This window comes from Amblyomma mixtum, chromosome 2 (genome assembly GCF_055824585.1).
Source record: "Amblyomma mixtum isolate Tamu chromosome 2, ASM5582458v1, whole genome shotgun sequence".
NCBI lineage: Eukaryota > Metazoa > Arthropoda > Arachnida > Ixodida > Ixodidae > Amblyomma > Amblyomma mixtum.
In genome coordinates this window covers 247,939,904-248,008,389 of record NC_143013.1, presented here as the reverse complement: position 1 = coordinate 248,008,389, position 68,486 = coordinate 247,939,904, and the positions used below count along the sequence as shown (strand labels likewise).

The following is a 68,486-nucleotide window of genomic DNA, read 5'->3' as shown; positions in this document are numbered from 1 at the left end:
GGGGCAGCAGCGTAGGTGGCGACTGGAGCAGCGGCGTAGGTGGCGACTGGAGCGGCGTGAGCGACGGTGGCAACAGCTGGGGCAGCAGCGTAGGTAGCGACAGCTGGGGCAGCGTGGTAGGCGGCAACGCGGGTCACAGCTGGGGCAGCAGCGTAGGTGGCCACGGCTGGGGCAGCGTAGGTGGTGGCAACCTTGGTCACGGCTGGAGCAGCAGCGTAGGTAGCCACGGCTGGGGCAGCGTGGTAGGCGGCAACGCGAGTCACAGCTGGAGCGACGGCGTAGCTAGCGACGGCTGGGGCAGCGTGGGCGACGGTGGCGACAGCTGGGGCAGCATGGGCCACAGTGGCGACAGCTGGGGCGTGGGCGACGGTGGCCACAGATGGAGCGAAGCCACTGTAGCCAAGGCCGTAGCCATAACCACCGTAGCCAAGGCCATAGCCGAGACCGGCGTAGCCGAGGCCACCGTAGCCGAGGCCACCGTAGCCGAGGCCACCGTAGCCGAGGCCACCGTAGCCGAGGCCACCGTAGCCAAGGCCGTAGCCAGTGTAGCCAGCGAAGGCGCTGGTGGCAAGAGCCAAGAGAACGCAAGCACGGATCTGCAAAAAAATATTGTTCAGGTTTTACTCATTGCTAAGAGCCTCCTTAAGTCGACACATTTGTGGCTGTATGGGCAGTTACGTTTTAACAATGTAGGGTTTAACTATGTTGCGTATTTAAGCTATGTTGTATTATCTATAGGAAAACTGCGCTCCACAGAAGGCAGTGAAACTGTCCCATTCGGCGACTGACAATTGCTGCCGTCAGAAGCTTGCGCCACCTCAAACGCGAAGGCACATTGAACGATTCGAGCGCCGCATTTTGCTTATACCATTCATTGCCGTCCTCTTCGCGGCGTAGCCACAGGGGTAGCTAACGGCCGGCACGAGTGGCTCCGAAAGAGCGTGGAAGCTCATACGAATACGCGTGTGAAGATTGCGCGAAAAAGCACCACGAATTCACCAAAACCTCCTTTCACTTGAGAGAGACTCGGTTATACGCCGTTGCAATCTACGTGGTAGACTTCACCGCTGGTTACCTACTGCACCTCCAGAACTACGTAGCCTTTTACCTACGCACATTAGAGGCGTCTGCTTTCAGACGTCTTTTTAGTACCATCATTGAAAGGTATTTAGGTATCATTTTTAGGGAGACAGAGTTCTGAATAATCAGAAGATATTACGGGCCTCTGCAGTGACTTCTGCGGGGGTAGCTTTGTATATGAGTGGAGGGCTATTATAGCTAAGTGCTAGAGTTACCAGCTTAGCCGACTATCAGAATCCAGACCTATTTTTGTTAGCAAACAAAACAAGGCTTCAGTTGCTTACCATTGTGACTTTGAGCTGCTGTTGAGCCGACTGCTGACTGAGCTCAGCTCTGGGGCCCTTTTATACAGAAAGGTGCGTTGTCGTTCCATGCGCACGTGAGCGGCTGCAGGAAACTACAGCTGAAAAAAAAAAACTTGAAATTCTGGGATTTTGTTATTCCGCACACCTCGCCACACGGTCGTCGCGCCCTGATGAGAGGCCATACCCACTGTGTTGTGTAACGGAGTACCTCGAACTAACCTTGAAGACTAAGCAATTTAGAGGAAGAAGGATATGTCAATTCCTAACTCCTAGTCGAAGCGCTCCATCGGTATTGATGGCGCTGACTGCATTCAGTCTCACTGACTTACTTTACGATTTTGAAGACTAACCGTTGATATATTTGCTTCTTGCCGCTAGTACGCTCGCATTGATTTTGATTTCAGTGCGTTAGCGCTTAGAGTGGTCCATGCCAGCGTGTAGCAGTTGTGTGTTTTTGTTTGCCTCAAGCTTGTTTTGCGCCAGGCTGCTCACCAGCCCAGGTTTGTGTGCGTATGTATGTATATGGCAGGTTCTGATGACGCCACAAGTTCCCGTTACCTAGGTTGCAGGTTGAAGAAAAAATGGAAAACTGCCCACACAACACTAACGCACCTAATTCGGATTTCGCCTAACCATGCAAATCGACTGCGAAATTCTTTACGCTCTTACGGTCATTACTTTATGATTGAATGCTGTCATAATTGGTCATTTAAATTGCCCACCAGGTGTATTTCTTGTTTTATGAATTTATTTTTGTAATTTTTCTGCTAGTTTTCTGTACTCGGTGTTTTAGCTCGATGAACAGCGGAGGTCAGAATTTTCCGCAGACACTCGTGGATGACTTAAATAAGGATAAGCTACAATTGCAGAGAAAATCAATTGGGTTCATTAATCATTTCTCGAAGTATGCGTTTCCGATTTCGCAGTGTTTTTCATGGAATAATTTGAATACTGACGCGACTGTGCAGTAAGTTTTCTTTTTTCATGGCGGCAATAAACTCGTTTTCGTGCGGCCGCTTGAGCAATATTGGCAATTTTGTTTTCGTGCGGCCTCTTTAGTAACATTGTAGTAATATTTGACGGTTTAGCTATTTGACTGCGGATGTTCGGAGGAAGGCCGGGGAACATTTTTGTTGTTGAATTGGCAAGCACGGTGTTAGCATGCAAAACTGCATTCGTTCATTGAGCGATTGGTATTTTTCATATTTTCAGATGCGGGCTCGGATAAGACTCCCCATAGACGCTGATATTACTTTCGTCGTGACTAAACGACAAAGCAGGCAAAATCTTCTCTTGGTTAAAGCAACGTGACAATTATTATCATCACTAACGACTCGAAACTGGTGCCTTGGTCCAAAGTCGGTCTACTTTCTTCCTCTGGATAATCATTTGTGGCTTGTATACTGGCCCATCTTCTGACACCACGATTTATCGCCAGTAACAGTTCGATTGAAACTTGGCGGCTTTCCATGGCCCCCAAATCTAAAATAGAATCCCCGAAATCTGTGGAAAAACTTCACTCGGCCTGCTGTTACTTTTGATCTGAAGTACCGAGAAAAGGAGAGCGGAGCATTCTTTATTTGTTTTCGCTTTGCATGTTCCAGATTGGTTGATTTATATGGGTTTAACGTCTCAAAATGACTCAGGCTATTGCGCCGCGGTGGCTCAGTGGTTATGGTGCTCGGCTGCTGACCCGAAAGAGGCGGGTTAAATCCCGGCCGCGGTGGTTGAATTTCTTTAGAGAAGAAATTCTAGAGGCCCGTGTACTGTGCGATGTCAGTGCACGTTAAAGAACCCCAGGTGGTCGAAATTTCCGGAGCCCTGCACTACGGCGTCTCTCATAGCCTTAGTCGCTTTGGGACGTTAAACCCCATAAACTAAACCAAACCTCACTCAGGCTATGAAGGACGCAGTTCCAGATTTCACATTTTAAAGCATTAAAAAATTGAATGTACCCATAAGACTTTGCAAGTTTTCTGTTGCACGTCTCTCAAGAACTTCTTAGTGGGAGCAAAGTTTAAATCATATGTTGACAACGGAGGTCGTCCGCTGTGTTCATCGTCTCTGATACGACAGCTTCCATTATAGAATCGCTAGAACCGTTCGAATAGCGTGTCCTAAATAGGCTTTAATTCCAAGGTGTCTCCATAGTTATATATGTAACTTGTTGGAAATGAGTCTGCAGGAGAATGTACAGCATGATTTTTCGTTTTCGGTATTTTGAGAATATGATAGTAGTCTAAACACTAACTCCTCATTTGGTTAATTCTCCAGTCTGCATGTTCATCTGGAAATGAATCTCGAAGCATTAATACACTAAAAGACCTGTGTACCCATGGCTCGGACACGAAACGAAACGAACATCAGAGAAGTACCGAGGCGGGAACGAAACTGACATGCGGTGTCATCAAATTCGCACGTTAGCTTGATATCCACCTCGATCATCCGCCCACGTTTTCAGGCACAGCACATGCAGAGTGGTACAGGGTCCCGCGCCTAGAAGGGATTCCGCAGACGCGGCGGACGATCTGCCATCTAAGTCACGCTGTGCAGCAAGACACGGAATTGGGGCATTCTCTGTAAGTGATCATCATAGTGACCACAGAGATCACCAATGTAATTGATCATCATAGAGACGTTAGCGAAACTCGGCAATACTTTGACCTCCTGAATTCATGCTTAACGCGCGGTCGAATGTCCAGAATCTCATGCGCGAGAAGTGGCAGAGAAAAACATGCGACCTCATTTATTTCTGTGCACCACTTCTGTACCATTCTGCGGCTCGCGGTATTGGTGCTCGTTATATTTAAGACAAAAACTTTTCATCTGCGGCGCAGAAAGAAGTATTAACCTGCAATATAACTGCACAGAAAAAGAAAAGAAAAAGACTTTGAGTATGATGTTTAGCCCCACCGCGGAGCTCGCATGCAGCAGGCGAACCAGGGCTTTTGCGTGCCACCGCAGCAAATAAGGGCGTCGAACTCGCCGCAAGCCGCACGCGCCAAAAGATGGCTCGATCCAAAAAGAAGCCGAGTCACATATACAACGGCTGTTAACCCTGACCTCTATGCGCAGCGATGAGAAGGCCCTTAGTTTATTAGAGTTCGCTAATAGGGAGCAGTGAGGCGCTACACTGCGTGTACTAGGGAACGAAGCTCTCTCGTTAGGGAGGCCGCTCACGCCCAGACCATGCACGTATTTTACGCAGGCGCGATCCGCAGGAGAGCAGCCCTCTTATCCTGCGCTTCGAATTATTCTGTTCGCGCCTATAAGTTCCACCGGATCCACGCGAATAGGATGTCACCTCTCCCTTATGTTAGATACGCGTACACCATGATACTCTCCGTTCCTCACTTTAAACATTTTCTGCTCCCGCGGGCCGCAATCACCTCTGTACACGCTGCCTTCTCATCTGGCTGCTGCGTTTTCCAAATGCACACACGGCGCAAATGACCGTGCCGATCCTGCCTGCCCCCGAGAAAGCTCCCGGCTACTAGCTTCGCAGGTCTCCCAGCAAGAATCCTACAACCACCGTCACCACAATGTCTCTCCCCTGCCTCCCTCGTCTTGCTTTGGTTACCATCCAGCCACGGGGGCTCTCCAAAATTCTTCTGTCCCGAGATGTTCGCCCTTACCATGCGCTTGGTACAGGTCACCGCAGTCACCTACGAGATCGCGCCGGCCACCCCGTAGACCACCTGGCTTCAAGCTCAGCGTGATGGAGTACACCTCTCCCGCATCCAGCGCTACCTCTTTCTCTGCCCTCAACGCCATAATTTAGAGCGAGTCGGCTTTTGTGCGACCTGTCGGACGCGCAAGAGTTAATACGCTTGACGACGATGGGAAATAAGTGCCTCGGGTGCACGCGTGCCGTGTGCCCCCGATTATTTCTGCCCTTTGAGTCAGTTTTTCTTCAAATGTTTACTCACCGCATTGAGCATGAACCCCGTGGCTGGAGTCCATAATTCAGAATTCCATTGGCCGAAACTACTATTGCGCTCCTGTTCACGAGCCATTTCTGGCCCTCAGAGCCTGCCTGAGCATTGCGCAGCCTTCTACTGGTTAGGGCTTGTGAAACAGATGAGGGATATGACTGAATGCTAGTAGCATGTGGTAGACGTCCTAAATTTCTCCACAGTTCCGACATACCGGCATGTGTATATTTGGATGCCGTATGTGTAGCGAGTAGGAGTAGTGAAGGTGTTTGTGTGCATCGTTCTTAAGTTTGGTAATGTAAAAGCTTTTAGCGCAAAACCACTAAGAAAGGACGGGGTCAGAGCACAGACACAAAGGAGCGCTACTCTCAACTAAATTTATTGCCAGAAGAAACAGTCATTTTATACACTGGTTCCAGTACAGAATCTGCTCACATTTCGAAGACTGCGTACATGCGCACACGCCAGGCGACGCTGTCGGTCACACATCTTGTAAGACAATCCTATCTAAAAACCTGCACTCGTTAGAGTACAACTTCACCGAGTACAGGTTTTTAGATAGGATTGTATTACAAGATGTGTGATCGACAGCGTCGCCTGGCATGTGCGCATGTACGCAGTCTTCGAAATGTGAGCAGATTCTGTACTGGAACCAGTGTATAAAATGACTGTTTCTTCTGGCAATAAATTTAGTTGAGAGAAGCGCTCATTTGTGTCTGTGCTCTGTCCTCGTCCTTTCTTAGTCGTTTTGCGCTAAACGAGGCGCAGGTCATGACGCCTAAGGCTTGCTTATACGCCCTTCTGATGCATGTTTCCATTTTGTTCTTTTCCCCTTTGTTAGGTTGTAGGTACGGAAGCGCGTACGTCATCCTCGGTATGATGAGCGCAGAAGTGATCCGTAACGCATCTCGCTCCTTCACCCCTTTTCTCTTGTTCGTAATCCGGCTTAACATCCTGCATATCTGTTTCGTAGAGTGTTCCAAGAGCTGGATGGTATGGTCCCGTTTGCCTTTCTCCTGCAGCCACATTCCCAAGATGCGAAGCTTATTTGTCCTTCTTACGGGTTGTCCATATATCTCTAATTCTATCGTTCCCCTGTCCTCTTTATTTTTGTGAAGTCTAATAAATTCTGATTTTTCTGGGGAGCACTGCATCCCGCTAAATAAAGCAAATTGACCGATCTCATCCGCCGCTCTTTGCAGTATTTCTTGCTTGTTTCCCGTCGATCCTTTTGTCGTCCACACTGTGATGTCGTCCGCATAAACTGAATGTTCTACATCTTTGATGTTTTTCAGTCTCCTAGTTAATCCAATCATTGCTATGTTAAAGAGCAAAGGTGAGATGATGGATCCTTGTGGCGTCCCTCTGTTTGGCGTCGTCTTCTTTTGTGACCTAATGTTGTTGATGCCGATCGTTGCTGTTCTGTTAGACAGGAAGGCCTTTACGTATGCGAAGATCCTTTCCCCACAGTTTGTTGCCGAGAGTTCTGTGAGAATGGCATTGTGGCCGATGTTGTCGAAGGCCCCCTTGAGGTCTACGGCCAAGATTACGCCTTCTCGAGTGCCCGATATTTGTTTTAGTACCGTGTCTCTTAACTGGAGCATCACGTCTTGCGTGGAGAGCCCCGTTCTGAACCCGAACATGGTATCCGGAAACAGACCGTTGTCCTCCATGTAAATGCTCAGTCTAGTCTTGACCACTTTCTCGTATAGTTTACCGAGGCATGAAGTTAGTGAAATGGGCCTAAGGTTCTCCAAACTGGGTGTTTTCCCTGGTTTAGGTATCACGATAATCTCAGCGTGTTTCCACTCCGCCGGGACCGTGCCCCTTTCCCAGTGCTCGTTGATTAGTCCAGTCAGGCTTTCGAATTGGTCATCACTGAGGTTTCTGATCATTGCATTTGTTACTTGATCTTTTCCCGGTGTTGTGTTCCTTGTGAATGACCTGGCAGCCGCGTATACTTCGTAGTCTTTTATCGGTTCATCCAGCTTCGAGTTCCTTGTCCCTGAATATACCATGGTGCAGGGTGGCACTTGCGTGCTTCCGACGTACCTGGACCAAAGAAAATCTGTAATCTGGGCGTCCGTTCCCTGAAAATTGTGCGTGATACGTTCTATCGTTTTGCTGTTTTCTCTTTTCGATTTTGTCGGGTCTATGAGGTGCCTGAGCAGCGCCCATGTCTTAGCGCTACCCAAGTTGCCGTTTAGTTCATTGCAAATTTGGTGCCAATTATCTCTAAGTAAGTTTGCAGTGTGGTCTTCTATCTCCTTATTGATCTGAGCTATTCTGAGTCTCAATTTCCTGTTATGTTTTTGTTTCTTCCATCTTTTCGTCAGTCCCCTACGAGCCTCCCAAAGATGTAGCAATCGTTTATCCGCACGTGGAAATTCATCGGTGACCTCTAGCTCTGTAGTATTGTCTCTGTGGACCTCCCGTAGTCGTTTGGTCCACTTTTCGATGTCCGTTATCGCAGTTCGTCCGGCTTCATTCTCCTACTGTTCACGGAATTTTTTCCAATCTGTGATTTTTGTCTTTCTCTGGATTGTGCTGAACCTTGTAAGTTTAATTTGCGTTTGAATTACGTAGTGGTCACTTCCGAACTGCTCCCCGGTGTTAGACCATTCGTAGTCTAGGATATTTCCTATGATGGTCAAATCAGGGCTAGTGTCTCTTGAAACGCTGTTTCCGACCCTAGTAGGGTATCTGCTATCGGTAACGATTTCCAGCCCGTGCGTGTCCACTCCATCTAGGATGGTTTTTCCTTTCTTTGTATTCATCTTGTAGCCCCACTCTTTGTGCGGAGCATTGAAATCTCCTACAATCACAAGGTGGTTTTGTTTTACCAGGCCGATCACCGCTCTAATGATTTCTCTGAAGTCATGTCTCTTCTTGCGAGGTGGTGAATATATGTTAAGTACGAATAGGCTCTTCTCCCCGCGCTTCTTAGGTATTACCTCTATTAAAAGGTGTTCTATATCTTCTTCTGGTGTCGTGTGCTTGTGCGTAGTGACCCCCTTCTGACATAAAATGGCCACTTTTTTAAATCTTTCATCTACTATGGTGTCGTATCCGACTATCTTCGGCGAAGTGTTAGTTTCTTGCAGCGCTATTACAGTGGGAGGGTGTTTATGCTGCATTACATGTATGTTGAAATCGGTTTTTTTTCGAAATCCTCTACAGTTCCATTGCCATATTGTAAATTTTTCTTCTGCGTTAGCCATGATGTGACACTACTGCTGCGCCGCGAAGATCTTCGCGCTTTCGTTTAGGTCGACCTGTTCCGGTGCTCTCTTGTTTTGTCTCCTGAACAGTTCTGCCAATCTCTGATCGGTTGCGTTCAGTCTGCTCATGATTTGTTCCAGCGTCGCCAAGACTGTTTTCTGTTGCTCCTGTATTTGGTGCAGTGGTATAGTAGCATCTATTTCTTCCCTTACTTGCGGTTGTACGGCTGCTGGCCCTTGCGTGCTTGTTTTCGTCGTGGGCGATTGTACTCCGTGTACTTTTCCTCGGTTTGTATCATTTTCTTCTCTTTGTTGTCGCTGTTCTATAAACGAGAGCCTCCTTTTTAGTCGTTCATTTTCCTCTCTAAGTTCCCTGTTTGTTTTTTCTAGAGCTTCGAATCTAGCCTGTATCGAATAGTCTAGAGCAGTGGGATAGACTGGAGACTCGCTCCTAGACTGACTCACCTTCTTGGACTGCTTGGTCTTCTGTTTAGATGTGGAAGCGCCGTGAGCGTTCCCTCGAACCCAGGCGTTGTCGCCATCGTGGTCGGTGGTTCTCGCGTCTGCTAGCCCCGGAAAGTCTCCCTCTTTGAAGAACGGCGTTCGGCTTCTGCTGCCGCGCGCAGCGCGCAGCACAGCGAAACCATGCTCAGATTTCAAATGAAAAGACTTAAAAGAACAGCCGCTGGCCGCGCACTACTGATCAAGCTAGGATACCCGGCAGAAGACGAGGGCGAAGACAAGACAGACATTGACAGCCAAATTAGGAGCACTTTCTTGGTTAAACCAGTGCCCAGAAACATGGACCCGAAGAACCACGAAGGAAGACGGGCGGCGAGATCATTGGAGTTGGACAGGTTCCTAAAGAAGAAACAGATGGTTCTGTATGTTGACGCGTCCAAGTACAGAACGAAGGAAAACGCTAGGGCGGTAGCAGTAGTGAACGCCAATGGGAATATAGTTACTGGTGCATCAGTGCGCACAAGGACAACACAAGCAGCGGAAGAGATCGCCATAGCTCTAGCCCTGACTGAAGCCAATCGGCAGGGACTGAGTTACTGGATAGCCACAGATTCTCAGGCTGCAGCAAGGGCGTACAGAGATGGAAGTATCGGCCGAAAAGCCGCGAGTATCCTCTTCGAACAAAAACAACACAGACATGGATCAAACAACACAAACATTCAACACACCATCATTTGGGTCCCTGACACTGGGGTTGAGGGAAATCTCATGGCAGACACCGTTGTCCGAGGGTTCACGAACCGGAGGGCGGGTTTGCCGGTGGAACCCTTCAGCACGCCAGAATCTTACGGGGAGGCAACGAAGGCGTTGTTGGGAGCGCGCAAGAAGTACTCGGCTCCGGCGGATATCCTCGACAGGGAGCAGGCCACCACGCTCAGACGACTACAAACAGACACCCACCCAAGCAGAGCCATGTATCACAAAATGTGGCCGAACAGATACGCGAAAGAGTGCGTGTGGTGTGGGGGCTACGCCACAACGTACCACGCCACCTGGGGCTGCGAAAAAAGCCCTTTACTACCAAAGGTAAATAGCCCTAGTCTAGAGCAGTGGGAGGCCCTCCTGGCTGACTCCGACCCGAGCACTCAGCTTATGCTGGTGACGAGGGCCAAGGCAGCGGCGGAGGCCAACGGTATCCTGGACTAGGGAAGACCGACCACTGTAGCTCCACATCTATCTATCCCTATCCCCCTACTCCCTAACTCTTCCTTTTGAAAAAAAAAATAAATGTTTTTACTGCTACTACTACTTGCGCTAAAGGTTTTACATTACCAAGATGAACCAACTCGCCCAGCAGAACGTGTTACTGTTCTTAAGTTTATTTCTTCGTCCTTGCTTAATTTTTTGTCTTGAGTATGGGAAATTCTTATCTTTGGAGCCTGTAGTTCTGCACGAATTCAGCGAAAATGTAAGGGGACACATCACGGTGATGATACTTCTCCGATGGTGCCTGGTCCAGTAATTTGCCAGCGAGGACGTGGGAAAGTCTGTTTCTCTGCGTACAGTGGCGGCCAGGTGTCCGTACTAAAAACCCTGTTTCCAAGTTTTTGATCTCGATTATACAACCGGTCTCCTCACCGACCCTGCCATTGATGTGATAGTTACATGCTGTGGGACAGTGTAGGATTACTGTTTTTGGATGCTCTCGGATGGCGAGGGCTATGGCTGCTTTCTTGGTATGCCTAGATGTCATGGACGCGCTGCCTAGTAGTCTACCTCTTTGGGACTTTCGATTGCGTGCTTTGTGCGGTGCGCTTGGGCGCTATGCAGGGTGCTCAGAGTTTGGCGAAGCCCGGCTTCTCCAGGCAGCTTTAGACGAATAAGCTAGCACTATTAAGAAATAATATTTAACTGTCGGGATTCCTCTAATATCACGTCGTTATCAGTGTCGTTATGCGTTTCTCACAACTAAGGTGTCCCCTCAAGTATTGAGCCGGTTGTCGAGAAAGTACAACTCAATTAATTACAATGTCAATGCTATCTTTCATAGGTTTGCCGTTCACCCGAGTGCATTGCCTGTGCAGTATGGAATTTAACCAGTTGTTTGGTGCATTTTTATTGCACAGTTCACTTAGCCATGTGGCACATCACTGAGTTTTTAGCGGGTTCCCAGTGCCTCTACAGTTATGACAACACGACTCACAGCAGATCTTGTCGCTGAAATATTACTATAATGGCAGGTATCATTCTCATCATCACAAAAATTGTGCGAACAGGCGAGACGTACGAACGCGGCGAAACTACGAACACGGATAACATACTTTTGTGAACCTCGCATGTGGAACCTTGATGCACCACATACAATAATACAAGATGACGTTGCCAATAATTTACATGTATTCTTCTTATTACTAGCATTATTTTCTGTCCCCTAAAAGCTAGATGGACAGCAGACTACGCGCTTTGTTCGTGAAAAAGTATTTATACACCGCAACAGGCTGCCAGCGGGAGGTTCAGAGAATGCCTTCTGGGTGTACCTAGAAGAAGTGTGGGGGTGCAATGCGTGTATTCAATATTACAGGCGACGTAATTTTTGGCGCAGAGGTTCGTGTTGTGGCTCCTTTTTGTCCTACGCGTTGTCTTCTCTCCGGCCGTCCGGAAGAGCGCACTCCCGTGCTGTCACCAAACACTTGCCTCCGACATGTTTGCCCGCTTTTCTGAAGTTTACCAAAATCCCCCCCCCCCCCCCCCCACCGTCAACAAATGAACTAAAACCAATTGTGCATCAGAAGGTGATGGTCATAAAACGAAAACACCTAACTGTAAAAGTTGAAGTAAAACTACCCGTGTCGAAACGGCAGGCGCCCCATTGAGCGCATTAACTAACTGCGTAATTAATGACAGCGACCGACGGGACCAGCGTGCTCTGTCTAAGCTGCTTGCAATGCCGCGTAAACTGTAAAAAAGCATTTTTTTCTTGCCTTCCCATTGTGAAAACCGTAAAAAATGCCACGTGCCCGTGGAAGAGTCGATGCAAAACCACATTGTCGCAGCTGCCCACACGCCTTTGCTACCTGCGCAGTTCGTGACGCCGGCGAAGCCGGCCGGCGTGCTTAGTGAAACTATTTGACATGCAGCGCAGTTTGGCAAAAACGAGACAATCTCACCTTGCCACTGTAAAAAACAGCAGGAGTGCCACCAACCACGCCGCAGCAGCCGGGAGGCAACAAAGCGTGCGCGCCCTATCACGAACTGCACAATTCAAAGCACCGGCATGCGTGGCCACTCTAACCTCCCTGAAATGCAGCGTAGCCCAGCAGTAAAAAAAAGTAATACAAATTCTCCGCTTGTCGTCACCAGAAACCGAATAAGGCCCGCGTCGAAGAGAAACAGAGGCGCAAAAGCGCGGATTCTGCGCGCTAACAAAGAGGCCGCATGCTCACATGCAAGCGCAAACAACCGTCGCATGGCTTCGTTCTGCCTGGTGTTTGCTACCACTCCATTCGCCCATTGGAAGACACCTGCCCTTGCGAGACCATTTTTTGTAAACATTATTGGCTACTCCTGTTCACGCACTATAATGCGTCATTAGCTTACTGGCTTCCGTCCCGTAAAGGCGTGGAAAACATGGGCTAGCGCTGAATTTGGGGCTTACTGCCAAGTAGCCCTGGTTCTACTTGCGTCTTCCTCGCACTGGGCCACGTAGCAATATTTTAAGCACGTTACACTTTTCTTTTCCTGCATGCCAGAGAAAAGGCAGAAATAGTGGCGAATAATTTGAGTTAACATCCTTGGCTCCTTTTCCAGCAAGAGAAAAATAAATCAATAGTAACAAAGCTACATACACTGTCGCATCTTCTTTATGTTTTCGCTTTTTGACTTCTGATTTTTCTCATGGTCGCAAATTATTACCAGGCAGTTCTTCTTTTGATTTTCATTTCTTTCGCTGTGTTTCGTTACAGGCGAAAACATTCAATGAACCCAGCAGCTCCCCAAAAGTATGGAACATGCTCAGTGATCGGCGTGCTGACCTCCACCGATATAACATTGTACTAAACAGCGTCGGCTGACATGGCCAAAGTTCTGATGAACCGAAGCCCGTCGCCGTGGCTCAGTGTTTCATTTGTTCTACGTCGCATTTCGAAATAGGCGAAACGCTAGCGACACATGTAGTGTGCGATGGCAGTACATGTTAAAAAACTCCAGGGGGTCGAAATGACTCAGAACCCTTCGATACATCACTTTTCATAGTCTGAAACTGTTTCCGATGTTAAATTGTATAAACTAGCCCTTCCTGAAGGAATGGTGCCATTATACAAGCTATGAGCGCCATGCCGTTGTGATCGCTTGTCCCCAACTTGCGATACAGAAGAATCTCTGCACTGACCGATGGATTTTTACACCGATAAGTTCGGGCCGATGGATTTTTACACCGATAAATTGCACCAACAGACGACCTCCATGCAAGAGGAAGGATGGTTACCAGGATGAAAAGGTGGAAAAATTGACTCTCAGAATGCAGGTCCAATGCGAGTGTCAATGTAGGAACTGAGGAATGTAGTTCGTAAAACCTAATTTTATTTCTCCATCTGCGCCGCTCACGAAGCACTCGCATGAAGGGGATTGGCAGCCATGGCTTGTGTTGTGGTTATTCAGACTACTTGCAGCTGGGAAACCTCTGAAAACGAAGGTAAAGCCACCATTAAGCATGACAGACATCGAGAGCATATATTGTAAACAAAAGTCAGGTACACTTCATTCCCGGCCAAGATTGCAGATGTTGTACGACGGAACTAATTTATGAACCTAACAACTCAAGGTGGGAGATACATGTTTTCTTTTTCTGCTTACGAGGGTATCATCACTGAGAAGTCACAGAAGTTTCAGTTGTATTCCTGAACTGCTCCATTTGTTTTCACTTCTGTGGGCAAAACGCAACAGCTCGAATAAACCGACTACTTTTAGGTATCTCGCACACTACTTTCCCGAATAAAACGTAATAAACACTGGATATACTTACACTTCTTCTTGCGGAGAAGAGCGCCGTAGTGGAAGGGAGAGCCGAGGCCATAGCCGTAGTTCAGGCCGTAGCCGAGAAGACCGTGGCCGAAGCCGTAGTGACCGGCACCGTAGCCGAGAGTGCCAACACCGTAGCCGTAGACTGGGGCGGCGTGGTAGGCAGCGACAGCTGGGGCGGCGTGGGCAACGGTGGTGGTGGCAACAGCTGGGGCGGCGTGGACGGCAGCGAAAGCTGGGGCAGCGGCGTAGGTGGCGACTGGAGCAGCATGGGCGACGGTGGCAACAGCTGGGGCAGCAGCGTAGGCAGCGACTGGAGCAGCGTGAGCGACAGTGGCGACGGCTGGGGCAGCGGCATAGGTGGCGACGGCTGGGGCAGCGTAGGTGGTGGCAACCTTGGTCACGGCTGGAGCAGCGGCAACAACTGGGGCAGCAGCGTAGGTAGCCACAGCTGGGGCGGCGTGGTAGGCGGCAACGCGAGTCACAGCTGGAGCGACGGCGTAGCTAGCGACGGCTGGGGCAGCGTGGGCGACGGTGGCGACAGCTGGGGCAGCATGGGCCACAGTGGCGACAGCTGGGGCGTGGGCGACGGTGGCCACAGATGGAGCGAAACCACTGGAGCCAAGGCCGTAGCCATAACCACCGTAGCCAAGGCCGTAGCCGTGACCGGCGTAGCCGAGGCCGCCGTAGCCGAGGCCACCGTAGCCAAGGCCGTAGCCAGTGTAGCCAGCGAAGGCGCTGGTGGCAAGAGCCAAGAGAACGCAAGCACGGATCTGCAAAAAATATTGTTCAGGTTTTACTCATTGCTAAGAGCTTCCTTAAGTCGAAAAGTTTGTGGCTGTATGGGGCAGTTATGTTTTAACAGTGTAGGGTTTAACTATGTTGCGTATTTAAGCTATGTTGTATTATCTATAGGGAAACTGCGCTCCCCAGAAGGCAGTGCAACTGTTCCATTCGGCGACTGACAATTGCTGCCGTCAGAAGCTGGCGCCACTACAAACGCGAAGGCACATTGAACGATTCGAGGGCCGCATTTTCCTGATACCATTCATTGCCATCCTCTTCGCGGCGTAGCCACAGCGCTAGCTAACGGGCGGCACGGGTGGCTCCGACAGAGCGTGGAAGCTCATACGAATAAGCGTGTGAAGTTTGCGCGAAAAAGCACCACGAATTCACCAAAACCTCCTTTCACTTGAGAGAGACTCGGTTATACGTCGCTGCAATCTACATGGCAGACTTCACCGCTGGTCCCTACTGCACCTCCAGAACTACGTAGCCTTTTACCTACGCACATCAGAGGCGTCTGCTTTCAGACGTCTCTTCAGTACCGTCATTGAAAGGTATTTAGTTATCATTTTAAGGGAGACAGAGTTCTGAATAATCAGAAGATATTACGAGCCTCTGCAGTTACTTCTGCGGGGGTAGCTTTGTATATAAGTGGAGGACTATTTTAGCTAAGTGCTAGAGTTTCCAGCTTAGCCGACTATCAGAATCCGGACCTATTTTTGTTAGCAAGCAATACAAGGCTTCAATTGCTTACCATGATGACTTTGAGCTGCTGTAGAGCCGACTGCTGACTGAGCTCAGTTCTCGGGCCCTTTTATACAGAAAAGTGCGTCGTCGTTCAATGCGCACGTGAGCGGCTGCAGGAAACTACAGCTGAAAATAAAAAAACTGGAAATTCTGGGATTTTATTATTCCGCACGCCTCCCCACACGGTCGTCGCGCCCTGATGAGAGGCCATACCCACTGTGTTGTGTAACGGAGTACCTCGAAGTAACCTTGAAGACTAAGCAATTTAGAGGAAGGAGGATGTCAATCCCTAACTCCTGGTCGAAGCGCTCCATCGGTATATGGCGCTGACTGCATTCAGTCTCATTGACTTACTTTACGATTTTGAAGACTAACCGTTGATACATTTGCTTCTTGCCGCTAGTGCGCTCGCGTTGATGTTGATTTTAGTGCGTTACCGCTTAGAGTGGTCCATGCCAGCGTTCAGCAGTTGTGTGTTTTTGTTTGCCTCAAGCTTGCTTTGCGCCAGGCTGCTCACCTGCCCAGGAGTGTGTGTGTATGTATGTATATGGCAGATTGTGATGACGCCACAAGTTCCCGTGACCTAGGTTGCAGGTTGAAGAAAAAATGAAAAACTGCCCACACAACACTAACGCACCTAATTCGGATTTCACCTAACCATGCAAATCGACTGCGAAATTCTTTGCGCTCTTACGGTCATTATTTTATGATTGAATGCTGTCATAATTGGTCATTCCAATTGCCCACCAGCTGTATTTCTTGTTTTATGAATTTATTTTTGTAATTTTTCTGCTAGTTTTGTGTACTCGGTGTTTTAGCTCGATGAACAGCGGAGTTCAGAATTTTCCGCAGACACTCGTGGATGACTTAAATAAGGATAAGCTACAATTGCAGAGAAAATCAAATGTGTTCATTAATCATTTCTCGAAGTATGCGTTTCCGATTTCGCAGTGTTTTTCATGAAATAAATTGAATACTGACGCGACTGTGCAGTAAGTTTTCTTTTTTCATGGCGGCAATAAACTCGTTTTCGTGCGGCCGCTTGAGCAATATTGGCAATTTTGTTTTCGTGCGGCCTCTTTAGTAACATAGTAGTAATATTTGATGGTTTAGCTATTTGACTGCGGATGTTCGGAGGAAGGCCGGGGAACATTTTTGTTGTTGATTTGGCAAGCACGGTGTTAGCATGCAAAACTACATTCGTTCATTGAGCGATTGGTATTTTTCATATTTTCAGATGCAGGCTCGGAAAAGACTCCCCATAGACGCTGATATTACTTTCGTCGTGACTAAACGACAAAGCAGGTAAAATCTTCTCTTGGTTAAAGCAACATGACAATTATTATCATCACTAACGACTCGAAACTGGTGCCTTGGTCTAAAGTAGGAATACTTTCTTCCTCTGGATAATCATTTGTAGCTTGTATACTGACCCATCCTCTGACACCACGATTTATCGCCAGTGTTCGATTGAAACATGGCGGCTTTCCATGGCCCCCAAATCTAAAATAGAATCCCCAAAATCTGTGGAAAAACTTCACTCGGCCTGCTGTTACTCTTGATCTGAAGTACCGAGAAAAGGAGAGCGGTGCATTCTTTATTTGTTTTCGCTTTGCATGTTCCAGATTGGTTGATTTATATGGGTTTAACGTCTCAAAGTGACTCAGGCTGTTGCGCCGCGGTGGCTCAGTGGTTATGGTGCTCGGCTGCTGACCCGAAAGACGCGGGTTAAAGGGAAGCTGAAGAGATTTTCGAATTCATTAAGATGCTCACGTATGGATGTGGGAACCTTAAAAATCATGCGGGTGAAATTTTTTTGCAGATTAATCCCTTAGGAGCGACGTAATCGCCGTTTAAAATTGCGCGGTAGCTCCGCCCCCCGCTGTCCGCCGAGCGCTGCTGATGACACTGACGATGCGAGCCGAAACCGGAAACCGTGGGGTGGTGACGTAAACCTTGGTGTTCCGTCGCCTTGCAGCCTCCGCGACCGTGCTTTTTTCTGCGTGCGTGTCATCGTAAGCTGCTTCGATCTGCCGTGTGTTTGTGTATTTGTTCGTTTTTATGTTTGTGGTGACGTACAGAAACGTGTGCAGCATCGAGTGAAGCGGTGGACCATCATGCCGGCGTTCTGCGCAGCCTTCGGCTGCACTAACACCAGCGGCCGCGACGATGTGGTCTTTCATTATTTCGCGCAAAATAAGAAGCTTTCCGCGAGGTGGGTCACTGCTGTGAAGCGAAGGGATTTCAAGCCGTCAAAGACTACAGTGCTATGCTCTGAACACTTTCGTGATGAAGACTATAACCAGAGCCTGTCGATAATGCGTTCATTGGGCCTGTCAACAAAGTCAGCTCGACTGAAACCCGGCGCAATACCGTCTGTCTTCGCGCACAGGAGCTCGTCACCGCCACCGAGGCCAGCTTTCGCGAAAAGGAGGAAGCTCAAGGTAAGAATTTGTGTATTAATTCTATGAGAATTTGACTGCGCGAACCGGTGTTGTGTGTAGTGTATGGCGCGTAATTTCGTGGATGCAAGACTTTCGGTAGTAGTGAGATGAACGGCGCTGGAATGAGAACGGCAGGACGGCAGCAAACTGCAGCTTACAAAATAAGTGCTTAGCTGTTATGTATCTGATATAAGTGCTTAGCTGTATGAGATGCATCATGCATCTCGTACAGCATTACTCATATCAGAGCTCGGCCCTAAATTTTTTGGCAGAATAAAAATCTTAAACTGCTACTAATACTGCAAGAGGTGGAGCGACGCGAAGTGCGCCTCACAACCGGAGACTGCGCGCCGCGCGTGAGCAGAGAACTTCGTTCGGTAAGCGAGCACGTGAAAAGACGTTATATGCAGACTCTTTACTCAATTACATTGGAGCTCACATATTCTAGGATTCATGCGTAGCCCTCAGTGGCGAGAACATAGGGAGTAGTACGGGGCACATTTTTCTTCGTGCTCGGAGCGCCGAGAAAACTGTTTGCAGATGTTTCTGGTATACGGGCGCGCGGCGTTTCGTTTTCAGTTTGGTTTCGCCTGGGGCCTGGCTGATAGCCGCCTCCTCAGCGCGAAATGTGCGCAGTCATGGCGCTTGCAGTCTGGCCCCAAAGCGTCCACTTTTTTTTTTTAGCGATCTACGTCGGACGCGGCCGCTAGCGCTGTGTTAGCGCTTGAAGTTGCCTGTCAGGGTGTAAGTTTTTAAAGAGATCTTTTTTGCTTGGCTATAGCATATATAGGAGGTGCTCCAAATCTGAAAATACATAATATGAAAATAAAAATTTAATTAAGATATGCAGTTTAGTGAGCTAATGGAAGCCTCCTGCCTATTACTGGTGTCTGCCTTATCCCCCAATATAGCCCCAGGGATAAAATTAATACAAAGTTAGTTACCCGTTTTTAAAAATAAATTTTGGACCTTCTAAATAAACACCTGGTATATAATAAATGATCTCACTTTTAACGGAGCTCGCCAATCAACAAAATGGTTTATGAAATAAACCAGAAGATTTTACTCATACTGAAGCACACTTTTGTTCTGTTTGCAACAATAACATCATATGGCTTATGCCTTTCAGGTTCTTGCCGAACTGCTGCAAGATCAAGACTGCACACCAGACGATAGTGCTAATCAAGAGTGCATGGAAAATGACATCACACCTGGAGGCGGCACACCAGACAGTCAAGAATGCACACCAAACAGCAATACAATCATGACTGTGCAACAAGTCGAATGCCACTGGCAGATGCTGCTGAGGACCCTGCATCGAACTTTTCTAAAAGTGATGACAAGGCTCACAAGTCTGTTGAAGTTCTAATGCAGCCAATACCAGTAAAGTGTCCTGCCAGGAATACATTTATAATAACACATGTAGTCGTAAAAAATTGCCGAGTGCAACATGGCTTCATACATTAATAATAATATTATATAATTATGCGCCACGTGTGCTACAGCCAGCCTTGCGATTCGGCCTGCTGGGTTGCAGCACGAGGCCATCGAGTTAGTGAAAAAAAATCACTTCTCGCTTGATCTGAGAACAGCGCGATAAAGGCGACCGCAAACGGATGGAGATATTCCTACAAGGGCTTGCAGTATGAAGCAACTCGCCTAAACAAGGATTTCAATTTACTGCCAGATCCCATCTTGGCACGCAGAACGGAGGGCGCACGTTTGACACCTCGACGAGTTCTGCCGCAAAGCGCCGCGAACTTCTGTTTTACACGTGTGTTATGCACCGAGCCGGCACGCAGCGACCATGAAGCGATGCCAGCATAAAATTTGCGTCTAAAAAGAGCCTGATAACTTCTTGCGCATGTGAATGGCCTGTGTGGATTACAAGCAGATTTGCGGCAGCACCGACAAGCGGCAAGACAACAATGCCGACGGTCGCATTCGCTTACATTGCATTAGGAAAATTTCGTGGGGCAGTGCTATACTACATTTGCTCGCTTCAAAATTAATTTATTGTATCACTGAATGAAGTTTGGCTAGAAAAGTATGCTTACCAATGGACATTTCCAACACGTGGAGATGCTGACACTTCGCTTTCGTTCAAGCCAAAAGCACCGCTTGCGCCTGCATCGTTGCTTCCTTGGAGCGGTTTGCTCTTTGCGATTGGTTCGTACATGTAGGGGATGACGCCAAGATCCTCTTGGTAATCTTCGATGTGTTACATCGTGATATAAGCATCAAACCAACAGCCCGATCCACCGCGCGCCGCACTTCATGTACTACATCGGCGGCGACCGAGCCGGGCTCTCCGAGCCAACGCCAGTGTTTACGTCACGAGGTGCTCAACCAATCACAGGCGGCAACGAGGCGCGCGAGCTGGCCCGAGGCTGCTGCTGCACTTTTCGACAAAATAAAATAGGTTGCGCTTTCCTCTGCCTAATTTCGATGAGAAATTCGAATTCCGAGGGTGGAAAACTGTAAAGTGCATCTCTTCACTCAATTTTTTTTGGGAAACCTTTCAGCATCCCTTTAAATCCCGACCGCGGTAGTTGAATTTCTTTGGAGAAGAAATTCTAGGGGCCCGTGTACTGTGCGATGTCAGTGCACGTTAAAGAACCCCAGGTGGTCGAAATTTCCGGAGCCCTGCACTACGGCGTCTCTCATAGCCTTAGTCGCTTTGGGTCGTTAAACCCCATAAACTAAACCAAACCTCACTCAGGCTATGAAGGACGCAGTTCCAGATTTCACATTTTAAAGCATTAAAAAATTGAATGTACCCATAAGACTTTGCAAGTTTTCTGCTGCACGTCTCTCAAGAACTTCTTAGTGGGAGGAAAGTTTAAATCATATGTTGACAACGGAGGTCGTCCGCTGTGTTCATCGTCTCTGATACGACAGCGTCCATTATAGAATCGCTAGAACCGTTCGAATAGCGTATCCTAAATGGGCTTTAATTCCAAGGTGTCTCCATAGTTATATATGTAACTTGTTGGAACTGAGTGTGCAGGAGAATGTACAGCATGATTTTTCGTTTTCGGTATTTTGAGAATATGATGGTGGTCTAAACACTAACTCCTCATTTGGTTAATTCTCCAGTCTGCATGTTCATCTGGAAATGAACCTCGAAGCAATAATAAACTTAAAGGAGCTGTGTACCCATGGCTCGGACACGAAACTAAACGAACATCAGAGAAGTACCGAGGCGGGAACTAAACTGCCATGCGGTGTCATCAAATTCGCACGTTAGCTTGATTTCCTCCTCAATCATCCGTCCACGTTTTCGGGCGCAGCCCATGCGGAGTGGTACACGGTCCCGCGCCTAGAAGGGATTCTGCAGACACAGCGGACGATCTGCCATCTAAGTCACGCTGTGCAGCAAGACACGGAATTGGGGCATTCTCTGTAAGTGATCATCATAGTGACCACAGAGATCACCAATGTAATTGATCATCATAGAGACGTTAGCGAAACTCTGGAATACTTTGACCTCCTGAATTCATGCTTAACGCGCGGTCGAATGTGCAGAATCTCATGCGCGAGAAGTGGCAGAGAAAAACATGCGGCCTCATTTATTTCTGTGCACCACTTCTGTGCCATTCTGCGGCTCGCGGTATTGGTGCTCGTTATATTTAAGTCAAAAACTTTTCATCTGCGGCGCAGAAATAAGTATTAACCTGCAATATAACTGCGCAGAAAAAGAAAAGAAAAAGAGCTCTGAGTATGATGTTTAGCCCCGCCGCAGAGCTCGCATGCAGCAGGCGAAGCAGGGCTTTGGCGTGCTACCTCCGCAAATAAGGGCGTCGAACTCGCCGCAAGCCGCACGCGCCAAAAGATGGCTCGATCCAAAAAGAAGCCGAGTCACATATACAACGGCTGTTAACCCTGCCCTTTATGCGCAGCGATGAGAAGGCCCTTAGTTTATTAGAGTTCGCTAATAGGGAGCAGTGAGGCGCTACACTGCGTGTACTAGGGAACGAAGCTCTCTCGTTAGGGAGGCCGCTCACGCCCAGACCTTGCACGTATTTTACGCAGGCGCGATCCGCAGGAGAGCAGCCTTCTTATCCTGCGCTTCGAATTATTCTGTTCGTGCCTATACGTTCCACCGGATCCACGTGACTAGGATGTCACCTCTCCCTTATGTTAGATACGCGTACACCATGATACTCTCCGTTCCTCACTTTAAACATTTTCTGCTCCCGCGGACCGCAATCACTTCTGTACCAACTGCCTTCTCATCTGGCTGCTGCGTTTTCTAAATGCACACACGGCGCAAATGACCGTGCCGATCCTGCCTGCCCTCGAGAAAGCTCCAGGCTACTAGCTTCGCTGGTCTCTCAGCAAGAATCCTACAACCACCGTCACTACAGTGTCTCTCCCCTGCCTCCCTCGTCTTGCTTTGGTTACCATCCAGCCACGGGGGCTCTCCAAAATTCTTCTGTCCCGAGATGTTCGCCCTTACCATGCGCTTGGTACAGGTCACCGCAGTCACCTACGAGATCGCGCCGGCCACCCCGTAGACCACCTCGCTTCAAGCTCAGCGTGATGGAGTACACCTCTCCCGCATCCAGCGCTACCTCTTTCTCTGCCCTCAACGCCATAATTTAGAGCGAGTCGCCTTTTGTGCGACCTGTCGGACGCGCAAGAGTTAATACGCTTGACGACGATGGGAAATAAGTGCCTCGGGGGCACGCGTGCCGTGTGCCCCCGATTATTTCTGCCATTTGAGTCAGTTTTTCTTCAAATGTTTACTCACCGCATTGAGCATGAACCCCGTGGCTGGAGTCCATAATTCAGAATTCCATTGGCCGAAACTGCTATTGCGCTCCTGTTCACGAGCCATTTCTGGCGCTCACAGCCTGCCTGAGCATTGCGCAGCCTTCTACTGGTTAGGGCTTGTGAAACAGATGAGGGATATGACTGAATTCTAGTAGCATGTGGTAGACGTCCTAAATTTCTCCACAGTTCCGACATACCGGCATGTGTAGATTTGGATGCCGTATGTGTAGTGAGTAGGAGTAGTGAAGGTGTTTGTGTGCATCGTTCTTAAGTTTGGTAATGTAAAAGCTTTTAGCGCAAAACCACTAAGAAAGGACGGGGACAGAGCACAGACACAAAGGAGCGCTTCTCTCAACTAAATTTATTGCCAGAAGAAACAGTCATTTTATACACTGGTTCCAGTACAGAATCTGCTCACATTTCGAAGACTGCGTACATGCGCACACGCCAGGCGACGCTGCCGATCACACATCTTGTAAGATAATCCCATCTAAAAACCTGCACTCGTTAGAGTACAACTTCACCGAGTACAGGTTTTTAGATAGGATTGTCCTACAAGATGTGTGATCGACAGCGTCGCCTGGCATGTGCGCATGTACGCAGTCTTCGAAATGTGAGCAGATTCTGTACTGGAACCAGTGTATAAAATGACTGTTTCTTTTGGCAATAAATTTAGTTGAGAGAAGCGCTCCTTTGTGTCTGTGCTCTGTTCCCGTCCTTTCTTAGTCGTTTTGCGCTAAAGGTTTTACATTACCAAGATGAACCAGCTCGCCCAGCAGAACGTGTTACTGTTCTTAAGTTTATTTCTTCGTCCTTGCTTAATTTTTTGTCTTGAGTATGGGAAATTCTTATCTTTGGAGCCTGTAGTTCTGCACGAATTCAGCGAAAATGTAAGGGGACACATCACGGTGATGATACTTCTGCGATGGTGCCTGGTCCAGTAATTTGCCAGCGAGGACGTGGAAAAGTCTGTTTCTCTGCATACAGTGGCGGCCAGGTGTCCGTACTAAAACCCTGTTTCCAAGTTTTTGATCTCGATTATACAACCGGTCTCCTCACCGACCCTGTCCTTGATGTGATATTTACATGCTGTGGGACGGTGTAGGATTACTGTCTTTGGATGCTCTCGGATGACGAGGGCTATGGCTGCTTTCTTGGTATGCCTAGATGTCATGGACGCGCTGCCTAGTAGTCTACCTCTTTGGGACTTTCGATTGCGTGCTTTGTGCTGTGCGCTTGGGCGCTATGCAGGGTGCTCAGAGTTTGGCGAAGCCCGGCTTCTCCAGGCAGCTTTAGACGAATAAGCTAGCACTATTAAGAAATAAAATTTAACTGTCGGGATTCCTCTAATATCACGTCGTTATGAGTGTCGATATGCGTTTCTCACAACTAAGGTGTCCCCTCAAGTATTGAGCCGGTTGTCGAGAAAGTACAACTCAATTAATTACAATGTCAATGCTATCTTTCATAGGTTTGCCGTTCACCCGAGTGCATTGCCTGTGCAGTACGGAATTTAACCAGTTGTTTGGTGCGTTTTTATTGCCCAGTTCACTTAGCCATGTGGCACATCACTGAGTTTTTAGCGGGCTCCCAGTGCGTCCATAGTTATGACAACACGACTCACAGCAGTTCTGGTCGCTGAAATATTACTATAATGGCAGGTATCATTCTCATCATCACAAAAATTGTGCGAACAGGCGAGACGTACGAACGCGGCGAAACTACGAACACGGATAACATACTTTTGTGAACCTCGATTGTGGAACCTTGATGCACCACATACAATAATACAAGATGACGTTGCCAATAATTTACATGTATTCTTCTTATTACTAGCGTTATTTTCTGTCCCCTAAAAGCTAGATGGACAGCAGACTACGCGCTTTGTTCGTGAAAAAGTATTTATACACCGCAACAGGCTGCCAGCGGGAGGTTCACAGAATGCCTTCTGGGTGTACTTAGAAGAAGTGTGGGGGTGCAATGCGTGTATTCAATATTACAGGCGACGTAATGTTTGGCGGAGAGGTTCCTGTTCTGGCTCCTTTTTGTCCTACGCCTTGTCTTTTCTCCGGCCGTCCGGAAGAGCGCACTCCCGTGCTGTCACCGAACACTTGCCTCCGACATGTTTGCCCGCTTTTCTGAAGTTTACCAAAATCCGCCCCACCGTCAACAAATGAACTAAAACTAATTGTGGATCAGAAGGTGATGGTCATAAAACGAAAACAGCTAACTGGAAAAGTTGAAGTAAAACTACCCGTGTCGAAACGGCAGGCGCCCCATTGAGCGCATTAACTAACTGCGTAATTAATGACACCGACCGACGGGACCGGCGTGCTCTGTCTAAACTGCTTCCAATGCCGCGTAAACTGTAAAAAATCATTTTTTTTCTCGCCTTCCGATTGTCAAAACCGTAAAAAATGACACGTGCCCGTGCAAGAGCCGATGCAAAACCACATTGTCGAAGCTGCCCGCACGCCTTTGCTATCCGCGCAGTTCGTGACGCCGGCATAGCCGGATAGCGTGCTTAGTGAAACTATTTGACATGCAGCGCAGTTTGGCAAAAACGAGACAATCTCACCTCGCCACTGTAAAAAACAGCAGGAGTGCCACCAACCGCGCCGCAGCAGCCGTCAGGCAACAAAGCGTGCGCGCCCTATCACGAACTGCACAATTCAAAGCACCGGCATGCGTGGCCACTCTAAAATTCTTGAAATGCAGCGTAGCCCAGCAGTAAAAAAAAGTAATACAAATTCTCCGCTTGTCGTCACCAGAAACCGAATGAGGCCCGCGTCGAAGAGAAACAGAGGCGCAAAAGCGCGGATTCTGCGCGCTAACAAAGAGGCCGCATGCTCACATGCACGCGCAAACAACCGTCGCATGGCTTCGTTCTGCCTGGTGTTTGCTACCACTCCCTTCGCCCATTGGAAGACACCTGCCCTTGCGAGACCATTTTTTTGAAAACATTATTGGCTACTCCTGTTCGCACAGTATAATGCGTCACTAGCTTACAGGCTTCCGTCTCGCAAAGTCGTGGAAAACATGGGCTAACGCTGAATTTGGGGCTTACTGCCAAGTACCCCTGGTTCTCCTTCCGCCTTCCTCGCACTGGGCCACGTACCAATATTTTAAGCACGTTACACTTTTCTTTTACAGCATGCCAGAGAAAAGGCAGACATAGTGGCGAATAATTTGAGTCAACATCCTTCGCTCCCTTTCCAGCAAGAGAAAAATAAATCAATAGTAACAAAGCTACATGCACTGTCGCATCTTCTTTATGTTTTCCCTTTTTGAATTTTGATTTTTCTCATGGTCGCAAATTATTACCAGGCAGTTCTTCTTTTGATTTTCATTTCTTTCGCTGTGTTTCGTTACAGGCGAAAACATTCAATGAACCCAGCAGCATCCCCAAAAGTATGGAACATGCTCAGTGGTCGGCGTCCTGACCTCCACCGATATGACATTGTAGTAAACAGCGTCGGCTGACATGGCCAAAGTTCTGATGAACCGGAGACCGCCGCCGTGGCTCAGTGTTTCATTTGTTTTAGGTCGCTTTTCGAAAGAGGCGAAACGCTAGCGACGCATGTAGTGTGCGATGGCAGTACATGTTAAAGAACTCCACGGGGTCGAAATTACTCAGAACCCTTCAATACATCACTTTTCATAGTCTGGATCTGTTTCCGATGTTAAATTGTATAAACTAGCCCTTCCTGAAGAAATGGTGCCATTATGCAAGCTATGAGCGCCATGCTGTTGTGATCGCTTGTCCCCAAACTTGCGATACAGAAGAATCTCTGCACTGACTACGTCTTCTTAAGTACGGACCGATGGATTTTTACACCGATAAATTGCACCAACAGACGACCTCCATGCAAGAGGAAGGATGGTTACCAGGATGAAAAGGTGGAAAAATTGACTCTCAGAATGCAGGTCCAATGCGAGTGTCAAAGTAGGAACGGAGGAATGTAGTTTCGTAAAACCTAATTTTATTTCTCCATCTGCGCCGCGCACGAAGCACTCGCATGAAGGGGATTGGCAGCCATGGCTTGTGTTGTGGTTATTCAGACTACTTGCAGCTGGGAAACCTCTGAAAACGAAGGTAAAGCCACCATTAAGCATGACAGACATCGAGAGCATATATTGTAAACAAAGGTCAGGTACACTTCATTCCCTGCCAAGATTGCAGATGTAGACAGACGGAAGTACTTTATGAACCTAACAACTCAAGGTGGGAGATACATGTTTTTTTTTCTGCTTATGAGGGTATCATCACTGAGAAGTCACAGAAGTTTCACTTGTAGTCCCGAACTGCTCCATTTGTTTTCACTTCTGTGGGCAAAACGCAACAGCTCGAATAAACCGACTACTTTTAGGTATCTCGCACACTACTTTCGCGAACAAAACGTGATAAACACTGGATATACTTACACTTCTTCTTGCGGAGAAGAGCGCCGTAGTGGAAGGGAGAGCCGAGGCCATAGCCGTAGTTCAGGCCGTAGCCGAGGAGACCGTGGCCGAAGCCGTAGTGACCGGCACCGTAGCCGAGAGTGCCAACACCGTAGCCGTAGACTGGGGCGGCGTGGTAGGCAGCGACAGCTGGGGCGGCGTGGGCAACGGTGGTGGTGGCAACAGCTGGGGCGGCGTGGACGGCAGCGAAAGCTGGGGCAGCGGCGTAGGTGGCGACTGGAGCAGCATGGGCGACGGTGGCAACAGCTGGGGCAGCAGCGTAGGCAGCGACTGGAGCAGCGTGAGCGACAGTGGCGACGGCTGGGGCAGCGGCGTAGGTGGCGACGGCTGGGGCAGCGTAGGTGGTGGCAACCTTGGTCACGGCTGGAGCAGCGGCAACAACTGGGGCAGCAGCGTAGGTAGCCACAGCTGGGGCAGCGTGGTAGGCGGCAACGCGAGTCACAGCTGGAGCGACGGCGTAGCTAGCGACGGCTGGGGCAGCGTGGGCGACGGTGGCGACAGCTGGGGCAGCATGGGCCACAGTGGCGACAGCTGGGGCGTGGGCGACGGTGGCCACAGATGGAGCGAAGCCACTGTAGCCAAGGCCGTAGCCGAGGCCGGCGTAGCCGAGGCCGCCGTAGCCGAGGCCACCGTAGCCAAGGCCGTAGCCAGTGTAGCCAGCGAAGGCGCTGGTGGCAAGAGCCAAGAGAACGCAAGCACGGATCTGCAAAAAAATATTGTTCAGGTTTTACTCATTGCTAAGAGCCTCCTTAAGTCGAAAAATTTGTGGATGTATGGGGCAGTTATGTTTTAAGTGTAGGCTTTAACTATGTTGCGTATTTAAGCTATGTTGTATTATCTATAGGGAAATGCGCTCCCCAGAAGGCAGTGAAACTGTTCCATTCGGCGACTGACAATTGCTGCCGTCAGAAGCTTGCGCCACTACAAACGCGAAGGCACATTGAACGATTCGAGGGCCGCACTTTGCTGATACCATTCATTGCCGTCCTCTTCGCGGCGTAGCCACAGCGGTAGCTAACGGCCGGCACGGGTGGCTCCGACAGAGCGTGGAAGCTCATACGAATAAGCGTGGGAAGTTTGCGCGAAAAAGCACCACGAATTCACCAAAACTTCCTTTCACTTGAGAGAGACTCGGTTATACGTCGCTGCAATCTACGTGGCAGACTTCACCGCTGGTTCCCTACTGCACCTCCAGAACTACGTAGCCTTTTACCTACGCACATCAGAGGCGTCTGCTTTCAGACGTCTCTTCAGTACCGTCATTGAAAGGTATTTAGGTATCATTCTAAGGGAGACAGAGTTCTGAATAATCAGAAGATATTACGGGCCTCTGCAGTTACTTCTGCGGGGGTAGCTTTGTATATAATTTGAGGGCTATTTTAGCTAAGTGCTAGAGTTTCCAGCTTACCCGACTATCAGAATCCGGACCTATTTTTGTTAGCAAGCAATACAAGGCTTCAGTTGCTTACCATGGTGACTTTGAGCTGCTGTAGAGCCGACTGCTGACTGAGCTCAGTTCTCGGCCCCTTTTATACAGAAAAGTGCGTCGTCGTTCCATGCGCACGTGAGCGGCTGCAGGAAACTACAGCTGAAAATAAAAAACTTGAAATTCTGGGACTTTGTTATTCCGCACGCCTCCCGACACGGTCGTCGCGCCCTGATGAGAGGCCATACCCACTGTGTTGTGTAACGGAGTACCTCGAACTAACCTTGAAGACTAAGCAATTTAGAGGAAGGAGGAGGTCAATTCCTAACTCCTAGTCGAAGCGCTCCATCGGTATTCATGGCGCTGACTGTATTCAGTCTCATTGACTTACTTTACAATTTTGAAGACTAACCGTTGATATATTTGCTTCTTGCCGCTAATGCGCTCGCGTTGATGTTGATTTTAGTGCGTTAGCGCTAAGAGTGGTCCATGCCAGCGTTCAGCAGTTGTGTGTTGTTCTTTGCCTCAAGCTTGCTTTGCGCCAGGCTGCTCACCTGCCCAGGAGTGTGTGGGCAACCTGCCCAGGTTTGTGTGTGTATGTATGTATATGGCAGGTTCTGATGACGCCACAAGTTCCCGTGACCTAGGTTGCAGGTTGAAGAAAAAATGGAAAACTGCCCACACAACACTAACGTACCTAATTCGGATTTCGTCTAACCATGCAAATCGACTGCGAAATTCTTTGCGCTTTTACGGCCATTATTTTATGATTGAATGCTGTCAAAATTGGGCATTTCAATTGCCCACCAGCTGTATTTCTTCTTTTATGAATTTATTTTTGTAATTTTTCTGCTAGTTTTCTGTACTCGGTGTTTAAGCTCGATGAACAGCGGAGGTCAGTATTTTCCGCAGACACTCGTGGATGACTTAAATAAGGATAAGCTACAATTGCAGAGAAAATCAAATGGGTTCATTAATCATTTCTCGAAGTATGCGTTTCCGATTTCGCAGTGTTTTTCATGGAATAAATTGAATACTGACGCGACTGTGCAGTAAGTTTTCTTTTTTCATGGCGGCAATAATCTCGTTTTCGTGCGGTCGCTTTAGTAATATTGGCAATTTTGTTTTCGTGCTGCCTCTTTAGTAACATTGTAGTAATATTTGACGGTTTATCTATTTGACTGCGGATGTTCGGAGGAAGGCTGGCGAACATTTTTGTTGTTGAGTTGGCATGCACGGTGTTAGTTAGCAAAACTACATTCGTTCATTGAGCGATTGGTATTTTTCATATTTTCAGATGCGGGGTCGGATAAGACTCCCCATAGACGCTGATATTAGTTTCGTCGTGACTGAACGACAAAGCAGGCAAAATGTTCTCTTGGTTAAAGCAACGTGACAAATATTATCATCACTAACGACTCGAAACTGGTGCCTTGGTCTAAAACTCGGCCTGCCTTCTTCCTCTGGATAATCATTTGTGGCTTGTATACTGACCCATCCTCAGGCACCACGATTTATCGCCAGTAACTGTTCGATTGAAACTTGGCAGCTTTCCGTGGCCCCCAAATCTAAAATAGAATCCCTCAAATCTGTGGAAAAACTTCACTCGGCCTGTTGTTACTTTTGATCTGAAGTGCCGAGAAAAGGAGAGCGGAGCATTCTTTATTTAGTTTCGCTTTGCATGTTCCAGATTGGTTGATTTATATGGGTTTAACGTCTCAAAGTGACTCAGGCTATTGCGCCGCGGTGGCTCAGTGGTTATGGTGCTCGGCTGCTGACCCGAAAGAGGCGGGTTAAATCCCGGCCGCGGTGGTTGAATTTCTTTGGAGGAGAAATTCTAGAGGCCCGTGTACTGTGCGATGTCAGTGCATGTTAAAGAACCCCAGGTGGTCGAAATTTCCGGAGCCCTGCACTACGGCGTCTCTCATAGCCTTAGTGGCTTTGGGTCGTTAAACCCCATAAACTAAACCAAACCTCACTCAGGCTATGAAGGACGCAGTTCCAGATTTCACATTTTAAAGCATTAAAAAATTGAATGTACCCATAAGACTTTGCAAGTTTTCTGTGGCACGTCTCTCAAGAACTTCTTAGTGGGAGCAATGTTTAAATCATATGTTGACAACGAGGTCGTCCGCTGTGTTCATCGTCTCTGATGCGACAGCGTCCATTATAAAATCGCTAGAACCATTCGAATAGCGTGTCCTAAATGTCCTAAATGGGCTTTAATGCCAAGGTGTCTCCGTAGTTCTAAAAGTAACTTGCTGAAACTGAGCCTCCAGAAGTATGTACAGCATGATTGTTCGTATTCGTTATTTTTAAAATATGATGGCGATCTAAACACTAACTCCTCATTTGGTTAATTCTCCAGTCTGCATGTTCATTTGGAAATGAACCTCGAAGCAATAATACACTTTACGGACCTGTGTACCCATGGCTCGGACACGAAACGAAACGAACATCCGAGACGTACCGAGGCGGGAACGAAACTTCCATGCGGTGTCATCAAATGCGCACGTTAGCTTGATATCCTCCCCGATCATCCGTCCACGTTTTCAGGCGCAGCCCATGCAGAGTGGTACAGGGTCCCGCGCCTAGAAGGGATTCCGCAGACGCGGCGGACGACCTGCCATCTAAGTCAGGCCGAGTGGCAAAACACGGAATTGGGGCATTCTGTTTAAGTGATCATCACAGTGACCACAGAGATCACCAATATAATTGATCATCATGCAGACGTTAGCGAAACTTAGTAAGACTGTGGCCTCCTGAATTCGAGGTTAACGCGCGATCGAATGTGCAGAATCTCATGTGCAAGAACTGGCAGAGAAAAACATGGGACCTCATTTATTTCTGTGGACCACTTCTCACCATTCTACGACTCGCGGTATTGATGCTCGTTATATTGAAGTAAAAAACTTTTCATCTGCGGCACAAAAAGAAATATTAACCTGCAAAATAGTCGCAAAAAAAGTAAAAGAGAAAGAGCTCTGAGTACGATGTTTAGCCTCACCGCGGAGCTCGCACGCAGCAGGCGAAGCAGGGCTTTGGCGCGCTACCTCCGCAAATAAGGGCGTCGAACTCGCCGCAAGCTCACGCGCCAGAAGATGGCTCGATCCAAAAGAATCCGAGTCACATATACAACGGCTGTTAACCCTAAACTCTATGCGCAGCGATGAGAGGGCCCATAGTCTATTAGGGTTCGCTAATAGGGAGCAGCGCGGCGCTAGACTGCGTGTACTAGAGAAGGAGGCTCGCTCGTTAGGGAGGCCGCTCACGCCCAGACCTTGCACGTATTTTACGCAGGCGCGATCCGCAGGAGAGCAGCCCTCTTATCCTGCGCTTCGAATTATTCTGTTCGCACCTATACGTTCCACCAGATCCACGTGACTAGGATGTCACCTCTTCCTTATGTTAGATACGCGTACGCCATGACAATCTCCGTTTCTCACTTTAAACCTCTTCTGCGCCCGCGAGCCGCAATTGCCTCTATACACGCTGCTTTCTCATCTGGCTGCTTCGTTTTCTAAGTACACCCACGAAGCAAATGACCGTGCTGAGGCTACTAACCTCGCAGGTCTCCCAGCAAGAATCCCAGAACCACCATAACCACAATGTCTCTTTCTCCCCTGCCTCCCTCATCTTGCTTTGGTTGCCATTCCGCTACGTGGGCTCTCCAAAATACTTCTGTCCCGAGATGTTGGCCCGTACCATGCGCCTGGTACAGGTCACCGCAGTCAACAACAAGATCGCGCCGGCCACCCCGTAGACCACATCGCTTCAAGCTCGGCGTAATAGAGTGCACCTCTCTCGCATCGAGCGCTACCTCTTTCTCTGCCCTCAACGCCATAATTTAGAGCGAGTCGGCTTTTGTGCCACCTGTCGGATGCGCAAAAGTTAATACGTTTGACAACGATGTGAACTAAGTGTCTCGGTGGCACGCGGGCCATGTGCCCTGTTCTGCCCTGTGAATAATGGAATTGAGTGGGCGAGTTGGTTTTCCATCTTGACAGTGAAAACGCTCAAAAGGACAATGACCAGGAGTATAAAGTTGTATTTCGCATGAAATAAAATCAGTTTAAAGTAAGCGCTTTGTATGTCTTTCCTTTGCTGTCCTCCTTGTACTTTTGAGCGCTTTCACTGTCAAGCTGCCCTGTGAGTCAGCTTTTTTCAAAAGTTTACTCACGGCATTGAGTATTAACCCCGTAGCTGGAATCCATATTTCTGGATTCCACTCTTTGAAACTGCTACTGCGGTCCTCTTCACGAGCCATTTCTGTCCGTCAGGGCATGCCTGAGCAGGGCGCGGCCTTCTACTGGTTAGGGCTTGTGGAACAGATGAGGGAAAAAACCTTGTTATTCTAGCATGCCTATAGCATGTGGTAGACAGCGTTAATTTTCTCCACAGTTCCGGGAATGCGACGTGTGTATTTTTGAATACCATGTGTGTAGTGAGGGGGGGAGTGAAGTTGTTTGCGTGTATCCTTCTTAAGGTTATTTCTTTGTTCTTACTTAATTTTTTTCTTGCGTTTAGGAAATTCTTATCTTTCGAGCCTGTACTTCTGCACGAATTCAGCGAAAATGTAGAGGGACACATCACAGTTATGATACTGCTGTGACGGTGCCCGGGCCAGTATTTCGCCAGCGAAGTCGTTGGAAAGTCCGTTGCCCTACATACAATGGTGGCCTGGGGTTCATATTATATACTCTGTTTCCAAGTTTTTGATCTCGATTATACAACCGGTCTCCTCACCGACCGTGCCCTAGATGTGATATTTACATGCCATGGGACAGTGTAGGATTACTGTCTTTGGATGCTCTCGGATGGCGAGGGCTACGGCTGCTTTCTTGGTATGCCTGGATGGGATGGACGCGCAGCCCAGTAGTCTACCTCTTTAGGAATTTCGATTGCATGTTTTGTGCTGTGCGGGGGGGCGCTATGCAGGGTGATCAGAGTTTGGTGAAGCCCGGCTTCTTCACCCAGCTTTAGACGAATAATCTACATGTATTAAGAAATAAAATTCAACTGTCGGGATTCCTCCAATATTACCGCGTTATCAGTGTCGATATGGGTATCTCAAAACTAAGGTGTCCCCTCATGTGTTGAGCCGGTTGTCGACAAAGTACAACCCAAATCATTGCAGTGTCGATGCCTTCTTTCATGTGTTTACCGTTCACCCGAGTGCATTTTGTGTGCAAGTAAGAAATTTAAACAGTGTTTTTGGTGCATTTTTATTACTCAGTTTACGTCACCATGTGGCTAATGACTGAATTCTTTCTGGGTTCCTTGTGCTTCCGTTGTTTCGACAACGCGGCTCACAACAGTTCTGGTCGCTGAAATATTAAATTACCAGCAGGTGTCATTCGCATAAACACAAAAACTATGCGAACAGGCGAGACGCGCGAACGCAGCGAAATTACGAACACGGATAACATGTTTACGAACCTCGCGTGCTGAGCCTTAATGCACAACATACAATAATACAAGATGACATTGCCAATACTTTACATGTATTCTTCTAATTACTAGCGTTATTTTCTGTCCCCTAAAACCTAGATGGACAGCAGACTACGCGCTTTGTTCGCGAAAAAGTATTTATACACCGCAACAGGCTGCCAGCGGGAGGTTCACAGAATGCCTTCTGGGTGTACTTAGAAGAAGTGTGGGGGTGCAATGCGTGTATTCAATATCACAGGCGACGGAATTTTTGGCGCAGAGGTTCCTACTGTGGCTCCTTTTTGTCCAACGCGTTGTCTTTCCTCCGGCCGTCCGGAAAAGCTCACTCCCGTGCTGTCACCGAACACTTGCCTACGACATGTTTGCCCGCTTTTCTAAAGTTTACCAAAATCCGCCCCACCGTCAACAAATGAACCTAAACAAATTGTTCATCACAAGGTGGTGGTCATTAAACGACAACACCTAACTGTAAAAGTTGAAGTAAAACTACCCGTGTCGAAACGGCAGGCGCCTCATTGAGCGCATTCACTAACTGCGTCATTAATGACACCGACCGACGGGACCGGCGTGCTCTGTCTAAACTGCTTCCAATGCCGCGTAAACTGTAAAAAAGCATTTTTTTTCTTGCCTTCCCATTGTCAAAACCGTAAAAAATGACACGTGCCCGTGCAAGAGTCGATGCAAAACCACATTGTCGCAGCTGCCCGCACGCCTTTGCTATCTGCGCAGTTCGTGACGCCGGCAGAGCTGGCCGGCGTGCTTAGTGAAACTATTTGACATGCAGCGCAGTTTGACAAAAACGAGACAATCTCACCTCGCCACTGTAAAAAACAGCAGGAGTAACACCAACCGCGCCACAGCAGCCGGCAGGCAACAAAGCGTGCGCGCCCTGTCACGAACTGCACAATTCAAAGCACCGGCATGCGTGGCCACTCTAACCTGCTTGAAATGCAGCATAGCCCAGCAGTAAAAAAAAGTAATACAAATTCTCCGCTCTTCGTCACCAGAAACCAAATGAGGCCCGCGTCGAAGAGGAACAGAGGCGCAAAAGCGCGGATTCTGCGCGCTAGCAAAGAGGCCGCATGCTCACACGCACGCGCAAACAACCGTCGCATGGCTTCGTTCTGCTTAGTGTTTGCTACCACTCCCTTCGCCCTTTGGAAGACACCTGCCGTTGCGAGACCATTTTTTGTAAACGTTATTCGCTACTCCTGTTCGCACACTATAATGCGTCATTAGCTTACTGGCTTCCGTCGCGTAAAGTCGTGGAAAAAATGGGCTAGCGCTGAATTGGGAACTTACTGCCAAGTAGCCCTGGTTCTCCTTGCGTGTTCCTCGCACTGGGCCACGTACCAATACTTTAAGCACGTTACACTTCTCTTTTCATGCATGCCAGAGAAAAGGCAGAAATAATGGCGAATAATTTGAGTTAACATCCTTCGCTCCTTTTCCAGCAAGAGAGAAATAGATCAATAGTAATAAAGCTACATGCACTGTCGCATCTTCTTTATGTTTTCCCTTTTTGAATTTTGATTTTTTTCATGGTCGCAAATTATTACGAGGCACTTCTTTTGATTTTCATGTCTTTCGCTGTGTTTCGTTACAGGCGAAAACATCCAATGAACCCAGCAGCTCCCCAAAAGTATGGAACATGCTCAGTGATCGGCGTGCTGACCTCCACCAATATGACATTGTACTAAACAGCGTCGGCTTACATGGCCAAAGTTGTGGTGAACCGGAGACCGCCGCCGTGGCTCAGTGTTTCATTTGTTTTACGTCGCATTTCGAAAGAGGCGAAACGCTAGCGACGCATGTAGTGTGCGATGGCAGTACATGTTAAAGAACTCCAGGGGGTCGAAATTACTCAGAACCCTTCGATACATCACTTTTCATAGTCTGAATCTGTTTCCGATGTTAAATTGTATAAACTAGCCCTTCCTGAAGAAATGGTGCCATTATACAAGCTATGAGCGCCATGCCGTTGTGATCGCTTGTCCCCTAACTTGCGATACAGAAGAATCTCTGCACTGACGACGTCTTCTTAAGTTCGGACCGATGGATTTTTACACCGATAAATTGCACCAACAGACGACCTCCATGCAAGAGGAACGATGGTTACCAGGATGAAAAGGTGGAAAAATTGACTCTCAGAATGCAGGTCCAATGCGAGTGTCAAAGTAGGAACGCAGGAATGTAGTTTCGTAAAACCTAATTTTATTTCTCCATCTGCGCCGCGCACGAAGCACTCGCATGAAGGGGATTGGCAGCCATGGCTTGTGTTGTGGTAATTCAGACTACTTGCAGCTGGGAAACCTCTGAAAACGAAGGTGCAGCCACCATTAAGCATGACAGACATCGAGATCATATGTTTTAAACAAAGGTCAGGTACACTTCATTCCCAGCCAAGATTGGAGATGTAGACAGACGGAAGTACTTTATGAACCTAACAACTCAAGGTGGGAGATACATGTTTTTTTTCTGCTTATGAGGGTATTATCACTGAGAAGTCACAGAAGTTTCACTTGCAGTCCTGAACTGCTCCATTTGTTTTCACTTCGGCGGGCAAAACGCAACAGCTCGAATAAACCGACTACTTTTAGGTATCTCGCACACTACTTTCCCGAACAAAACGTAATAAACACTGGATATACTTACACTTCTTCTTGCGGAGAAGAGCGCCGTAGTGGAAGGGAGAGCCGAGGCCATAGCCGTAGTTCAGACCGTAGCCGAGGAGACCGTGGCCGAAGCCGTAGTGACCGGCACCGTAGCCGAGAGTGCCAACACCGTAGCCGTAGACTGGGGCGGCGTGGTAGGCAGCGACAGCTGGGGCGGCGTGGGCAACGGTGGTGGTGGCAACAGCTGGGGCGGCGTGGACGGCAGCGAAAGCTGGGGCAGCGGCGTAGGTGGCGACTGGAGCAGCATGGGCGACGGTGGCAACAGCTGGGGCAGCAGCGTAGGCAGCGACTGGAGTAGCGTGAGCGACAGTGGCGACGGCTGGGGCAGCGGCGTAGGTGGCGACGGCTGGTGCAGCGTAGGTGGTGGCAACCTTGGTCACGGCTGGAGCAGCGGCAACAACTGGGGCAGCAGCGTAGGTAGCCACAGCTGGGGCGGCGTGGTAGGCGGCAACGCGAGTCACAGCTGGAGCGACGGCGTAGCTAGCGACGGCTGGGGCAGCGTGGGCGACGGTGGCGACAGCTGGGGCAGCATGGGCCACAGTGGCGACAGCTGGGGCGTGGGCGACGGTGGCCACAGATGGAGCGAAGCCACTGTATCCAAGGCCGTAGCCATAACCACCGTAGCCAAGGCCGTAGCCAAGACCGGCGTAGCCGAGGCCGCCGTAGCCGAGACCACCGTAGCCAAGGCCACCGTAGCCAAGGCCGTAGCCAGTGTAGCCAGCGAAGGCGCTGGTGGCAAGAGCCAAGAGAACGCAAGCACGGATCTGCAAAAAAATATTGTTCAGGTTTTACTCATTGCCAAGAGCCTCCTTAAGTCGAAAAATTTGTGGCTGTATGCGGCAGTTATGTTTTAACAGTGTATGGTTTAACTATGTTGCGTATTTAAGCTATGTTGTATTATCTATAGGGAAACTGCGCTCCCCAGAAGGCAGTGCAACTGTTCCATTCGACGACTGACAATTGCTGCCGTCAGAAGCTTGCGCCACTACAAACGCGAAGGCACATTGAACGATTCGAGGGCCGCATTTTGCTGATACCATTCATTGCCGTCCTCTTCGCGGCGTAGCCACAGCGGTAGCTAACGGCTGGCACGCGTGGCTCCGACAGAGCTTGGAAGCTCATACAAATAAGCGTGGGAAGTTTGCGCGAAAAAGCACCACGAATTCACCAAAACCTCCTTTCACTTGAGAGAGACTCGGTTATACGTCGCTGTAATCTACCTGGCAGACTTCACCGCTGGTCCCTACTGCACCTCCAGAACTACGTAGCCTTTTACCTACGCACAACAGAGGCGTCTGCTTTCAGACGTCTCTTCAGTACCGTCATTGAAAGGTATTTAGGTATCATTCTTAGGGAGACAGAGTTCTGAATAATCAGAAGATATTACGATCCTCTCCAGTTACTTCTGCGGGGGTAGCTTTGTATATAAGTGGAGGGCTATTTTAGCTAAGTGCTAGAGTTTCCAGCTTAGCCGACTATCAGAATCCGGACCTATTTTTGTTGGCAAGCAATACAAGGTTTCAATTGCTTACCATGGTGACTTTGAGCTGCTGTAGAGCCGACTGCTGAGTGAGCTCAGTTCTCGGGCCCTTTTATCCAGAAAAGTGCGTCGTCGTTCCATGCGCACGTGAGCGGCTGCAGGAAACTACAGCTGAAATTTAAAAAAAACTTGAAATTCTGGGATTTTGTTATTCCGCACGCCTCCCCACACGGTCGTCGCGCCCTGATGAGAGGCCATACCCACTGTGTTGTGTAACGGAGTACCTCGAACTAACCTTGTAGACTAAGCAATTTAGAGGAAGGAGGATGTCAATTCCTAACTCCTAGTCGAAGCGCTCCATCGGTATTGATGGCGCTGACTGCATTCAGTCTCATTGACTTACTTTACAATTTTGAAGACTAACCGTTGATATATTTGCTTCTTGCCGCTAGTGCGCTCGCGTTGATGTTGATTTTAGTGCGTTAGCGCTTAGAGTGGTCCATGCCAGCGTTCAGCTGTTGTGTGTTGTTCTTTGCCTCAAGCTTGCTTTGCGCCAGGCTGCTCACCTGCCCAGGAGTGTGTGGGCAACCTGCCCAGGTTTTTGTGTGTATGTATGTATACGGCAGGTTCTGATGACGCCACAAGTTCCCGTGACCTAGGTTGCAGGTTGAAGAAAAAATGGAAAACTGCCCACACAACACTAACGCACCTAATTCGGATTTCGCCTAACCATGCAAATCGACTGCGAAATTCTTTACGCTTTTACCGTCATTATTTTATGATTGAATGCTGTCATAATTGGGCATTTCAATTGCCCACCAGCTGTATTTCTTGTTTTATGAATTTAATTTTGTAATTTTTCTGCTAGTTTTCTGTACTCGGTGTTTTAGCTCGATGAACAGCGGAGGTCAGAATTTTCCGCGGACACTCGTGGATGACTTAACTAAGGCTAAGCTGCAATTGCAGAGAAAATCAAATGTGTTGATTAATCATTTCTCGAAGTATGCGTTTCCGATTTCGCACTGTTTTTCATGGAATAAATTGAACACTGACGCGACTATGCAGTAAGTTTTCTTTCTTCATGGCGGCAATAATCTCGTTTTCGTGCGGCCCCTTCAGCAATATTGGTAATTTTGTTTTCGTGCGGCCTCTTTAGTAACTATGTAGTAATATTTGATGGTTTAGCTATTTGACTGCGGATGTTCGGAGGAAGGCCGGGGAACATTTTTGTTGTTGATTTGGCAAGCACGGTGTTAGTTTGCAAAACTACATTCGTTTATTGAGCGATTGGTATTTTTCATATTTTCAGACGCGGGCTCGGATAAGACTCCCCATATACGCTGATATTGGTTTCGTTGTTAGTGAACGACAAGGCAGGCAAAATATTCTCTTGGTTAAAGCGACGTGACAATTATTATCTCAATAACGACTCGAAACTGGTGCCTTGGTCTAAAACTCGGTCTACCTTCTTCCTCTTGATAATCATTTGTGGCTTGTATACTGACCCATCCTCTGACACCACGATTTATCGCCAGTAACTGTTCGATTGGAACTTGGCGGCTTTCCATGGCCCCTAAGTCTAAAATATAATCCCCAAAATCTGTGGAAAAACTTCACTCGGCCTGTTATTACTTTTGATCTGAAGTGCCGAGAAAAGGAGAGCGGAGCATTCTTTATTTGGTTTCGCTTTGCATGTTCCAGATTGGTTGATTTATATGGGTTTAACGTCTCAAAGTGACTCAGGCTATTGCGCCACGGTGGCTCAGTGGTTATGGTGCTCGGCTGCTGACCCGAAAGACGCGGGTTAGATCCCGGCCGCGGTGGTTGAATTTCTTTGTAGGAGAAATTCTAGAGGCCCGTGTACTGTGCGATGTCAGTGCACGTTAAAGAACCCCAGGTGGTCGAAATTTCCGGAGCCCTGCACTACGGCGTCTCTCATAGCCTTAGTCGCTTGGGGTCGTTAAACCCCATAAACTAAACCAAACCTCACTCAGGCTATGAAGGACGCAGTTCCAGATTTCACATTTTAAAGCATTAAAAAATTGAATGTACCCATAAGACTTTGCAAGTTTTCTGTTGCACGTCTCTCAAGAACTTCTTAGTGGGAGCAAAGTTTAAATCATATGTTGACAACGGAGGTCGTCCGCTGTGTTCATCGTCTCTGATACGACAGCGTGCATTATAGAATCGCTAGCACCGTTCGAATAGCGTGTCCTAAATGTCCTAAATGGGCTTTAATTCCAAGGTGTCTCCGTTGTTATATAAGTGACTTGTTGGAACTGAGTGTGCAGGAGAATGTACGGCATGATTTTTCGTTTTAGGTATTTTGAGAATATGATGGCGGTCTAAACACTAACTCCTCATTTGGTTAATTCTCCAGTCTGCATGTTCATCTGGAAATGAACCTCGAAGCAATAATACACTTTACGGACCTGTGTACCCATGGCTCGGACACGAAACGAATCGAACATCCGAGACGTACCGAGGCGGGAACGAAACTTCCATGCGGTGTCATCAAATGCGCACGTTAGCTTGATATCCTCCTCGACCATCCGCCCACGTTTTCAGGCGCAGCCCATGCAGAGTGGTACAGGGTCCCGCGCCTAGAAGAGATTCCGCAGACACGGCGGACGACCTGCCATCTAAGTCAGGCTGAGCAGCAAAACACAGAATAGGGGCATTCTGTGTAAGTGATCATCACAGTGACCACAGAGATCACCAATATAATTCATCATCATGCAGACGTTAGCGAAACTTAGTAAGACTGTGGCCTCCTGAATTCGAGGTTAACGCGCGATCGATCGAATGTCCAGAATCTCATGTGCAAGAACTGGCAGAGAAAAACATGGGACCTCATTTATTTCTGTGGACCACTTCTCTCCATTCTACGACTCGCGGTATTGATGCTCGTTATATTTAAGTAAAAAACTTTTCATCTGCGGCGCAAAAAGAAATATTAACCTGCAAAATAGTCGCAAAAAAAGTAAAAGAGAAAGAGCTCTGAGTACGATGTTTAGCCTCACCGCGGAGCTCGCACGCAGCAGGCGAAGCAGGGCTTTGGCGCGCTACCTCCGCAAATAAGGGCGTCGAACTCGCCGCAAGCTCACGCGCCAGAAGATGGCTCGATCCAAAAGAATCCGAGTCACATATACAACGGCTGTTAACCCTAAACTCTATGCGCAGCGATGAGAGGGCCCATAGTCTATTAGGGTTCGCTAATAGGGAGCAGCGCGGCGCTAGACTGCGTGTACTAGAGAAGGAGGCTCGCTCGTTAGGGAGGCCGCTCACGCCCAGACCTTGCACGTATTTTACGCAGGCGCGATCCGCAGGAGAGCAGCCCTCTTATCCTGCGCTTCGAATTATTCTGTTCGCACCTATACGTTCCACCAGATCCACGTGACTAGGATGTCACCTCTTCCTTATGTTGGATACGCGTACGCCATGACAATCTCCGTTTCTCACTTTAAACCTCTTCTGCGCCCGCGAGCCGCAATTGCCTCTATACACGCTGCTTTCTCATCTGGCTGCTTCGTTTTCTAAATACACCCACGAAGCAAATGACCGTGCTGAGGCTACTAACCTCGCAGGTCTCCCAGCAAGAATCCTAGAACCACCATAACCACAATGTCTCTTTCTCCCCTGCCTCCCTCGTCTTGCTTTGGTTGCCATTACGCTACGTGGGCTCTCCAAAATACTTCTGTCCCGAGATGTTGGCCCGTACCATGCGCCTGGTACAGGTCACCGCAGTCAACAACAAGATCGCGCCGGCCACCCCGTAGACCACATCGCTTCAAGCTCGGCGTAATAGAGTGCACCTCTCTCGCATCGAGCGCTACCTCTTTCTCTGCCCTCAACGCCATAATTTAGAGCGAGTCGGCTTTTGTGCCACCTGTCGGATGCGCAAAAGTTAATACGTTTGACAGCGATGTGAACTAAGTGTCTCGGTGGCACGCGGGCCATGTGCCCTGTTCTGCCCTGTGAATAATGGAATTGAGTGGGCGAGTTGCTTTTCCATCTTGACAGTGAAAACGCTCAAAAGGACAATGACCAGGAGTATAAAGTTGTATTTCGCATGAAATAAAATCAGTTTAAAGTAAGCGCTTTGTATGTCTTTCCTTTGCTGTCCTCCTTGTACTTCTGAGCGCTTTCACTGTCAAGCTGCCCTGTGAGTCAGCTTTTTTCAAATGTTTACTCACGGCATTGAGTATTAACCCCGTAGCTGGAATCCATATTTCTGGATTCCACTCTTTGAAACTGCTACTGCGGTCCTCTTCACGAGCCATTTCTGTCCGTCAGGGCATGCCTGAGCAGGGCGCGGCCTTCTACTGGTTAGGGCTTGTGGAACAGATGAGGGAAAAAACCTTGTTATTCTAGCATGCCTATAGCATGTGGTAGACAGCGTTAATTTTCTCCACAGTTCCGGGAATGCGACGTGTGTAATTTTGAATACCATGTGTGTCGTGAGGGGGTGAGTGAACTTGTTTGCGTGTATCCTTCTTAAGGTTATTTCTTTGTTCTTACTTAATTTTTTTCTTGCGTTTAGGAAATTCTTATCTTTCGAGCCTGTACTTCTGCACGAATTCAGCGAAAATGTAGAGGGACACATCACAGTTATGATACTGCTGTGACGGTGCCCGGGGCAGTATTTCGCCAGTGAAGTCGTTGGAAAGTCCGTTGCCCTACATACAATGGTGGCCTGGGGTTCATATTATATACCCTGTTTCCAAGTTTTTGACCTCGATTATACAACCGGTCTCCTCACCGACCCTGCCCTAGATGTGATATTTACATGCCATGGGACAGTGTAGGATTACTGTCTTTGTATGCTCTCGGATGGCGAGGGCTACGGCTGCTTTCTTGGTATGCCTGGATGGGATGGACGCGCAGCCCAGTAGTCTACCTCTTTAGGAATTTCGATTGCATGTTTTGTGCTGTGCGGGGGGGGGGGGGGGGGGGGGGGGGGGCTATGCAGGGTGATCAGAGTTTGGTGAAGCCCGGCTTCTCCACCCAGCTTTAGACGAATAATCTACATGTATTAAGAAATAAAATTCAACTGTCGGGATTCCTCCAATATTACCGCGTTATCAGTGTCGATATGGGTATCTCAAAACTAAGGTGTCCCCTCATGTGTTGAGCCGGTTGTCGACAAAGTACAACCCAAATCATTGCAGTGTCGATGCCTTCTTTCATGTGTTTACCGTTCACCCGAGTGCATTTTGTGTGCAAGTAAGAAATTTAAACAGTGTTTTTGGTGCATTTTTATTACTCAGTTTACGTCACCATGTGGCTCATGACTGAATTCTTTCTGGGTTCCTTGTGCTTCCGTTGTTTCGACAACGCGGCTCACAACAGTTCTGGTCGCTGAAATATTAAATTACCAGCAGGTGTCATTCGCATAAACACAAAAACTATGCGAACAGGCAAGACGCGCGAACGCGGCGAAATTACGAACAAGGATAACATGTTTACGAACCTCGCGTGCTGAGCCTTGATGCACAACATACAATAATACAAGATGACGTTGCCAATACTTTACATGTATTCTTCTAATTACTAGCGTTATTTTCTGTCTCCTAAAACCTAGATGGACAGCAGACTACGCGCTTTGTTCGCGAAAAAGTATTTATACACCGCAACAGGCTGCCAGCGGGAGGTTCACAGAATGCCTTCTGGGTGTACTTAGAAGAAGTGTGGGGGTGCAATGCTTGTATTCAATATCACAGGCGACGGAATTTTTGGCGCAGAGGTTCCTACTGTGGCTCCTTTTTGTCCTACGCGTTGTCTTTCCTCCGGCCGTCCGGAAAAGCTCACTCCCGTGCTGTCACCGAACACTTGCCTCCGACATGTTTGCCCGCTTTTCTAAAGTTTACCAAAATCCGCCCCACCGTCAACAAATGAACTGAAACAAATTGTTCATCACAAGGTGGTGGTCATTAAACGACAACACCTAACTGTAAAAGTTGAAGTAAAACTACCCGCGTCGAAACGGCAGGCGCCTCACTGAGCGCATTCACTAACTGCGTAATTAATGACACCGACCGACGGGACCGGCGTGCTCTGTCTAAACTGCTTCCAATGCCGCGTAAACTGTAAGAAAGCATTTTTTTTCTTATCTTCCCATTGTCAAAACCGTAAAAAATGACACGTGCCCGTGCAAGAGTCGATGCAAAACCACATTGTCGCAGCTGCCCGCACGCCTTTGCTATCTGCGCAGTTCGTGACGCCGGCAGAGCCGGCCGGCGTGCTTAGTGAAACTATTTGACATGCAGCGCAGTTTGACAAAAACGAGACAATCTCACCTCGCCACTGTAAAAAACAGCAGGAGTGCCACCAACCGCGCCACAGCAGCCGGCAGGCAACAAAGCGTGCGCGCCCTATCACGAACTGCACAATTCAAAGCACCGGCATGTGTGGCCACTCTAACCTCCTTGAAATGCAGCGTAGCCCAGCAGTAAAAAAAAGTAATACAAATTCTCCGCTCTTCGTCACCAGAAACCAAATGAGGCCCGCATCGAAGAGGAACACAGGCGCAAAAGCGCGGATTCTGCGCGCTAGCAAAGATGCCGCATGCTCACACGCACGCGCAAACAACCGTCGCATGGCTTCGTTCTGCTTGGTGTTTGCTACCACTCCCTTCGCCCGTTGGAAGACACCTGCCCTTGCGAGACCATTTTTTGTAAACATTATTGGCTACTCCTGTTCGCACACTATAATGTGTCATTAGCTTACTGGCTTCCGTCGCGTAAAGTCGTGGAAAACATGGGCTAGCGCTGAATTGGGGGCTTACTGCCAAGTAGCCCTGGTTCTCCTTGCGTGTTCCTCGCACTGGGCCACGTACCAATATTTTAAGCACGTTACACTTCTCTTTTCCTGCATGCCAGAGAAAAGGCAGAAATAATGGCGAATAATTTGAGTTAACATCCTTCGCTCCTTTTCCAGCAAGAGAAAAATAGATCAATAGTAATAAAGCTACATGCACTGTCGCATCTTCTTTATGTTTTCCCTTTTTGAATTTTGATTTTTTTCATGGTCGCAAATTATTCGGAGGCACTTCTTTTGATTTTCATGTCTTTCTCTGTGTTTCGTTACAGGCGAAAACATTCAATGAACCCAGCAGCTCCCCAAAAGTATGGAACATGCTCAGTGATCGGCGTGCTGACCTCCACCAATATGACATTGTACTAAACAGCGTCGGCTTACATGGCCAAAGTTGTGATGAACCGGAGACCGCCGCCGTGGCTCAGTGTTTCATTTGTTTTACGTCGCATTTCGAAAGAGGCGAAACGCTAGCGACGCATGTAGTGTGCGATGGCAGTACATGTTAACGAACTCCAGGGGGTCGAAATTACTCAGAACCCTTCGATGCATCACTTTTCATAGTCTGAATCTGTTTCCGATGTTAAATTGTATAAACTAGCCCTTCCTGAAGAAATGGTGCCATTATACAAGCTATGAGCGCCATGCCGTTGTGATCGCTTGTCCCCAACTTGCGATACAGAAGAATCTCTGCACTGACCGATGGATTTTTACACCGATAAGTTCGGGCCGATGGATTTTTACACCGATAAATTGCACCAACAGACGACCTCCATGCAAGAGGAACGATGGTTACCAGGATGAAAAGGTGGAAAAATTGACTCTCAGAATGCAGGTCCAATGCGAGTGTCAAAGTAGGAACTGAGGAATGTAGTTTCGTAAAACCTAATTTTATTTCTCCATCTGCGCCGCGCACGAAGCACTCGCATGAAGGGGATTGGCAGCCATGGTTTGTGTTGTGGTTATTCAGACTACTTGCAGCTGGGAAACCTCTGAAAACGAAGGTAAAGCCACCATTAAGCATGACAGACATCGAGAACATATATAGTAAACAAAAGTCAGGTACACTTCATTCCCGGCCAAGATTGCAGATGTTGTACGACGGAACTAGTTTATGAACCTAACAACTCAAGGTCAAAGATACATGTTTTTTTTTTTACTGCTTACGAATGTATTATCACTGAGAAGTCACAGAATTTCAATGGTAGTCCTGAACTGCTCCATTTGTTTTCACTTCTGTGGGCAAAACGCAACAGCTCGAATACACCGACTACTTTTAGGTATCTCGCACACTACTTTCCCGAACAAAACGTAATAAACACTGGATATACTCACACTTCTTCTTGCGGAGAAGAGCGCCGTAGTGGAAGGGAGAGCCGAGGCCATAGCCGTAGTTCAGGCCGTAGCCGAGGAGACCGTGGCCGAAGCCGTAGTTGCCGGCACCGTAGCCGAGGGTGCCAACACCATAGCCGTAGACTGGGTCAGCGTGGTAGGCAGCGACAGCTGGGGCAGCGTGGGCAACGGTGGTGGTGGCAACAGCTGGGGCGGCGTGGACGGCAGCGAAAGCTGGGGCAGCGGCGTAGGTGGCGACTGGAGCAGTGTGGGCGACGGTGGCAACAGCTGGGGCAGCAGCGTAGGCAGCGACTGGAGCAGCGTGAGCGACAGTGGCGACGGCTGGGGCAGCGTAGGTGGTGGCAACCTTGGTCACGGCTGGAGCAGCGGCAACAACTGGGGCAGCGGCGTAGGTAGCGACAGCTGGGGCGGCGTGGTAGGCGGCAACGCGAGTCACAGCTGGGGCGACAGCGTAGCTAGCGACAGCTGGGGCAGCGTGGGCGACAGTGGAGACAGCTGGAGCGTGGGCAACGGTGGCCACAGATGGAGCGAAACCAGTGTACCCGAGACCGTATCCGAGGCCGCCATAGCCAAGACCGTAGCCGAGGCCACCGTAGCCGAGGCCGCCATAGCCAAGACCGTAGCCGAGGCCACCGTAGCCGAGGCCGGTGTAGCCAGCGAAAGCGCTGGTGGCAAGAGCCAAGAGGACGCAAGCGCGGATCTGGAAGGAAAAATGGTTCGCATTTTAAGGTTTGCGAACACTTTCTGAGTACAAAACTCTCTGCTGTGTCAGTTATTTTGCTTTTATTGACGCTTAATATTTTTAGGCACAACAGTACTGCCTGTAGCACCTCCCGCAAAATACTTAGCTCTCGATCTGTCAACACGAGAGATCTGTTTTCTAGGAAAATTTGCACTTGAACCGACATTTAAAGAAGTCATCATATAGGCTTAATCTCCAACTGCTCCTCAGCCGTAGTGCCGTAGAAAATAAGTGAGCGCGAGCTCTATATAAGATGAACGTATTACGGTTTTTTGTCGTAAGTCGTCGGAACGTAGCTTTATATATGAGCGAAGGGCTCTTTCGTGCAAAGCGCTCGTGTTTCTGGCTTATTCGAGTATCGAAAACCCAGTCCTATTTTTCCTTACAAGGAGTACACCGCTTCAGTTACTTACCATGGTGACTTTGAGCTGGTGTTGAGCCGAGTGCTGACTGAGCTTAGTTTGCTGGCCCTTTTATACAAAAAAGTGCCCCTTCGCACTGTGCGCGCGTGGTCTGCTCCAGGAAACTTCAGCTCAAATAGTAAAACGGCAGGAATTTCTGCGATTTTGTTATTCCGTGCGCCTCCGTAAACGGCCGTCGCGGCTGCATGTTTAGAGGCCGTACGCCGTTCGCAGTGCAACGAAGTACCCCGCCCTAACCTTGAGGAGGACCTAGTGTCTGAAAGGAGGATAGCAGCATTTAACTCACCTTCATATACGCAGGAGCAACTCCCTCAAGTGTTTCATAAGTTTTCCTTTGAGAGAAAGTGCTTCATCGGTTAGCGCGTGGGGGACTGTATCTTTTTTTCTTTACTGATATTTGCGGTTTGGACGTTGGCACTGGAGATATTTTTTTTTTTATTGTACGCTTGCGCAGACCTTCATTCTTTCTGTATTTTCGCGTTTGTTTTCGCGAATCGATTGGCCTATCATGCGCGATATTTCTAATGCTGACCAGCTTGATTTTTCTGTTGCTTGTTCCTCAGCCATTTTTTCTGCTAGTGCGCTCTTTTCCTGGTTTAGCCTGTTTAATCCAGGCCATTGGGTGGGTTGGTGAATGGTCATTTCGCAGAAGCTTTTTGCACAATACAATCGGGACTTAGATGAAGCCGTATTACCAGCAGGGGACGGAAATTCCCCACCTTTGTGTGGATGAGATAATGGAAAACTAATGATATTTCCACCATAATACAATGAGTTCTTTTAGCATTTCTAGTCATATTTGCCGTATATGTGAAAGAGATAGACTCATTATTCGGGACATCTTTCCAAATACATCTTCTATAACTCTTTCACTTCCCTGTTCACGGCGGCAATGACATCAGTTATTTGAATGCAAAGTTCACAACAACGCGGGTTCATGGGAAACGTCGCTATGAAAAAGATCCTGAGATTAATAGGTGACCTCGGCATTCTGCAGGAATATCTAATGAAGGACAAGTTGGTGTCCGTTTCGGAGGCGAGTGCGCTGTAGTGATGGAAAGAAAAATTGATTCGTGAAGGAGTGCAATTTTCCTTTGCGTTGTTGATTCGCCTTCGCTGAAAATGATAGCCACGAAAATCCGTTCGGGGCGGGAACGTGGCGAACGTGGCGAGTGTTTTTGTTCTGTAAGGTGCTAATCTGAGGCCTGTGAGATGAAGTGTGAAATTGAATCTTGTATAATCTGTACGAGCATTACTGCCGAACTGCACATAGAGGGGGCCGGACTTTGCCAAACCGCAGTTATGCGGCTTTTACCCGTCATCCCCTTCCCCTTTTCTCCATGAGAGAGAAAATGAAGACCATTTGATTTGATCATTTTCACTCACGACTTGAAAGAGCAGACGTGCACTAACGGGTGGTCTCTATTATTGCCATGTGCAGTTGATTGGGGTTTGGTTTCTTTGTACATATGGCGAAATCTCTAGGTGTGCGCTAATATTCGAAATCGAGTGGTGGATCGAATGTCTTCCAGTTCTATTCAAAATTACGCGAAACGAATCGAGTATGTTGCTAACTTTCCGAAAACTTGAATATTAATTGGCAGGAGGTTCGAATAAGGCCCGGCACATTATTCTTGAACTATTACAAAAGAAAAGGGCGAAACCGACGCTACGTATCGACATCCTGCGAACAGTGTGTGCGGGATGGAGGGTTCAGCGCCACTATAGTGTCGATTCGTGTAGCCCAGTTCATAATATTCATATATAGCTTATAATACTGGAGGTTAGAGCAGAGCTCAGGCAAGCTCCGCAAACTCTGCCATGGGTTCTCAAACTCTGTCTCGTGGTATGCTTTTCTTGGTTCGCCAAGCACCTGCTCTGGTCGGCCTGACCTTTCTGGTATATGCCTTTCTAGCGCGTAGGTACCAGGCACCGTACCTTTTCTGTTAAAACTAATTTCTGACCGTTGTCTCATATTGGGTCACTCCTCACTTTCGCCGCGTCGGCATCGTCCGTGTCAAAGACCTCGGCAGAGGGCTTGATGCTGCGCGCCAGAAACGCCGCAGCCTTTCTCATTTTGATGCTATCGCCAGTAGTAGCGGCTCCTCCGGCAATATGAGCAGCGTGCCAAGATACTGCCGCCGGTAGGGTACGGGGTACGTACTATCATGAGCAAAATTAAGAGACCCCTGCCGGCGAGCGCCGATCCACGCCAAACAACATCCGAGCACCTCCTGACGAAATACTCCTGTTGCCGAGACCTGCGCACGACATTGCGCTGGTGTGCCGGCCTGTGCAGCGGTTTCGGTACCAGGAGTGCTTCCTGAGGCGGCGCTCGCATGTAGTTTGGTGTGGATGGGCACTCGCTGGCAAGGCTCTCTTTATTTCGCTCATGATGGTACGTTTAGAAACTCCGGTGGCACGATGTGGTGTAGGCATGGCACAGAAGCTGAAGTGTATTAATATATTTTGCACTGCAGGATTCCTCGTCTCTACCTTTATTTATGCTCGTCTCTACCTTTATTTATGTGGAATCTATGTGCATTATGCGGGGACTGAATTCTTAGACAATTTCATCCTTTCCGGCCGGCGGTTTCCGCAACAAAGTATTAAGTATTTGCAAGATCCTCTCGCTCAGTTAGGGCTGCCGTTTACTCTTCCTATCCTCCTCTCCTTCGGTGGAACCGTCAAAGGGCATGCCCTTAAGCTGGTGTGTGAGCTTCTTCACAGGTATTGTATCGAGACTAGAAGATTTTTGTGTTACGTCTTCTTTCCCTATACTTTTCTCTCAAACAATGTTGAAATTCGGGTTTGTTGGTTGATACTTCGGAGTAATAATTCATTTAGCTATACCTTTTATTTAAGTAATTTGTTTCAACGGTCACCTTTTTGTTTCCTCTATTTTCATTCCAACCTCCTCAAAATATCGCAAAATTCGTTATTCGTTTTCCCCGATTCCTCAGTTTTTAATTATGAGCCGCTTGAGATAATAAGCTTGAATGAATTTTTATCCTGTTTTAATGTGCACCAAACCCTGGCCAATGCCCCACCGTGGGTACGTGCGATCGCTTCAGATGCAACAACAACGTATACTCGATCATCCCATATAGCAGCTCACTCATATATCAGAGTTGAACACTCCTAAGCGTTTTGTCTTTTTTTTTTCATAGCTCCTCTACATTTAAACTTTAAATGGTGGCATGTGCGCTATTAGGGTAGGGCCAAGCTTTGGACGCTGGAGTATTACACCTGGCAAAGGCTTCGCAGTAAAGCGTAATGTCATCATTATCAGCCTCCGTCGGCACTCAGATTGCTCGCCGACAGATAGCGTGTGCCGCATCCACCGAGCTAGCCGAGCAAGTCAAGAAAAAAAAGATGACGGGTGCTTGTGTGCGCACTGCATGAGGCGTACTTCGGGGAAATGCGGTGACGTCGCCTGGAAGAAGTTTTGCAACCAGATATACTGTTCGCGCCAACAGGCAGTATCGTCAAATAATAGAAAAAAAATCGACGCCGCGCTGCTACCGAGGAAGCCGGAGATAGCGACGGCGGATACCCAGTGAATACAGGGTGAGCCATCACGTGATTATGTGCGCAGAGCTGTCATTTGTGCGCGCAATTGTGCGGAACGGTTGTCTTGTCACGCTAGTTTTCTGCGTACTCGTGTTCGAGGTTTGAGACCTGAACTCCGAGCATTGCAGAAATATGGCCATTTAATAAAAAAAAAACCGGTTGCTGAAATCCGCATACCATACTAGTACTTGTGAACGAAACGTTAAAAAGAAACAGAGCTACTGAAATGATTCACATGACGAGCTCCATAATTTGATGTAGCTTATACATGGATCATCTGATATCATTACGGGACATATGGAGGCGGTATGGACTATATAAATAATCCGGTCGTAATCATATCAGGTCGTAATCACGGTATGGAAAGCGTATAGCAATTATACAGAAACATTACTGAGACCATACAGAGAACCGCTAGGAAGCGTAAAGATTTTTATGTATTCTTTCGTATTACATCGGCTGCATATTAGCATATTTCGCATATGCGATTCGTACGGAACGTTTCAGTAGGGAGCGTCCGTCTATTCACAGTTAAACGTTAACTGACTTTCACGTTTGTAACGCGAGGGTTCCTTGGCAGACATTTGAGGCCGGTGTGGTTCTTTGATGCAAATAAGTTTGACCACCCCTCCTATAGTGTATTCACTTTCGTCGTCGATAGCAGAAGATTATTTTGCTATAGGTGCACCTACATGGTCATAGACTATATATACTCATTTTTTGTGGCGACCCCTTTGTGGAGATTAGTGTGGCGTCTTTTATCAAGTATAGCTTTAATTTCATAATGTATGGCATCGCACAACGGCGCCGCCGCAAACAATTCAAAGTTTCGCCCAATTGCTCGTCTTGTACCATTATTCGCAGAAGTCGCGAATATTAGTGCAAAAATTTGAATTCGTATTGCATTCGGTTTAACCACTGTTCGATTAGTATTTTATTTGGTTTTTACCTACACTATACTTATTCAATTCGGTTCGAAAAAGCACTATTTGCGCACCGTTATAGTAGAATACAACTTAACTTAAAAGCAGTTATTAACAGTGAGCCATGGTCTCCGGTGTTCTCTTTCACTGCGCTACCACTTTTGACTGTATGAAACAAGCCAGGTGCATCAATATTCTTTAGCTTATAAATTTATCTCGTGTTTAGGTGTTTCGGTAACAAAAAAAGCTTTAACCACTCTTTACACTGTTCGGCATTCCTGAAAGTGCGCGAAACTACACTTCTGACTTGGGTCGCACTCGACTGTAAATACCACGCCTCATCACCAATAACAATTTTGCAGATTCTTGGCGGATTTGCTTGTCGAAAAAAAAGGCAGCAGATACCTAGCCAAGTATTCGTTTTTTTGTGTTTGTTTTAACGTGAAGGGAATTCTAGAGCGTCATTGATTCCTTTTAAGGTTCGTCTTTTTTGTCATGTTTTTAGAACACTAAACTGATCCACAAGCATGTTGCAGTTTTATGCGTTTTTCTTGCCTTAATGATCGCAATATTTTTCGCTGGACGATCGGTTGTGCACACTGCGTTCTTCACGCGTGCTTTCGAGTGTCCGCCTTGGAATTGCTGAAACCACTAGAGCCAGTTTTAAACCGAGCGGAATTTTCTAGATTTTGGTCAAGCTCGAGAATTCACTGGGTAGTGCAGAAGTGACTGCGAAAAAAGTTGTCAGAAATTCTGAACTAGCGCGTTTTTGCAATCCAAAGTTGTTTATGAACCCAATTTTTTGTCATATTTTAAGACTGCACCACTTGAATGTATATATCCTCGTTGTCCTCCTTAGGTCCTTTTAGTTTTTTTGCTTTGATTCTCAAAAACGTGCCCTATTGGTTTTTACGCCACTCTTAACTACTCCGTACGAGTGAAGGAAAACTTTAAAAGCAAGATTATGCTACTCATCAGATAGTTACAGCATTCCCAACAATATATTCTTCATCATCCGTGCCATCGTGAGCCTGATCATGCCCACTGCAGGACAAAGGCCTATCCCATATCTCCGCAATTAGCCCTGTCCTGTGCGAAGTGCTGGCATTTAGGCCTGGAAACATCTTTAGGCCTGGAAACCTGCCGCCCTCTGTTAGGCTTGACTTCTCTTGATATCCTGCCTGTTGCCCTCAACCACCGTCAGTTATCGTACCCTTACATTACATTCACTGCCCAAGCCGATTTCTTCATCTTGATGTCGACTAGGCTGTGTTTAACCCGCGTTTATTCCCTGTTCCGCTCTGTCTTCTTCCTGTCCCTTCACTTTACAGCTATTATTTTCTATTCCATAGCTCGCTGCGTTGTCCCCCAATTCAAGCTTAACTATTTTCATTAGCCTCTATACGTTTGTGCCTCATAGGTCAGTACCTGTAACATACAGCTGCTAGATATTTTTTTCATGAGGGATATTGGTAAACTGCCCTTCATGATCTGAGAAAACCTGCCAGATGTGCTCCACCCACTGGTATTCTTCTTGTTATTTCGCTCTCACTACCTAAGAATAATAAGTGATGTACATGAAAACTGGATTTATTTACAGTGTGACTGTTCGTGTTTGATAGTTCCAGAACGTCGCGGTAGTCCTCACAGAAGGTGCATCTTTGTTTTTATTTCAGGTCTGCATATTAAACTGGAGATTAAGCCTGAAATATTTCCTCCACTAAAGCCACTGAGTTATTCGACACAACTAGAAAAACAAAAAAATTAACGGAAAAGCATTTACAGCCAATTTCTCAGAATTTCTTGCCGCTCCTCCTAGCTGCTGTTTGCATGTTCTAACTCTTCTGAATATAAGGAGCACGGTTCTCTTTTCGCTTTCCTCATCGCATACCGTCACGCTTCTTTTTTTTTTGCTGGTTGTATTTCCCAAAATGCGTAGGCAGCAACTTTTTCTCACATTCTTCTCCTGCACTGAGAAAGACGAACACATAGTTTTCGTGCGAGCATTCAGTCGTTAAAGCTCGCAAGTGTAAAATGAGCTTTTGTGATTTTATCGATGCAGCGCATACGACGAGGACGAGAAATGACACAGGCGTGTCTCTTCTCGTCCAAGTCGTATGCGCTGCACCGATAATGCCTAACCAACATGCTCAAGCATCTACCTTGTGAGCTTTGTGAGTTTGATTGGTTTATGGTTTATGGAGGTTTTACGTCCCAAAACGACACAGGCTATGAGAGACGCCGTAGTGAAGGGCTCCGGAAATTTCGACCACCTGGGGTTCTTTAACATGCACTGACATCGCACAGTACACGGGCCTCTAGAATTTCTCCTCCAAAGAAATTCCGGCCGCCGCGGCCGGGATCGAACCCGCGTCTTTCGGGTCAGCAGCCGAGCACCATACCCACTGAGCCACCGCGACGGCCTTTGTGAGTTTGACAGAAATTTCTCCGTTGTTTGAGTTGCACAAAGACTGACATATAACACTGTTTATCGCATAAGGTCCGCTTCCTACCCTCATCGAGATAAATAAATCAATGACGATGAAGGTACAGGAACAGTTGTGTTTTCTTGAAATGCGCGTATTTTATATATTCATTTTCTCTCGATATTTTTTATTGTATAACGACGTAAAAATACTCAATGTATTCTTTGTCATGTCTTGTCTCTGTGCAGGGTCGCCTAAAAAAGCGTTCAACGAACTCTGCAATACCATGATGGGCTACGAGATACGCGTGATCGACTTGTCGATGTCCATCGCCTTGACGAAGAAGTTAATAACGTTGGCGAACAAGGTGAAAGCTCTGATGGAAAGGGTGCCAATGTCCAAAGTGTCCCTATAGTGGGACTGTCGCCGCTTCTCTTCATATGGAAGAAATTCAACAATATCAATGGTAATAACATCGGCTACAAATCAGTGTGACGGATGTTTATACTACAAATTCAGTAATTTTCAACGGGCAGCATTAAGGCTCCCGTCCAGCAGGAAACCAGGCGTTGTCCCGTAGGCGTTGTGTCGAAAACCCGATGTCACAATTTAGGTCCGGGATGAAAATAATTGAAAAAAGGAGTTGTGGTGTGAGCTGAAGGTCGCCGCTTGTTTTAACTAACATAACTTTGTAAAGGAATGTATTTTAGGGAAAGAAAACTTTCCATAAATTCTAGTCGAATTGGTCGCCAGTCAAGCGCTTCCGTCTAGACCACGGAGGCTCGCTGTCTTGGCTGAGGTACAAGGGACGATGATGTGTGTGGTGTTGGCTTAATTTGAAGCTAAGTAACCTGGTAGTAAATGCAGTGAACCTAATTAGTGAGGTACTGATTAGAGTAACATTGCGTGCGTACACTGCAGCGTGAAAGTGTTCAAAGAGAAGAATGTGGAAACTATTGTGATAATTATGAAAAATGTGTGGATGTGACCAAACAAGAGTGACTGTCTGAGAAGAGTAACCACTAAACGGAGTCATTAACGCTGTTGCGCACTACCTTTAAAGGCGGAGCTTAAGTGTCATCCTAAGTTTTTTACTGCACGTGAACGTAACCAGCATCGACGGCAGTACGAGGTATCATCTGCAAGGGCTCCGACCTCTTTGCAGTTGTCGCCTTTGTACCCTAGTTTTTCACAGAGCGTTCCCGGGATTTTTTATTTAATTATACAGAATACCAATAAAGGCCCTCGAGAGGGTATTACATAGGGGGGGGGGGGGGGGGGGACACAGGTAATTGAACAGAATAAAACAAAACCACAAATATAAAACAAACATCAAAATCACTAATAAGACACTTTGCATGACATAAGTAAGCAAAAGAATCAAAACAAAAGCACAAATAAGACGCTTTGCATGACATAAGTAAGCAAAAGAATCAAAAGAATGGCAGCGCGGCAAAGAACGAAGATTACAGCAGTATTAAATTTATACAAACAGAACACTAATGCAATGAATCATTTGAGTAACATACCCTGCAAAAAAGGAAGCCATGAACAAATAAAATAACAATGTATGCGAAGAGTTAAGCAGTAGTTATTGAAGACATAAGTTTAAAATATGTATCAGGATCAGTGGTGGTTGCGATATGTGAAGGCAGAGTGTTCCAGTCAGATATTGTGCGTGGTAAGAATGAATGCGCATAGTTAAATGTTCTGCACCTGTGTTCAAAGTATATGATACAGACCTAAGGCTTTGCTGTTATGACGAAACGAGAAGACACTTTTTTTTTTGCGTTTATTCACGCTCCTGTAGCGCGCATTCTGTCTGAAAAAAAAACTGTTGCGTGAGCTTGTACTACAAAAGAGATGATGCTGATTTTTTTTTTTTCAGAATTTACTCCTTCTTTCTTCGTGCTAATACGAACTGCGGACACTGCGATACCTGCTTCGCGCGCGCTTTTCCTCCGGGTAAAACGTGGCGTTAGAAGCCGAGAAAGCGATAATCTGAACAGAAATCTGCGTCGCGCTCTGTAATGGTGACGTTGAAAAGCGCAGATGTCCATCGCATAGTATAGTCAGAATCCATTCAGAACACCTCAGTGCAATTAATATTTCACAAGTATGGCGCCTTTTTGGCCGCTTCTATCCGCTACATAGCTTTAAGGTTTCACGACACTGTCGCCTCGCTTTTGCACCGAAAGCCAAAAATTACAGCACCACTGCGTCATTCCAACGGTTGACATTCCGAGAGAGTTAATTGAATTTAAACAAGCATGTCGTAAGTAGCAGTTTCCGAGCTGTGCAACCTTACACCTTGTGTTGTCTCATTGATGGGAGAACGGAAAAGGGAGCGACGCGACGAGCCAGCGCGGCGACTACCGCCGTCGTCTGCTCCGTCTCTTAGTGGGCAACCTCCAATTAAGCGAAAGCACCAAGTGACGTGCACAACGGCCTCGGTGTTTGCTCACTACAACTTACTAAACACGGTCTTAACCGGTTCTCTGTTCTCTCCCTTAAAATCTTGCGGGTGTGTCTCGCAGCCAGGACAAAGAAAAAATTTTCTCTAGTGCGGTGATGTAGCGGCCGCGGCGATGACCACGCCAACTTGCGGGGACGTAGACATATCACGGATTCACGGCGAAGGTGGGTTTTCGTTCCCTGCCTACTCACACCAGCTTAGTAAAGAAACTTCAGTAAGCTGTCGCCGCAGCTTGCTTGTAAGTGAGAAAACTATAATATGCAAGTTACAATATGCAACGCGAGTGATTCCACAGTTATATACAGCTGGATAGCAGCGCCATGTTGGATCGGGCGCCAATACCCGCGCCGTACATGCATCTCTCCCTGCAGTGAACTTTTCGTCGCCCCCTCCAAATGTTGATAGCGCTACGTAACCGGCAAACAGATTGTTCTTTTATTTAAATGTTGCGGGTCTGCCCCATACGTAAAGCAAAGTAAATATTTTCCCTGCGGCGGCGATGACCAGACAACACGTTTGTAGAGGCGGCAACCGATCTTGGGAGAGGAGCTATGCAACAAATAGGAAACGACCAATGGGGATCTGTGTGGCTAATCTCGGGGGGACTTCCGGACGACAACCGAAATTTTCTGTGGCTGCAGATGCAATCGACGAAGCAAGTGACACGGGAAAATCATTTGCTCGACGGCGACGCGCGGCGAAGCCTGTCGCGTGCCGCCGTCGCCTTCTTCTTCGCGACAGTTTTCTCGCACATGCAGCTCAGCCTTCAATACAGATCTTTTGCTTTGACGATTTATTTTAGGAATTGGCAACCTCTTAGCATCCTTTAATAGCTATGCATAATTTTGGTAGCCATGTACTGTTATTATTATCCTGACTTCTGTGCTAGCATTCGGGTTCAGATTCCCACTGTTTCAATCTGCCCTACTCCACTCCTGCTGCGGCACCAAACCGCGTTATGCAAAATTCAATAGGTAAAAATTAATCATCTGCATAGATAAATAAATAAATAGTTAAACGTAGGGCATCGCACAACCGGGCACGGGTCGCGTGTGGTTAAAATGCAGTGCGAACAGATCCCAACGCCCGCCGGCCAGAAAGTATGCGGAAGTAAGCAATACAAGCAGAGACACTAGATCGCAGACGGCGATTTAAACTTATGCGTTTAGCACAATTGCTACCAGAACGATTGTGTGAGATTACCCGCTCACTACCCTACCAAGCACCATTTGAAACTAAAGCAAGAATGGTACTGCATATTGCTTGATCCAAAGTGTAACTGTCAATGGAAGTTTAAGTATTTAATGTACCGAACAGCCACAAGGGATATAAGGGACAACGTAACGGAAGGTTCAAGATTGATTTTAACAACCTATGCTTCCTTAACTTGCACTGATATCGCACAGTACAAGGGCTTTTTCGCAACTTCACCTACATTGAATTGCGGCTCCCGCTGCCGAGACTCGATTCCATGAACGCGAAACCACGAACGTGAAACCCGTAGAAAAACGCCAAATCCACTTAACCACAGTGTCGGCTTACAACTCAGTGCGGGAATTTAAGCGTTGACAGCATCGAGTTTGCAATGCCAGTGCCGATTCTTGCAATCTTCTGTGTAAAACTTGAAGCGGAGCTGGCGAGCACGAGAAGTACGGACAGGGCCGAATAAACGGCAATGAAGGAGCTACATTTGATGACAGATGAGCGGTAGAAGCAGCCCAGTGGTTATGGTATGGCTTTCAAAAATACACTCGCGCAATTCATGACGGGTTCACCACTATCAATACCAGACAACGCACCAGCCCCACCGAACCAGCACAGAGAACGGAAGCAGCGGGCGCTGTGTTGAGAGGTCTCCGAGCAGTTTCATATATCAGTTGAAAAACAAAAGTTGACAAATTAAGGTGCAATAAAAGTGGCAAAAATTGAGACAAGGAAAGGAGTATTGTGCGAAATAATTTTATTTCTCCCTCTACGTCAACCAGTAGGTTCACGCATGAACGAGATTGGCAGCCATGAGTAGTGTTCTGGTTATTCCAATGACTTGCAGGTAGGAAATCTCTGAAAAAGAAGGCAAATAAACGAGCTCTGTTAGGCAGCACAAAGCCGCAAGTAGTTGCGGAACACAACACAGATGTACACTTAATCGCCAACCTTAAGTGCAATTTTAGTCAGTGTGGCCTGTTATATATTATATGCAAAGAACAAAGTGATGCTTCTTTGCTGAGCGCTGAGTAGGCACTTCAGCTCCACTTGTTCTCCTAAACTTGCTACATTCATTCTGAGCATGGTCAAATGAATGAGCAGCGTCTCTAATAGTCTGCCGAGTTCCAGGCACCTGGTGCGCTAGTTTTCAATACGCGGGGTAGAAAGTGGGAATATACTTACACTTCTTCTTGCGGAGGAGAGCGCCGTAGTGGAATGGAGAGCCGAGGCCATAGCCGTAGTTCAGGCCGTAGCCGAGGAGTCCGTGGCCGAAACCGTAGTGGCCGGCACCGTAGCCGAGAGTACCAACACCATAGCCGTAGACTGGGGCGGCGTGGTAGGCAGCGACAGCTGGGGCGGCGTGGGCAACGGTGGTGGTGGCAACAGCTGGGGCGGCGTGGACGGCAGCGAAAGCTGGGGCAGCGGCGTAGGTGGCGACTGGAGCAGCATGGGCAACGGTGGCAACAGCTGGGGCAGCGGCGTAGGCAGCGACTGGAGCAGCGTGAGCGACAGTGGCGACGGCTGGGGCAGCGTAGGTGGTGGCGACCTTGGTCACGGCTGGAGCAGCGGCAACAACTGGGGCGGCGTGGTAGGCAGCAACGCGAGTCACTGCTGGGGCGACGGCGTAGCTAGCGACGGCTGGGGCAGCGTGGGCGACGGTGGTAACAGCTGGGGCAGCGTGGGCGACAGTGGCGACAGCTGGGGCGTGGGCAACGGTGGCCACAGAGGGAGCGTAGCCAGCGTATCCAAGACCGTAACCATAGCCTCCGTAGCCAAGGCCATAGCCGAAACCACCGTAGCCAAGGCCGTAGCCAAGGCCACTGTAGCCAAGGCCACCGTAGCCAAGGCCACCGTAGCCAAGGCCGTAGCCGGTGTAACCAGCGAGGGCGCTGGTGGCAAGGGCCAGGAGGACGCAAGCACGGATCTGGAAAGAGAAATTTTTTGGCATTTACTTAGGGTTACTTTACTCAAAAACACTGGGGCGCTGTGTAGTCGTTTTGGTTCACTGATTTTGAATATTTATGGATTATAGCATTGCGTGCAAGATCTTCCGAATATATACCGAGTACCTCAGCATGAATAGGCGTCGCTTTTTGTATTGACGTCGTTGTGGTAATGATATTTACATATAACATCAGGTGGGCTTACACTTCAGCTAGTTGTTACAGGCAACGCAGGAGAAACTTAGTAATCGAGAGCTCTGGATGAATATAACTTATTATAAGCATCTCCTCGGCGCCACGTAGACGTACTTCAGATACCAATGGCGGGTGGAAAGGTTCGTTGTGTTCAAGGCTCTCGAGTCTCTGGCTCAGTCAGCGATCTTAACGCATTTCCCACTGTTATTCGCATGCAGTACATATCTTGAGTAGCTTACCATGGTGACTTCGAGCTGCTGCTGAGCTGACTGCTCGCTGAGCAGAGCTTGCTGGTCCTTTTATACGAAAATGCCCCTCTCAGTTATGGCGTGCCTAACCGGCTCCAGGAAAGTTTAAGTAAAGCGAAAGATGGCACGAATTTCAGTGATTTTGTTATTCCGCACGTGCCTGAACACGGCCTCGGCGGCTGCATGTTCAGAGGCCGTACGCGGTATGAAGTGTAATGAAGTACCACGCCCTGACCTTGAAGAGTACGCAAGTGAGCGCAAAGAGGATCTCAATGCTTACACCATCCTCATACGCACGACAGTTTCTGGGTGAAGCGTTCGTCGGTGTGGGCTTCGGAGACATTATTTGTTCTGATTTAGCTCTTTTACTTATTTGCAGAGTAACTGGCGAGGTATTTTGTTTTTGCCTATCATTTCTTAGCAGGATTTTGCCTTTCTTTTTTTTTCGCTCCTTGAGCGTTGTTCAAAGGAGAGTTCAAGAATTATGTATTCTTTGGTGAATAGAAACCCTAAAGATAAATGTGAACTGTTACAAAGAAACTGCGTTCACTGATCATTTCTAGGTATATTCGGTGCCAATGTCAGTGTATGTCTTCAAGCGAGGGATCAAAATTTGATGAAACATAAAAATCACATTTTCTCTTTCACAGGAGGATTCACGTTGTTTCTTTTACTATAGAGTTTTTAATCAGGTGGCGTTCACAAAAGTTCAAAACAGAAATATTCTGGTAATAATTGTTGGCATTAGCAATTGCAATGCCAGCTGACCCAGTGAAGAGCTCAGTGGTCTTTGGCTAAAGTTTGTTAAGGAAGGCGCATTGAGCTGATACAAGAAAAAATGATACACTGAATGACTGGCATTATTCATGATACTGTAAACTGTGATCTTTGGCAGCTCTCCTCGGAGACGATTAATATTTATGTGTTTTCCTGATTGAGCCTGATAGCTGCGAAAATCGTGTCTTGGGTCAAGGACATCGCAGACAACACCTTCATTGAGTGACACTGCTAGCTTGCACTGATTGGCGGCTGCCCTTCTTGCTCAGCCTAATGAATCGCGGTTTGGGTTTTTGATCGATATTGCGAAACCTCACTTTATCACCGCTAGAACTTGTATTGAACCGTGCGAATTTTTCATGCTGAAAAGAAATTGAGTATATCTCGTCGTCGAAAGGAGATGTAACCATGAAGTCCATTGCAGAAATGTCGTAGCGCCTTCTAGCAAGGCTCATAGATTTTAAAAGTCGCCGTAGCCTGGGAGCTTCTGTCATAGTGCACTTTTTTTCGTAGTCCTTCATAGCGAAAGGCAGGGAGAGGGAGAGAGACTTTAATGAGGCAAGTGCGTTAGACCCCCCTTGGGTCCCTTGACCACCGCACGGTCATATTCTACGTAGAAACATTCATAGCGCACGCAACCATACGTTAGGCTACCTTCTCCACTTTTCGTGTGTGTCGACCGACGCTACTAGCGCGAGCTTCCGAATATGCGGTCGCGGCCTCGCCATCACGCTCGAGGTCGGCGTATCGTCGTTGAGAGCACGACAGCGACCACATTAACTATACGTAGCTTCGACGACGTAGCAGTCGACGGAGTGGCGGCTGTGCAGTCCGGCCGTGGCAAAGGTCTCAGAGTTCTGTGCAGCATGTGGCGGCGCCATTTTTTCTTATTCGATGCACTATCATCGCTACCACGTGACTATGTAATACGGGAAATGCCCAGTTGCTTGAAAGGAACACTAAAGGGGGGACATAGAATCATGCCACATTGATTGGTTGACGGCATAGTACAATAAATACTTCATTTTTGGTGAAAACATACCTTTTAGGCGCTAGAAAATTCCGCAAAAGCGAAGTAAACGTGGCGCCGCCACGCGCTGGTCAGTCCAACTACGGGTTTTACGTGTCAACTGCCCTTTCCCGGGGAAAGATATTTGGCCGTCATTGGATGCTGAAATATGGAGGAAGGAGCGCGCCGTGTGTAGGCGCGAACTCGATATCTCGCGGTTAAATGACCGCAAAGCATACTTTCAAAGGTAATCATGCTCTGCTGTAATTGTAATGAGGCCTGCGAGGTGGTTTATTTCTTACTATATATGTGGGATCGGCTACTTCTTGCTGGCAGCCGTCGTTCTGAAAGTGCAAAGCGTTTGCTTTTCTTTTTCTTCTGTTTTTTTAGTACGCACACATGCACATGCGTGCTCGTCGTCAACATGTGCATTGTGATGTGAGCGCATAGTATTCTATATTTTCTGCGCAGTTCAAAGGTAGATAAGCTTTGAGCTATCTTTAAAGAAACGGCTAGCGGTTTAATATTGCTAACCATTTAACGTAGCGCGTAAGCACAGTTTTTTCCAGGTGTACACCGCTGTAAGGAGATAGCGCCACCCAGCGTCGTTTGTGAGGAGAAGAAGAAAAAGCACGAGGAGCGCGTGCGGAGGGGAACGCCGGGACAGGTAGAAGAGGACTACGGCAGAGAAGAGAAGAGCGCGGTGGACGACGGACGTGGACGAGTTCTGCTGGCTCCCCGAGTTCCGGGCTTGGGCCTCAGCCGCAGACGTCCGGGCCACCAGACCTGGACATCCATCGTCGAGAGCCTCAACCACTAGGCCCAGGCGCCACTCTTCTCCGACCACCCGTCAGCTGCTCCACACAGGCCGCCTCTGGCGCCTACGTGACCTTTCCGGGATACCAGACCTAAGAACCGTGCTGGGAGCCCACAGACGCTGACGCTGCGGTAGCGTTGCATCGACATTGGAACGCCCAGAGACTCTCTGACTGCCCGACACCCAGCCAGTCCTCCCCGCTCGTTGCTCGAATGAGAGACAAGTAGTGTGACTTTCCCTTTTGACTTTCTTTTTCCTGTATTTTTCGTAAGCACTTTGTTCTGTTCCCCCGTGTGTTTTTCCCGTGTGTTGTTGTGTTGCTCTCTTGTTCCTTTCCTTTTTTCACTCTCATACTGAAATTGGTTTCCTTTCCTATAAAAGCCGCCTCGTTTATTCTTTGTACTTTTGTGTTTGTGTAAAATAAGACCTGCAATCTCACAGATCCTCACAAATTTGGCGTCCACGACAGGACGAGGTCGGTTTTTATTTCTTTGCCTGTTGTGTTAATTTAGGAAAAGTATGAGCGCTTCAGATTTGGTTGCTTTAGGCGAGCGCATGGGCTTGTGCGGCGCGGAGTTGCGAGCGTGGGTGGAGGACGAGCTTCGTAAGGCACGGGAAGAGAGAGCCGCTGAGCGTGAAGCTGCGAAGCAGAAATTGGAGTTAGAGGCACGGAATTTAGAGACGGAGAAGCAGAGATTGGAGTTAGACGCGCGGAACTTGCAGCTAAAAATAACGCTCATGGAGGGTGGCGCAAATCTTCCAAGTGACCGTGGAGAGCGTAGCGTCGCACCGGCCAGCTCCATTAACCCGCACGTACTCATACCACAGTTCAATGAAGCGCGGGATGACCTCGATGCCTACTTAAAGAGGTTTGAGAATGTGGCCACGGGGCAGGGCTGGCCAAAAGAAAAGTGGGCAACGGCGTTGAGCTTGTGCCTTGGTGGCGAAGCACTTAAGGTCTTCAGTCGGCTCTCGCCTGAGGATTCAGTGGACTATGACAAAGCGAAGCTTGCCTTGCTTCAGAGGTTTAGGTTCACCGCGGAAGGGTACCGGGAAAAGTTTCGCCAGAGCAAGCCCCAGGATGGCGAAACGGCCTCGCAATATGCTGCCAGGTTGTTTAGTTTCTTTGGCCGTTGGGTCGAGATGCGGGGAGAAGGCCGCACTTTTGAGGTGGTTCGTGAAATGGTCGTGAGCGAGCAGTTCCTGAACAACTGTCATTCCCGTTTAGCTCTCTTCTTACGTGAACGGGAGGGCAAGACAGTCTTCAAGTTGGCGGAGGCTGCCGATCATTTTCTCGAAGCACAACGGCAAAATAACTTGTTGTTCTTTAAAGAGCAGGGGGAGCATACGTTAAATAAGGCCAAGGACGAGGTTTTGGGTTCACAATCCCGCCTTCGGTGTTTTCTTTGCGAGAAGACTGGGCACAAGGCGTCAGATTGTCGGGCGAGGCCGAAGCAATTGTATTGCACCTGGTGCCGCGAGGTAGGACATGATGTCCAATCATGCAAAGCTAAGAGACCAGGAGACCGTGAGGAGTCCGCCTGTTGCATGACACCTCGATATTCACAACCCGATAACCCTGCAGAGGTAACGCGCGTAGAGGGCCAGTTAGGGGAGATGGTCTGTCCTTCCAACCCGGTGGAAACTGCTATGCCCGTGGGGCACGGTGAGGTGTTCGGCCAGCCTGGTTCGGTATTACGGGATACGGGCAGCACCGGCATTGTTGTGCGTGAGTCCCTTGTACCGGCAGCGGCACTTAGAGGGAAACAGGCTACATTATTCTTGGCCAATGGGACCCATGTAGAAGTTCCGGAAGCGGAGGTGGTGATTTCTTCACCATACTTTTCGGGTAAGGCCATCGCGCGGTGCTTGTCTACACCCCTGTACGACATCATAATAGGCAATGTCCCTGGCGCTAAACCTCCATTCTCGGTCGACCCGCCAGTTCTAACTGATCATGCAGTTTCACTTGCCATGACGAGTTCGGTCGATGTTCCTTCCCTTACGGTTACAGCAAAGGTTTCAGAGAGTAGTAACAGCCCACTCTGAACACACTCCACTTGTCACGGCCGGAGTTTCGCCTCAAACAGGAAGAAGACCCGACCTTAGAGGTGTGTCGCAGGAAGTTGGGGCAAATATTTCGTGGCAAGGGACAGACCGCCCACTCTTTTGATACAGATGACGGTGTTCTTTTCCGAACATACCACGTGTGTCCCGGCCGAGTCGTTGAGCAAGCGGTGGTACCGAAGGGCTTCCGCACGCAAGTCCTTAAGTTGGCGCATAAGAGTGCATTATCCGGCCATCAAGGAATACGGAAAAGAATAGCTAGAGTGCTCAGTGAGTTTTACTGGCCCGGTGTACAGGCTGACATTAAGAATTATGTCAGATCGTGTGATATGTGTCAACGGACTGTGTAGAAGGCAAGGGAGAACAGAGTGAATAACATCGTAGGACGGGAACATGTAAAATCATGGTGGAGACCGAGGTCGGTTTGGAGAAAACAGTTTCACAAAAGAAAACGGAAGTACTAGCTGAAAGAGTTCTCGCGACGGTGAAGTGGTTTGATGTGAACAATGGAATACGGAAGAATGTAGCCCACACCTGTTCTTGTTGGAATTGTTTTTGTTTGTTCATGTTTGTACATGAAAATGCCACGTACATGAAAATGCGTTGATCCACTGACCCATTCAGTCATTTATGCAAGTCTTCAACTTTATCATCGTCAATGCCAATTTGTCCAATGTACGCCGGCGGCATATGCTCCAGTGCCGCGTTTCTCCACCGGTGTTCTCGCTAATTCTGTGTCACAACCACCACATAGCTCAAAGCGCAAATATTAGTTTGGTAGTAGTTTTAGTTGATGAGGAAGACGATGTGCAATGCACAGCCCGAGAGTGTGTTGCAGTTTAACACCAGGCGCGTGCGGTTGCGGCATTAGCCTATAGTGCTCTCGCGCACTGGTCTGCGAAGCTGACCTACTCCCGCTGCAGCAGCTTCAAATCCCAGCCACGGATATTTATTTGATCTGCATTTACGTATTTATGTTCACTACCACAAACTCAGAAGCACTTCAAAACCTTGATCGGGGTGTACCCAAGGTAATAGTGCTTTCTCACTAATATAGTACCACGTGCGTGTACCACCAGCTCTAAATAATGCACTAAATAAACACAGCACCCTCTCCTTGTACTGGAAGCTACTGGTACAGAAGTGCAGTGTGGTGGCATTCTGTCCTACGTGCTGCGAAACTTGCGCATCGCGTGAGCACTAGGCGAATTTTTGATTCTTTGGCTCATTGTACCTCACACCTTGAGACATTGTGCAATTGTTTGCAGCATGAGGAGAGAAGTGCATTAAACGGTGATTGATCTGGCTCAATTTTATTTTCTGTTTTCACTTACATTGCGATATTGTCACGAGTTTCATTTGAGGTCACTCAGGCGGTTGCAAGCAACAATACCGCTAGTGTCTGTACGAGCAAATTTATGGACGTTCTCTGGAGTACATGAGTCAACCACATGCAAAGACTGTCACAAACGAAAGGGATCGAGCGCGGACAGCGCAACCAAGTGCGTGGGCGAAAAAAAGCGCCAGTAACGTTGTCGCGAATCGGGGTGACGCGTCCCCGACTGCTAAAGGGGAGCGCTTTCGCGTGCAAGTTCGAAGAAGAGAACAAAAGGATCGAACAAAACAAAACGAGGCCGGGCTTATATTTCAAAGCAAAGGTGCGAATAAAAGAAACGAAAACACCAAGGAAAACACCAAGGGAAACACACACTAGACACGCGTACAACACTACCGATAAAAAGGAGAGAGTTCACCGGATAGAAAGCGTCCCAGGTGGAGCGAGAATGCTTTGCAGGCAGCACAGACGCGGGTTGACGACTTTCGATGCGTCGCTGGCGTTGCGTCCAGGGAAGCAATGGTTGAGAGCCAGGAGGTGAGGAACGGAGATGGACACGGGACACGCTGACGAACTGCTGTCAGCCGCCCCCAAGAACTGGGCAGCTGCAGCAGGAAAACCGTAGCCAGGTCCTGTCGACAGCGTTCCACAAACACTGTAGGCTTGTGCAGTCTATCCAAGGAAGCCTTGGCAGCAAGGACCCTCAATCCTTCTGCTGCCACTTCCGACCTCGATAGGGACGCTGTAGGCCTGCGTCGTTGATTCAAGGGAAGTCCACGGCAACACCGACCCGAGGTCTGAAGCCTGCCACCTCCACGCTTGAATGAGGCTCAATGGTCTTGCGTCGATGATTCATGGGAAGTCACTGGCAGCACGCACCCCACGTCTGACAGCTGCCACTTCCACGCTTGAATGAGGCTCAATGGTCTTGCGTCGATGATTCAAGGGAAGTCATCGGCAGCACGGACCCTACGTCTGACAGCTGCCACTTCCACGCTTGAACGGCCAGACTGGGGCTGTGGTGTCTTCCTCCACACCTCGGTTCGCTGACACGTCAGCTATCCGCCCCTCGCGCCCGCCTCGCGCACGCCACTCGCACGCGCACACGCGCCACGTGGGGCTGGCACGCACGGCGCTCCGCTGTCCGACGCACCACTGCCGACATGCCGCGTTCCAAAAGCTCCCTCGACAGTTTGTTGTGCATCGCACAAACGTTTTGAAGGAGTCTATCTTCGTTAATCGCCTGGGGATATATTGCATTCTTAAGCTGTAAAATTTAACTCTTGCGCGGAGCCTTTTATTTTCCTTCTTCTTTATGATTCGCTGTACAATAAATTGGTGCCACATTTTATCAATGCGATTCCAAGTGTGGCAATAATTTTAAGCTATCACATGAGCAAGTGCCCTTTTCATAAGCTTCGAAAACGTGCCTGCCAGGTGACAAGGCAGTATTAAGTTTGTCTGGCACTGCAGCAGCTGGCGTACTCATTTCATTGAACGTGGTTGCTTCGAGGCTCACCTATTGTTTAAATCTTTGCAGTCTACCTCTATAAACTTTCTTCTGTCAGCACGCGACAGTGATAGGAACCCAGATGGAGCCAGCCGACAGGCCTCCCCTTTAACAGCAATAGCTGTTATTGCATTAACTGAAATAAAACCAACCAAGAGAAGACGTATGGAAATTGGGAAGAAGAGATGAGACAGGCTGGACTACCAGCTGTTTATTTAACATATCGTAGGGTCAAGTATATACACGCATAGAGTCACATGACAATCGGAGAACAACCGTTCTACTGAACCATCCGTCATGAAATGAATATAAAAAATTTATTCAGACAACCTTCACGCTATATCTTCCACGCAGATCTGTCAACTACCTTTCCCTA

The 68,486-nt window shown here is 48.1% G+C and overlaps 3 protein-coding genes across 3 annotated transcripts in view; all 3 read right to left on the bottom strand.

The window, feature by feature from the left end:
* Nucleotides 1-15,149, bottom strand: part of LOC149363374 (uncharacterized) — a 15,483-nt gene extending 334 nt beyond the window's left edge. Inside the window, exons 1-3 of the mRNA XM_089568496.1 lie at nucleotides 15,111-15,149; nucleotides 14,024-14,792; nucleotides 1-604 (exon numbers count right to left, since the gene is read on the bottom strand). The exon at nucleotides 1-604 is cut by the window's left edge and continues 334 nt beyond it. Coding sequence (XP_089424622.1) covers nucleotides 1-604; nucleotides 14,024-14,792; nucleotides 15,111-15,149 — 1,412 coding nt within the window. The remainder of the gene's footprint in view (nucleotides 605-14,023; nucleotides 14,793-15,110) is intronic.
* A 6,213-nt stretch (nucleotides 15,150-21,362) lies between these two features.
* LOC149363373 (uncharacterized) lies at nucleotides 21,363-49,680 on the bottom strand. Its single transcript, XM_089568495.1, has 5 exons — nucleotides 49,597-49,680; nucleotides 46,410-47,140; nucleotides 36,772-37,562; nucleotides 27,201-27,950; nucleotides 21,363-21,367 (listed from the first exon to the last, which is right to left on the bottom strand). Exons 1-5 carry the CDS (start codon nucleotides 49,678-49,680, stop codon nucleotides 21,363-21,365), a joined length of 2,361 nt encoding a protein of 786 aa, XP_089424621.1.
* Nucleotides 49,681-59,355: 9,675 nt separating this feature from the next.
* LOC149363372 (uncharacterized) lies at nucleotides 59,356-60,937 on the bottom strand. The gene is made up of 3 exons (XM_089568494.1): nucleotides 60,830-60,937; nucleotides 60,586-60,642; nucleotides 59,356-60,132 (listed from the first exon to the last, which is right to left on the bottom strand). The coding sequence occupies exons 1-3, from the start codon at nucleotides 60,935-60,937 to the stop codon at nucleotides 59,356-59,358; spliced, it is 942 nt and encodes a 313-aa protein (XP_089424620.1).
* Between the last annotated feature and the right edge of the window lie 7,549 nt (nucleotides 60,938-68,486).

What these genes read in the sequence shown, in the direction of transcription:
- LOC149363372 (XM_089568494.1), bottom strand. Translation starts at nt 60,937, where the DNA reads ATGTCTCCGAAGCCCACACCGACGAACGCTTCACCCAGAAACTGTCGT. An exon ending in TCACTTGCGTACTCTTCAAG is followed by an intron (nt 60,643 to 60,829) that starts GTCAGGGCGTGG and finishes TTCGTATAAAAG; the next exon opens with GACCAGCAAGCTCTGCTCAG. An exon ending in AGCAGCTCGAAGTCACCATG is followed by an intron (nt 60,133 to 60,585) that starts GTAAGCTACTCA and finishes TTCTCTTTCCAG; the next exon opens with ATCCGTGCTTGCGTCCTCCT.
- LOC149363373 (XM_089568495.1), bottom strand. Translation starts at nt 49,680, where the DNA reads ATGAGAAAGGCTGCGGCGTTTCTGGCGCGCAGCATCAAGCCCTCTGCC. An exon ending in AAGAAGTGTGAGTATATCCA is followed by an intron (nt 37,563 to 46,409) that starts GTGTTTATTACG and finishes GAACAATATTTT; the next exon opens with TTTGCAGATCCGTGCTTGCG. An exon ending in TCTTCTCCGCAAGAAGAAGT is followed by an intron (nt 27,951 to 36,771) that starts GTAAGTATATCC and finishes TGAACAATATTT; the next exon opens with TTTTGCAGATCCGTGCTTGC.